Source organism: Hibiscus syriacus, unplaced genomic scaffold (assembly GCF_006381635.1).
Source record: "Hibiscus syriacus cultivar Baekdansim isolate YM2019G1 unplaced genomic scaffold, ASM638163v2 tig00110332_pilon, whole genome shotgun sequence".
Classification (NCBI taxonomy): Eukaryota; Viridiplantae; Streptophyta; class Magnoliopsida; order Malvales; family Malvaceae; genus Hibiscus; species Hibiscus syriacus.
The window spans coordinates 3,543,890-3,615,978 of record NW_024062688.1 but is presented as its reverse complement, the minus strand read 5'-3'; the positions used below and the strand labels follow the sequence as shown (position 1 = coordinate 3,615,978).

At 33.8% G+C, this 72,089-nt stretch overlaps 3 protein-coding genes, 1 long non-coding RNA gene, 1 other non-coding gene and 4 pseudogenes across 5 annotated transcripts; 6 read left to right on the top strand and 3 right to left on the bottom strand.

Annotated features, from left to right (window-relative positions):
* The first annotated feature begins 14,587 nt into the window (after positions 1 to 14,587).
* On the top strand, positions 14,588 to 14,661 carry TRNAV-CAC. The gene has a single exon. It is a non-coding gene; the product is annotated as a tRNA-Val (tRNA).
* A 6,693-nt stretch (positions 14,662 to 21,354) lies between these two features.
* LOC120119930 lies at positions 21,355 to 22,102 on the bottom strand. Its single transcript, XR_005515870.1, has 3 exons — positions 21,970 to 22,102; positions 21,833 to 21,903; positions 21,355 to 21,538 (listed from the first exon to the last, which is right to left on the bottom strand). It is a non-coding gene; the product is annotated as an uncharacterized LOC120119930 (long non-coding RNA).
* Positions 22,103 to 39,591: 17,489 nt separating this feature from the next.
* Positions 39,592 to 42,558, top strand: LOC120119275 (annotated as a pseudogene).
* A 3,168-nt stretch (positions 42,559 to 45,726) lies between these two features.
* Positions 45,727 to 49,162, top strand: LOC120119971 (annotated as a pseudogene).
* A 569-nt stretch (positions 49,163 to 49,731) lies between these two features.
* Positions 49,732 to 53,724, top strand: LOC120119862 (annotated as a pseudogene).
* Positions 53,725 to 56,119: 2,395 nt separating this feature from the next.
* LOC120119842 (oxygen-evolving enhancer protein 3-2, chloroplastic-like) lies at positions 56,120 to 57,133 on the top strand. The gene is made up of 3 exons (XM_039139642.1): positions 56,120 to 56,454; positions 56,538 to 56,833; positions 56,941 to 57,133. The coding sequence occupies exons 1-3, from the start codon at positions 56,154 to 56,156 to the stop codon at positions 57,037 to 57,039; spliced, it is 696 nt and encodes a 231-aa protein (XP_038995573.1). The 5' UTR covers positions 56,120 to 56,153; the 3' UTR covers positions 57,040 to 57,133.
* Positions 57,134 to 57,683: 550 nt separating this feature from the next.
* Positions 57,684 to 58,906, bottom strand: LOC120119465 (annotated as a pseudogene).
* Positions 58,907 to 60,545: 1,639 nt separating this feature from the next.
* Positions 60,546 to 61,324, bottom strand: LOC120119832. The gene is made up of 2 exons (XM_039139633.1): positions 60,841 to 61,324; positions 60,546 to 60,719 (listed from the first exon to the last, which is right to left on the bottom strand). Exons 1-2 carry the CDS (start codon positions 61,238 to 61,240, stop codon positions 60,679 to 60,681), a joined length of 441 nt encoding a protein of 146 aa, XP_038995564.1. The 5' UTR covers positions 61,241 to 61,324; the 3' UTR covers positions 60,546 to 60,678.
* A 6,793-nt stretch (positions 61,325 to 68,117) lies between these two features.
* Positions 68,118 to 71,106, top strand: LOC120119274 (transcription factor bHLH112-like). The gene is made up of 7 exons (XM_039139106.1): positions 68,118 to 68,517; positions 69,291 to 69,543; positions 69,761 to 70,217; positions 70,310 to 70,404; positions 70,483 to 70,564; positions 70,684 to 70,749; positions 70,831 to 71,106. The coding sequence occupies exons 1-7, from the start codon at positions 68,118 to 68,120 to the stop codon at positions 71,008 to 71,010; spliced, it is 1,533 nt and encodes a 510-aa protein (XP_038995037.1). The 3' UTR covers positions 71,011 to 71,106.
* The last annotated feature ends 983 nt before the right edge of the window (positions 71,107 to 72,089 follow it).

Below are 72,089 nucleotides of genomic sequence, written 5' to 3'. Positions count from 1 at the left end.
CTTGATCATTTGTCATCATCTTATTAAAATCCAAACTTTTTCCTAAGGCTTTCATCTTTTCATGCTCAATAGGGTCTTCTAACATTCTTTCCCATATAGAAGAGTAACCATCATACTCCTTATCTTAGACATCTGCTCCCTGGACTCAGCTTGGAACATTCTTGTTTCTTTAAGCATTTCTCATTGGATTTCCATAAGTTGTTCTTGGATTCTCTCAATCCTTCCAACTCGAGCTAATAATTCATTCATTGTTTCCAATCTTTTTTAAGACATGCCCCTGACTTTTAGAATTTCTGATTTCAAAATCTTTTACTGATTACTCTCATGTTTTCATGATTGATACATGTTATCATGCTATGCAGAACATGATTGTGATTGTAAAAATGTATATGCAAATGCAAAATGCAAGGTGTTGATATTGGAATGATTCCTTAGAATAACTTTTATACTAAAATGAATTTTTAAACATATTACAGATACATCTGCATTGTTTTCTACTTCATGTAGGACTATTCGTTCCATATTTCTAGCCTTCTATATGAACATCAATCATGAATCAACACTATGGTATGAAAAATGTAATTCATAATGAAAATGATAAAAAAACAAAGGAAAAATAGGTAGTAATATCATAAAAATCCTAACCTCATGCAATTTAGTTCCATGCTTTATTTGGAGAAATAAATATAATCGCATGATTTCTAGTTCGTATGCATTTATTAGGAAAATAAAGCAATACTAAGTAAATTAAGAATCAACATGATTTTCCTTGTATACTTAATTTTACAAGACCTAATCAGGTTAGGCTCCACCTAGACTTCAGTTCTAAGTTTATTATATGATTGGTTTTGGCTCTAAAGTAAGAAGGGTCAACGAATTGTACTTTATTGGTGTCCCCTTGGACTGCTAAGCCATTAATCATGGTACATTACAGACTTTTGAATTAAGTTCAATTCGAATGAACACACTTCCTTATGTCCATACGGAGGTGAAAACCACACGAGAAACAAAAGGTGTGAGCTCAAGGAATGATCCCCTATCCATACGGAGGTGAAAACCACACGAGGGAGTAGTTTCTCATTCAAGCTAAATAGGATAAGAGTGAGGTTTTAGCTCATGTCATGATAATGAAGTGCACAGTGTGTGAGGAAAAATAGAAAGAGAAACATAATCACATAATCATATAACTCACAAAATTTATTCCTCAGTTCCAATAAAGACATAATTAATCTGCAAATATTAACAAACAAGTTAGTACAACTATTTATACTAACAAATGTTTATAAAATAATCAAGGAAAAAAACTAAATTAAAATAAATTTAATTTTAGTGCAAAGACAATTAATTAATAAATCGGTGGCTTGACTATCTTTAAAAAAATCTCCCCAGCGGAGTCGCCAAGCTGTCAAGACGGTATTCGCCCGGCGAAAATAAGTGTCGTTATTTTCTAAATCTCGTCTCGAAAAAGTAAGTGTTTTTCTTCTGGCATAAGATAAAACACAATTTTGAGGAGTCACCACCAATCATTTATCGAGGTGTGATTAGTCACCAAAATGTTATGTTATTTTAATAAAATTTATAAAATATTATTAAAATAACACAAAAAGGGTCTGCTTACCAGAAAATGAGTTCGGGAGTCGATTACGAGTGGGGAAGGATTAACACTCCCACAACGCCCAAAATTGGTACCTTGGTTTATTAATTAATGTCTTTGCAATAAATTAACAAATTTGTATTTAATTTAATTTATGATCCCTTTAATATAACCCAATTACATATAATAATTTTAATGATTTAATCAAGAAAATATAAAAATTAAGGTTACTATTAATAAATACTTAATTTACAAAGTACTATAATAGTAAATAATTCTAAAAATAATATTTAAAAGTATTATTTTAAAACTAAAGGACTAAATTAAAAAATAATAAAAATCATAATCCTAATTCAAAATATTATAAAATATAAGTACTAACAGTGTAATTTATTCCTAATTACTATTAGGATTAAAATATAAATTATTAAAATAATATGAACTAAATTTGATATTTATCCTAAATATATATAAATATACGAGTAGTGACTAAAATAAAAATAAATAAAATGCGAAGACAAAATTAAAAGATATAGAAACCTGATTTCGGTGGCTATAATGGAAGATTATCAATCCTAAAATTACACAGACATTCCCTCCCAAAACGACGTAGTTTTGAGAAGGGTATAAATAGGCCTTAAATGGCCATTTTCCCTCATTTTTCTTCATTTTCCTCTTTTGCTTCTCTCTAAACTCCTTCACCAGAGAGAGAGCCGGTCACCGACCGACCACCGCCCGACCACCGTCGGTCACTATTCTGATCACTATTCACGACTGAAAAAAATAAAAATACCCCAACTCATAGATCAAAACACCCTAAACCCGAAAACACCTCTTTTTTTCCTAAAAGTCTCTCAATCGGCCTAGATATAAGATTTTACCTTCGTAAAAATGGTTTCAGCGACGTTTGAGCTTCGACAAAGGTATGTTTCTTCTCCCTTTTGTTTCCTTGCTTTTAAATGGCTATTGCTGGTTATGGATCATTGTTTTTTTTTCGTAGCCTTCTTTGTTGGTTCCTTGCTCTCCCTTTTTTCTCTTGCAGGATCGAGGCTTTTTATAGGCCTCGGACAACTGTTCGTTTGGTGAGTGAGGTGTACGGCTTTGTTTCAGCTTCTGGAGTCTTCCGTCAAGTTGGTGGAGGCGTGGCAGCGTTGCAGTGGATCATCTGGAGACGGCGACCGAAATATCTCTAAGGTTGGTGAACCCTAGAGTTTATACTATATTAGATCTGGATCGTTGGATCTCTCCAGATCCAAGGGTTGATAGCGTTGACGGCTGGAGAAGATGTTGAAAACCCTAATCGGGTTTAGATCCTGCTGGGTCATCTGGGTTAGGTCTGGACTGTGTTAGGCTTCTGGATTTGGGCCTCCGGGTTCTGTTTGTAATTAGTTATTATAATAAAATTTATTTATTTATTTATTATTATTATTATTATTATTATTATTAATATAAATAATAATATAAAAATGACGGGACAAAAATGACTGTCGATATATAGCAAGATTAATATTAAAATGTTCGTATTTCACTATTTTTTATTCTCCTTGTGATAGTTTTTTACGAAACTCACTCAAATTTGATAAAATTAATCTAAATTTATGATGCTCTAATGTTTTGATTTTTCTTGATGAGACTAATTTTGTGGTATGTTACTCGCCTTCCAAAAAATATTTGTTATCGTTTAGATTTCTGAGCAAACATCCTAAACTCCTCAAATATGAGAAAGTCCATACCCCATACCAGTTCTTTTGTTTATTTTTGTGAGTTTTAAATAGGTTTTGGGAAAATCTAAATGGAAAAAGAGATAAAGGACCATGAGATAAGTTTACCAATATATAGGGTAACTGTAACACCCAAACCCGATTGGGCCTAAAGTGCCACATTGGGCTACCGAGGCAACCCCTGATTTTCAAAACATGTTAGTTTTTCATTTCAAACATATTGAATGGTATCATAAAAGACATAAATAACAGTTACATAAAAACAATTTTATAAATCGAAGCTCCATGACACATTGTTTAAAACTAAATAATACAAACTCAGAGTTTGATAAACCAAATACATGAGTAACGTTTTATGAATACATATATCCACTAAAGCTATAATATAGTAATCTGAAGGAGATGTTGGAGGTCCTGCTACGATGATGCTCCACAAACGGCTCAGACTAATAACCTACGAACGAAAAACATCCGAACATTGAGCTTACAAAGCCCAACAATATAATCACTAATATATGCATGTTAAAGATATGATACTAAACAGTATGTACATGCATGATCTTAATCATGTGTTACATACTTAAGGTTTAACTGTTATATCGCTGAAGTAGAAATCTCATGTTTCCCTTAATCATATGCTAAGGGCCTTGTCATGAGTTCACCCTTATTAGGTCTCTGCCAACACTAATTGTAACTGCTTTACATTATCTAAATGTGACACTAACACTCTTGTGCATTACCTAAATGTAACACTGACTCTATTATGAATTATTTGAATACTACGCTAACTATATTGTCCATTAATTGAATGCAAAACTGCTAGTATCTAGTCTCATATAGCCACCAGACACTAGATAATTTAGAGAACCTGGTGCCACATAGCATCAATGAAAATTCTCACTAAGTTGTTGAATGATCTCTTGGTCTCACATAGCCATAAGGTAGATCAAGGAGGGAGAACTCGGTGTCACATAGCATTGGGACAATTCCCTATCAACTGAAGCATTGGCTCGATCTTACACAACCATCAAGCCAAGCTTTAAGGATATTTATTGTACTGGAATGATGCAACTACACATGCATGACTGAGGGCTCAAGGCCACAAAACAATGACAATACCCTACTAGGGCAATTGAGGTAGCTCGACACTAGTGTAGCCTGACACACTAAAGTGAGATAGACCCCACATTGGTTGCTATCTCGCTTGTTCTCTCATCTAGAATGTTATGCAAAAGTTTATTAATATGATTTTCTGATAATTTATTAATATGTTTTATTCTGGTTATTAGCATTTAAGGGTATTTTAGTTATTTCTGTCTATAAAGAGGTCTCTATGCATTTCATGGCTTTATAAAGATTTCTGATTCTATTGTTCACTTGTTGTATTATTTACTAGTCTGATACCTAACTCGGGTTCAATAATGAGTAACGATACTCTATTAACTCTTACTACGTTTTCTCTCAATTCACCATCGAATTTGAGAGACCATATATATCCATCATTCACTGACATTCTTGTTGTACACGATTTCGTTGTTTCGTAATCTGATTAATTCGTCATACTGCTTGTTGATACATCCTCTGCAATGATCTTTCATTCTTAGTTACTCGCTACGTGCTCGACTAAAGCTACTTAGACGTATTACTCCTACTATGGTACTTTGGTTGTATCACACTCTTATGAGTGTTTCTATGCTCATTTGGCCATTTATGTCCCTCACGGACTAAATTCCATCATTATGAGTCGTCTTTAACTCCTACATGCCTTAACGAGGTTAAATCTAACCATATAAAATGTATAGTATAGATACTCTACTTGCAGTATAGACACCATAGGGTCAAGTATCGATACCCCCATTAGTATCGGTACTAAAAAATGGCTTTTGTTTGCTGAAAAATTAGCCTAGTATCGATACTAAACACCCTTAGTATCGATACTGTAGAGGGAAATATTGATACTCTCGCCAGCAGTATCGATACTCATAGTTAAATTTGCCCAATATTTGTCTCAATTCATCTAGTATCGATATTGTTCATTCATTATTGATATTTGAACCCATAAATGTCTTATCTAAGCTCAGGACACACCTAAAAATCACTCTAAAGGTCTTAGTGTGGTTTTTAATCATGTGCTAAAGCTTTAAGAGGTTACTTATGTTCATAAAATGGCATAAAACATATTATTTACACTAAAAATATCATCTAATCAATAAATCAAACATAAACCCTAAAATGTTCAAATACTCAAATCTTAACAATTCATCATGCTTGTAATGAAAAGTTTAGCATCTATGTTTAAAACGAATAAGGAGCCTTATATAATGCCAATCAAAATGAGCACATATGATACTTAGACTAATTGTTACACTGTCAGAGGAGAAATAGATGGTTGACCATGGTATCATGACATTCTACAATACATCAAACACTAAAAGTATCCCGAGGGGGTAACTGAAAATGATAAAAGAACAATTAGAAGAATGGTGATAGGTTATGTCTTAGATAGAAATATTATTTACAAAAGATGAAGCAACCAAACTTTACTCAGATGTGTGGACAGTAACGAAGCAAAAAAGATAATTGAAGAAGTCCATGAAAGAATTTGTGGTGTATATGCAAATGGACTCACAATGTCAAGGCAGATCATGAGGCAATGATACTTTTGGGCAACTATGGGTGAATATTATGTTAGTTATGCGCAGAGATGCGACAAGTGTCAAGTTTATGGAGATAAAATACTTGTTGCCTCACCATTGTATGCCATGATTGCTCCACATCGATTTTCAATGTGGGTTATAGATGTCATCGGACCGATTACACCAAAGGCTTTGAACGACTATATATTCATTTTTGTTGTCACTAACTATTTCACTAAATGGGTGAAAGCTACCTCACATGCAAATATGACAAGGTCAACAATATACAAGTTCATAAAGAGGAAGATCATGTGTCAATAAGGGTTGCCAGAAAGGATCATCTTAGATGATGAAAGAAGTGTGTAAATAGTTCCAAATCAAGCATCAAAACTCAACACCTTATCACCCAAAGATGAATGGAGCAATCAAAGAGGCTAATAAAAGAAATCAAGAGGGTTGTTGAAAAAATGACAAACATTTATAAAGATTAGCACATGAAATTTCCTTTTGTCTTACTTGCATATCGTACGTCAGTGCACGCATCTACAGGAGCAACACCATATTCATTAGTTTATGGTATGTAAGCATTGTTGCCAATAAAAGTCGAGATCCCATCACTTCGGGTCCTAATGGAATTAAAGATCCTCCTAGTACAAAGAGACTTTCGAGGAAAATGGATGTCAAACTAGGAAGGACCATATGTTGTTCAAAATACTTTATCTTGTGGAGATTTGATTTTGACTGAAATAGACGGTAGTGAATTATCCAACCTTGTAAATTCAGACTCAGGTAATAAGTATTATGCATAAAGGAAGGCTTCCAAGATGAAAATGGTCAAACGTGAAAGTCTGAAAAGGCCTTGTGACAAAAAAAAAGACTTGGGGCACTCAATTAAAATTATGGGTTGTGTAGCTAAGGAGGTAGTTGTTTGCTCCAACCAACTTCTAAGTTAAAAGCATTAACTTTATGAGTGAGTTAACATTCAAATTGTGACATTTTTGAGTCACCTGATAATTTGATATTTGCTCTATTGTGGTTGTCGAAAGACATTTTTGATGAGATGAACCTCTAAGTCTAAAAAAAGAAAGAGAAAGAAAAATGTCAAAGGTGAAAACCTAAAAGGGCACAACGACTCAAAAAAAACTAGGGGCACTCCACTAAAGTGACAAGCTGAGTAGCTAAAACGGTAGTTGTTTGCTCCAACCATCTTCTAAATTAAAAGCTTTAACTTTATGAGTGAGTTGTCATTCAAATCGTGATATTGTTGAGTCACCCGGTAATTTGGTGTTTGCTCCACTGTGGTTCTTGAGTCAAAAGACATTTGTGATGAGATAAACCCTTGGGTCTAAAAAAGAGATAAAAAAAGAAGAAAAAGGTGAAAAAACCCAAAAGGGCACTACAGCTAAAAAAGGGGTTCAAAATGAAAGCCCAAAAAGGGCATCTTTGAACCAAAAGAGAGGCAAGTTGAAAACCCGTAAGGACGGCTTGGTCGTGATTATGTTTGGGAAATTTTTTGTGAAATTATGGTAAAGGATATTATCATATGACTTCGAAGAATTTAAGCTTTATTAGGTAGAAGGAATGTTCAATAAGATTCTAAGGAGAAGTATTGGAGTAGTTCACATATTTGATATCTGGAGCACTTACTGTTTACCTTTTATTTTTATTCTTATCTCTTAAAGTTCAATTATGACTGATTCTCGATTGGCATTAATAAAACGAAATTTCTTACATACCATCATCTTTTTTTGTATTTAGTTTTATGCATCATAAATAGCTTTAATTAATTTCTTACGACCTTACATTTATTGTGCACAATTAAAGAGAAGAGATTCTATAGCATTACTCATGATAAAAACTTTAAATAATATTGGAGAAAAATTCTCTGCAAACATTGCTCTTAAAATTTTTTACATGAGAAGTGAGTAGCGGGCAAGTAGAATGAGAAGACAAGGCAAACATAGATCTCTGCATAATCCAAAAAGAGCCGACTGCTGAGAAGATCGAGCCATTTTCATCGGGTCCTAAATCCCATAATTCTGATATAACCCGAAGGCAACCAAGACCACTTACTTAGGCAGGGTATGTGAATCAATTTGGTAAGAGATAAAGAGATGATTCTAATTCTTAAGAATATACATGAGTTAGACCGGTGACATCTATCGTTCCTACTGGTAGTGTCGGAGGTTCGATTGATACTCGAGGAGTACCACAATGTTCATATTGTCAAAAGAAGCATTTGAGAGAGTGTTGGAGAAAGACTGGAGTGTGTCTCCGTTGTGGATCCTTAAAACACCATTTCAAGGAGTGTCATCTTCTAGTTAATGTTCTTATGGTCCTAGTTAATCGTATGCTTCTATTTAGGGATCAACTTGAGATAGGGATTAGAGTAGAGATTGACTGGTTCTGATTCGACTAGTAGGGGTAAACCGACTCAGAGTAGAGGTTCAAATAGATCTACAATAAGGCAACCTGAGTTGGTATATAGTACTCGAAAGTATGAGGATTGGGATGAGCCAAAAGATATTAAATATATTTTCTTAAGTCATTTCATTTTCATCTTGATAAATTTTAAGGTCGAAATTTTCTTTAAGGAGTGGAGAATTTTAACACCTTGAATTTTTCCCAAATTTAAAACCCTAAAATTTGGGGGGAACTATTCAAATCCTTAAATTATACCTAAAAATTAAAATAAAAATTTCAGAAACTTTAGTGGTTGTTTTGTTAAATGATTAAAACTTCAGAAAATGTTTAGAAATCCTAAAGAGTTAGAGTATCAATCTTATGGTTTACCCTTTTTCTTTTAAAACACAATTCCCTCCCTAATTTCTTATATTTGTGCAGCGCCTAGGGATGGCAATGGGTCGGGTCGGGTCGGGTTTTTGGGCCACCCGACCGGACCCGAGAAGAAAGGGTTTTTCACCCGTGACCCGACCCGACGAAATTAAGGTTTCACCCGACCCGACCCGACCCGAATATATGACTTAGAAACCCGATCCGACCCGACCCGAAATAATAATAAAAAAAATTTTATTCAATGAAAACAGTGACTTAATTGAAAAAAATTATATATGGATGGACATTATTGTAATTATCCCTAAATATATAGGATAAAATTATATATATTTTTCGGGTCGGGTCGGGTCGGCTTTTTTTCACCCTAAACCCGACCCGACCCGAACAGTACATTTAAAAAAAACTCGACCCGACCCGACCCGAACCCGAATTTTTTTTAAAAAAATCCGACCCGATCAGGTCGGGTCGGGTCGGAACCCGTCGGATTCGGGTTGAGTTGCCATCCCTAGCGGCGCCTCCACTGGTTTTCTTATATTTGTGCGGCGCCTCCACTGGTTTTCTTTTTCCCATCTTCTTTGTTTCTTCTTCGTTGTCGTTTGTTGCTTCAACGTCCTCTAAGGTAAGTCATCGGTCATCGTCCTAATAGTACTCTATCGTAACCCTGACCCTTGCCATCGCTGTTGGGCGGTGTTGGGAAGAAAACTGCAAGCTTTGGCTCGTAAGGTGCTACTGATGCCGCCGTGGTTCGGTAGTTTGTGGCTCTGAGAGATCAGCGTTCGTATGGGGTTTAGCTGAATTGACCAGTGGGCACTTGAGAGTCCATCAAACGGTTGTGGATGATGCTGTCGGTTCTGTTTCATGGTTATGTTGCCTGTTTGATGTTGCTGCTACTTGTTTAAGGCCAAGGCATGATCGGCCGTGAAGTCATCGGCCCTTAGAACTGTTGCCGATGTATCCTTGTCGTCGGTAATCCCCTTCTATCATACTGGCATCCTTTACATTCGAACCAAAACACCAATGTCGATTCCCTCGTGTCGAATCGAGAATTAATTTAGATATCGATTTAATTATGTCGTTAATCCAAAATTGATGAATTTGGAATATTAAATTGGATATCGTATTTTTTTCAAGAGACTGACTCAGAATCAGAATTACCGTCCCTTCCGTCATTACCCGCGAATCTTGAACTGAATCGTATAGACTGCGGGTGCTTGTTGATATTTAAAGGCGTCTAGATTTTTTGGTTATTTAAAATTATTAATTTATTTATTAAATTAATTTGTATGAATTGATTCGGGTCGATCCACTATTCGAGCTGACCGTGAAAAATGTTAGTTATTTGTCAAATTGTGTCTCTATTCGATGCTATATTTGTTTTGATTGGATGCTTGTTTGCTTGGTTATTTGGAAATTGAAATGAAAAGCATGTCTAATTGTGAAATTGTTTATATTAAATGTAACTTGGAAAATGTCATGGGATGCATGTTGATTTGTCGAAAACGGAACATATGTTGTGCATTCAAAATATTTGATTGTGTTGAACTATCGAAATCAAAATATATGTTTCAGAATGTCTGATTTTGCAATATTTTACATTCAAATCGGATTGGATTAAAAATCGGATATGTATATCATTTTACATGTCATATTGGGTTAGATTTTGATATAGAAAGTTTAGTGCATTCACTCGATGGGTGAATGTCACTTTTGGATTCTATGACCTCTATCTTTGTGGTAGACCCCAATTCGGATGGTGTGATCGTAATTAGAGTGGTTATGGGGAACCTATTGTTCACATGGTGTGAGAGGCAGATGGGTGCATATTAATTTGCATAATTTAGTTTATCATTTTTTTATTCGAATTATGATTATTGTTGGATGATTAAAACTATGATATGAATATTATAACTCGGACTGTGAATATAGTTGTGTTTTGAACTTGTTTGTTTGATTACACTTTAGAGACACACTAAGCTTAATTACTTACACCCTCATAGTTAGGAGTGTTCAAAATTACCCGAACCGGATGACCCAACCCGTCGAACCGTTGACCCGATAAAAAATTATAGGGTATTTATAATGAAAATATCCAAATTTACTGGTCGGGTACCCGACCGCTGTTTTCCAAATATTTTCGGATCAAGCTTGGGTCACAAAATAACATTTATTCGGGTACCCGCTAACTCGATACTTGGTTCCTTTTAATTTAATTTATTTATTTATTTATGTTATTTTATAAAAACAGTACCGTTTACGCGTTTCATTATTCACCCTCCCTAGTCTCCAAACGTGAATCAAAGCAAACTGAGACTTGTCACCAATTCTCAACCTTAACTGAAAATTTGCAGTCTCTAGTTTCTAATGGTCATAAGCAACCACGCACCAGTCGCCTCCATTACCACAAGTGATCACTCATTAGCTCATTGTCTCACCCTCTATCGTCGCCTCGTCGGTTCATTTTTTTGTCTTCTCTCACAACAAGCAGGCATAGGCTCAAAGCTGTCAAACCAATTTCATTACGTCATGTATTTTCTAAATCTCTTCTTGAATCTGTTTGATTTATCATCTTATGTTCCTATGCTTTTCTGTAAAGGAATTTTAAATTTGAACATGAAATATTTGTTTTTTTTTTTTGTAACTGGTAACCTAAATGTAGATTTTAATTTTGACTTGCTAGAAAAATAAACGGGTACCTATTACTCGAACCAGCGGGTACCCTGATTTTACTGGTACCCGACTTGCGTGTACCCGCATATTATGGGTCGGGTTATGAGTCGACTTTTTGATACCCGAACATCTTGGGTAACCGGAACTTCGAGTACCTGATTTTGAACACCCATACTCATAGTTTTTATTTCAGATACTCAGACTTAAATGATTCGATACTTGGATAATCACATTCTTTATTAAGACAACTATTATTTTCGGTATGACTTTATTCAACTTTTCCTTCCCTGATTTCTATTATATTTTGGGATTTATATTCGTAATTATGTTTTGGGATTATTATTATCAATATTTGGGACTTTGGACTTTACAACTATGTTTGGATCGTTTATCCATGTTTATAAAATTATCATTTATATCGGATTTTCTTTAGACGATTATTTTTAATAAATTATTGATGTTTGAAATTGAAAGAAAATATTTCTAAGTTAAATGGTAATTTTTCTAAGTTTAAATCAAATATGATTTTGTGAAGGACAAGTTTCAACTTGGATTGTCTAGATTTGACCTATATCTTCTAGGTCGGATTTAGAGGGTGACATGAAAGGTCCACGTGTGATGCCACAACATCAAAAATATTTTTATACTATTGTTAAATACATTTTTATAAGTGTATATGTAACTGATTATGATTATAGTTTACTCCAAAAATAATTTTTTTACTGAAGTGACATCACACATGGTCTTACTGTGTCCATATGAAACATTAACAGTTAGTCAACTAATAATTTTTATCTAATCAGGAGACATTTTGCTTTAAAATGAAACGTTGGGGCTAAAATGCTAAAAAAAAGATATGAGGCAAAATGGCATTTGTTCAAAAGTTGGGGGTAATTTTGTTATTATGCTATTATAATTTGGGTCAAAATATAAAAAAAATCTCCTCCTTGACCCAAATTTTATATAAAAAATAGTTTTTAAGTCTTCAACAACTTCAATCTTTACGTAAGTCGCATATTCATTGAAACACCACTGTCAAATCTTCATCAACTTCAATTCTTACAGAATATTCATCGAAGTATCACTAGATCAATAAAAAATTACTCTTCTACAACTAAAAATTCATTATAGCAAATTCTTCTTACATGTCTCCAAATTTGCTAAAAAAATTCGCAACAACAAATTCTTTTAAAACTCCACAACCCGAACCATAACTCTTATACCACTTGTTAGGATTTTGAGAGTAAAAAAATAAACAAAGCGATATCAACATAAAATAAGGCATGTAAAAGAGTTGACATTTAATGTGGTTCGGCCTTGCCTACCTCCATGGGTGAGATGAAAAACAATCCACTATAAACGTAAATAACACGAAGAGTACAAATATATGATATCACATGTATCCTAAAATATTCTTCCAACATTCCTACAAAACTATGTCTGCAACATAAGCCCCAAAAGTTATAGAGGTCGCAAAAAGATTGCATATCTCCAAAATAATTACCTCACATTACCCTAAAGCTAAAACATAATCTCTATTTATGTCAAATACTTAGTCACCAAGAATTCTTATTCCATGAAAAATCTTGCATACAATAAATATTTACTTTATTAAATAAACCTAATTACTAAGTAATATTTAACAACTAGAATTACAATTAAACTCAACAAAATTATCAATTATAATTTGGATTAAATATAACATAAAATCACATATTATGTTTATGGCATATTTCTAAGAATGTCCCTTCACATTTAGATAATCTCAATGCAAGTGTTGAATTTTATATCTATTCCATAAATACATGTAAGGTTGTAAGTATTTAGAATTGAAGGAAATTTGGACAACAAATGATAAATGATCATAATCTTTAAGACAATTCATAATTGAAATGCTTATATAAATATCATGAGAATAGAATAATAACATTATTAGTGGTATATTTCTTCTCAAATTAAATCTTCTGAAAGAGTTGGAGTTAGAAATAATTTTTTGCATGATATTTCTATGGTCACTACTTTTACTGAATTTATCTTTGAATTTGAAAATTTAGTGATAATATAATGTTCTTTCTAAATTGAGAAAGTTTGCAACGCAAAAATATCTCAATTACATATACAATTAAAGGCTCTAGTATTTTAACTTATGCATAAAAAATATATAAACAGTTTCAGAAAGAATTTTTTTGATGGTATCCCATTGACTTAGAAAGAAGTTGCATAAAATGTAAAATTTATACTTTAAAGTGATGATGAAAATAACTCAAGAGTTCAAACAATCTAATTTAACACAATAAATATTGAGATTTATTATACTTACAAAAAAAATGATTTTTTACTATCTTTGCTCTCATGCCTTCTAAACTCCTAGTGTTAAAAATATCGAAGAAATTTTTAAATAACATATACATGATGATAATGTTTCTTAATTATCACATAGTACAATGGAGAAGTAAAAATTGTATTTCACAATCAAATAAATCAAATTATTTATGATTTGGTTACAAAGAGTCAGGAAAATGGAAAGACAATACTATTTTTTCAACAATTTTTTTTCTTGAAGGAAATATATAACCTGAGAAAGAATTGACAAAGGTTCTTGTCTTTAAGAATCACAAGTTCAAAGTGAAAGAGAAAAATCAATAGAAGTAGTCCAATCTAGTAAATTGCCCACACAATCAAACATTTTATATTTTATGTGAAGAGATCGATAATTGAAGAAATATTTGATGACGATAGTCTTAAATCCATCATGTGATAAACTAAAAAAATCTCTAATACTAACTCAAAGGAAAGAAAACAAAAAGCATCCAAGTTATTTATGTCTAATAAGTACTACAAGTAAATTACATATTTTTAGTATAATTATTTTTATTTTGATAAATGTTATATTTTGTATAGTAAAAATGAAATCAACAATCAAATAACACTCAAATGTACATGTTGGTTCTATTCAAAGTTATAAAAATTTTGTGGGTTTAAAATTAGTTATTCACATACTATATAAAAGTAAATTTTATTGTTAAACATTATTATTTGTATATTTTTTCCATTGAAAATCATTCTTTTAGAAGTTGAAAATTAACTAAAAAATATTTTTATTAAAATTTAATCATAAAAAGGATAAAGAAATTATACGTTTAAAAAACCAATTCGATGTCTCTAAATCAGCTGTCTGGGTGGTGTAGTTGGTTATCACGCTAGTCTCACACACTAGAGGTCCCCGGTTCGAGCCCGGGCTCAGACATTTATAATTTTGTCTACTTGTACTTTAGTTGATCTTTCCATGGCAGAGTCTCGTTTAGGTGTTTCCTTGTATTCCCGGAAGGAGCTTCCCTCATTCGGACTAATACTTTTGGCGGACAATGAAGCAGGATGATGGGAGTCTACCTCAAAACTCATGCAAGGCTGACATTTTTTTTTTTTTAGACATGGAGACATTTTTAGAGACCATTGGTAAGCTTAAGGATGAAAAAATATGGTAAGAAAATTTCAACAAATGTATCCTGTATGATGCAGCTTTTCTGGACCGTCAAATTTTCAGTCCTTGCTTGTTCATGGTCATAGTACACATAATGCCTATTATTCTGTTTTATTTAGTGCATGCGTCATCGTGCATTTTCTCTTTTGCTCAATTTCACTAACATGGATTCGCAAAGCACCATGATTACCTATGTAAAAGTACAAGGAATGATTCAATCTTTTTCCATTTCAACTGAACCATAAGTAAGTGCTTGGCCTTGAAAGCTGTTGGAACCAGCCTACAAGCCTCTGGAAAGGAATCCCCCCATAGGTATCCCCTTCTTTATTCCCCACAGCCTAACCTTTGGTCCAAAAAAGGTAAGGAACTTGGAGTGCGCATGCTAATACATGCAAATATACAAATACTTTTAGTGCTTGTGCATCTCAGGTTCATAGCCATCACTTTACACAGTTCAGTCACCTGAAAGCCACAAAGAACAACAAGCACTTTGAAGTTGGATTGTCAGAAAAAAAAGAAGGGGGACAAAGATAAGATTCTGCTGCTCCATGTCAACTATTTCAACTTTCGACGACGAACAAGATAAGCACAAAAAGGTAGGATACCATGTTTTGTTCCACCTCTTACATTTACATACATAGTACATGCATATTAATGTAATTTAAAAGGGAAGGTTCCTACACTTTGTCTTAGTGGAGTAAGTCCTTGTCTTCTCCAAAATTCCTTTTAAGAAATCATCTTGATGGAAGGTTGATCAGCTTTTGTCATCCCGTGGCCCCATTTGTTTCTATTTATGAACTTTCTTTTTGTTGAACCCCTATGTATATTGTACTGCAACATATTTTAATCGGCATTATGTTGGCGGTCCATCTTCTCTGGCTATTGATCTACATTTTTGCTCATTGACAAGGTAAAGTATATCAGCAAAATCGTGCCTATACTCGACCTGTCGAAGAATGAAAATTTCTCTTCAATACAAAATTAAATTATGTATTTGCAGGTGAAATACCATAAACAACTTTGCAAGATTACAATGTGGCAAATTGTTGGGAAATAATCCAAGTACAAGTAATTTCCCTATAACCAGATTAGTGAGAATGCAAAATAAAAGCGGAAAAATAATACCCGAAATTGATAACGGAGTTTAGCCAATTGTGCTTACGTCTCCGGACTACTGCAGATCTTTTACTAAGAGAGAAAATTTACAGGTGTTTACAAAACACTCACTACTCACAAGAAAACTCTCTAGTATCGGGAGAAAGAAATGATTTTTGGGATGATTTTTGGGATGATTTTGAAGCTAAATGAGCTAGGGTATTTATAGTTGAAACTTAAGGACTTAATCTTGTAAATACCCTAAAGCCTAGGTATTAATTGTGATTATCCCATTATCATTTTTCAACAAACATCTACCAAACTTTGAAAACTATTTTTCAAAGAAACATTTACCAAACTTTGAAAACCATTTTCAAGAAACATTTACCAAACTTTGAAAACCATTTTTCAAAGTTGGTTACCAAACTTAAAACCATTTTTTAATCTTTCAACAATCTCCCACTTGAAGACTGATTTTAATCTGTCTTCACACTCGATCAATGCACAGCTTTTCTAGTCTTGTTACTAGCATGCCAACTGAAGTTGAACACAACTTCAGTTTTTCTGTAGTCACCGTCTTTGTCAACATGTTTGCCGGATTTTGAGCTCCACTGATCTTTCAAGTTTTCAAAATCCCATCTTCCAGAAGAGACCGGATAAAATGATATCGCAATTGTATTGCTTTGTCCTGGAATGAAAAGACGAATTCTTTGCTAGATGTATAACACTTTGACTGTCGCAATACAAGACATTGTTATCTTGTTTCTTTCCTAACTCTTCCAAGAAACTTTGGAGCCAAACCATCTCCTTGCTAGCTTTCGTAACAGCGATATGTTCTGCTTCAGTTATGGAGAGAGCAACTATCTTCTGTAGTTGAGAAACCCAACTCACTGTGGTTCCTCTTAGAGTATAGACATACCCTGTAGTGCTCCTTCTGATGTCAACATTTCCGGCTAAGTCAGCATCTACATAGCCTGTCAGTATCGTATCTCCACCTTTGAAACAAAGTTCTTTGTTTGTGGTACCCCGCAGTATTGAGGATCCATTTGACTGCTTCCCAGTACCTTGCCCGGATTATTCATGTACCTGCTAACAGCTCCCACTGCTTGAGCAATATCTGGTCTGGTACAAACCATGGCATACATCAGACTTCCAATTGCTGAGGCATACGACACCTTCACCACGTGTGCACGTTCTTCCTCCGTCTTTGGTGACTGTTCTTTGGAGAGTCTGAAATGAACACCTAAAGGTGTACTTACTGGTTTAGCATCTTGCATGTTGAACCTGGAGAGTACTTTGTTGATGTACTCAGCCTGTGATAATATCAAAGTCCCCGACTTTGTGTCTCTTGATCCTCATCCCAAGAATCTGCTTTGCAGCGCCCAAATCCTTCATAGCAAACTGCTTTGACAATTTTGCTTCAGTTTATAATCTCTTGCATGTCTGAGCCTGCAACGAGCATGTCATCAACGTACAACAATAAAATAATGAAGTTATTGTCAAACCTCTTGATGTAGAAACAATGATCTGCTTGGCATCTGGTAAAACCACTGCTACTCATGAAACTATCGAACTTCTTGTACCACTGTCTAGGAGCTTGTTTTAAACCATACAAGCTCTTCTTCAAACCTGCATACCAGGTTTTTTCTTGCATGCCTCTATGAAGCATTATGGCTGCCTCATATAGATTTCTTCCTCCAAATCACCATGAAGGAAAGCTTTTACATCTAACTGCTCAAGATGTAAATTCTCTGCAGCTACAATTTTCAACACCAGTCTGATTGTAGACAGTTTCACGACTGGAGAAAATTTCATTGTAGTCAATACCTTCTTTTTACTGAAAACCTTTGACAACTCGAACTTCTTGTACCACTGTCTAGGAGCTTGTTTTAAACCATACAAGCTCTTCTTCAACCTGCATACCAGGTTTTTCTTGCATGCCTCTATGAAGCATTATGGCTGCCTCATATAGATTTCTTCCTCCAAATCACCATGAAGGAAAGCTGTCTTTACATCTAACTGCTCAAGATGTAAATTCTCTGCAGCTACAATTTTCAACACCAGTCTGATTGTAGACAGTTTCACGACTGGAGAGAAAATTTCATTGTAGTCAATACCTTCTTTTTACTGAAAACCTTTGACAACCAATCTCGCTTTGTAGCGTTTGCTCCCTTCGTGCTCTTCTTTGATCCTGTAAATCCACTTATTGTGAAGCGCTTTCTTGCCTGGTGGTAATTCAGCTAATTCTCACGTCTGATTTGACAAAAGCGAGTTCATCTTATCTTTCATGGAAGACTCCCACTTGACTGAATCCTCCACTTGCATTGCTTCATCATAGCACTCTAGTTCACCATTGTCAGTCAGCAACAAGTAGTGCAAAGAAGGAGAATACCGTTGGGTTGGTTTAGGAATTCCTGGAGGAGCGTCTTAGTTTCGGTGTGCTGGTTCTTCTTGAACTGCTTCAGGACTGATCTGAACATCATTTCCAGAAATCTCCTCAAACTCAGCAATTCCTTTGTTTCAGCTTTGGTATTGGAGCTGCTTGATTCTACAGTTGACCTATCTTTGTACATCACATTCTCATTGAAAATGACATTTCTGCTTCTAATGATCTTTCGATTTTCATAGTCCCAAAACCGGTAACCGAACTCATCACCGTCGTAACCAACAAAGGCACATTTGTTGGACTTAGCATCAAGTTTACTTCTTTCAGCAGAGTCTATGTGTACATAAGAAATACAACCAAACACTCTAAGTGTGAAAGGTTTATTTCTTTCTTGCTCCAAACTTCCTCTGGTATTCTGCCATCCAAAGGAACTGAGGGCCCACGGTTGATCAGGTAAGCTGCAGGTTAATAGCTTCAGCCCATAGAAATTTGGGCAATCCGACATGTTCCTCATGCTTCTGGCACGTTCATTCAGAGTTTCATGCGCTCTACTACGCCATTCTGCTGCGGTGTCATGGGAACTGTTGTCTCCATCTTGATCCCATTGTTTGCGCAAAAATCTCTGAATCTCCTATTTCTGTACTCTCCTCCATTGTCAGACCTCAACCGCTTGACTTTCATACCATTCTCATTTTCCACCATGGCCTTCCATTTTCTGAAGGTATCAAAGACTTCTGATTTTTTCTTCAGAAAATAAACCCACACCTTCCTTGTAGAATCATCGATGAATGTGACATATAAATGAGCCTGCAAGAGATGGAACTGGAGATGGTCCCCATACTCAGTATGAACTAACTCTAACTTTCAGCCTTGGGTGTCTTACCAATCTTTGCAAAGCTGACTTTCTTTTGTTTGCCAAAGAGGCAATCCTCGCATAGTCCGACATCTACATTCTTTAGATCCGGCAGCTTCCCCTTTGACAAAAGTGTCTTCATCCCTTTCTCGCTCATATGGCCAAGCCTTTGGTGCCATAGGTTTGATTTTCCATCAGCATCTACTACTGCAATGATATTCTTTAAATTTGAGGTTACATAGAGAGTATCAGTCTTCTTACCACGAGCAATGACGAGTGCTCCTTTGGTAATCTTTCATTCACAACCTGAAAAGGTTGTACTGTATCCTTCTCCATCAAGCTGTCCTACAGAAATCAAATTTCTTTTGAGACCAGGAATATGTCTTACTCCTGTCAGCTTCCAGGTGGTCTGGTTTGGCAGCTTTAGTCGGATGTCTCCTTTTCCGACGATCTTCAAGGTTTCATCATCAGCAAGATGAACCTTCCCAAAATCACCACTGACATAGTTCTCCATGATTTCTTGGCATGACGTGGAGTGGAAAGATGCCCCTGAATCCAAAATCCATGATTCAATCGGACTGTTAACGCTTAAAATCATGGCATCACTTGTCTCCTCCGTCATGTTGGCAGATTCCTGTGCGCCGGTATTTTTCTTCGGTGCTCGGCAATCTCTTTTGAAGTGGCCCTTCTTGCCGCAATTATAACAGGTAAAATCTTTATTTCCTGTTCTTGATTTTTCCCCTTCTGGATTTCGATCTGCCACGATTTGAATTCTTTCTGAAGTTCTCCCTCTGGACTCCGTGTGCAAGGCTGAGGAGGTTGATGCTTCACCCGATTCTCTCCGTCGAATTTCTTCGCTCAGTACCAGATCCCGAACATCGTCGAATTTTAATTTGCTGTTTCCCGACAAACTGTTGACTGCTGTAACAGTAGCATTCCAACTGTCTGGTAAAGATGATAAGAGAATTAAAGCTCGAACTTCATCATCAAATTCAATTTCCACTGAACTCAACTGGGTTGTGATTGTGTTGAGTTCATTTAGGTGTTGTGCCACCGATGCCCCTTCCTTCATCCGCAAATTGAATAATCGCCTCATCAAATGAACTTTGTTTGAGGCCGATGGCTTCTCATACATACTGGAGAGAGTCGTCATAAAACCCGCCGTGGTCTTTTCCTTTGCTATGTTGAAAGTAACATTGCGGGATAACGTCAGTTGGATAACTCCGAGGGCTTGTCTGTCGAGAAGAGCCCAGTCTTCATTCTTCATGCCCTCTGGTTGTTTTCCTGAGAGGGGTTGATATAGATTTTTCTGGTATAGAAAATCTTCAATTTGCATCTTCCAAAATCCAAAGTCTGCACCATCGAACTTTTCAATTTTCACCTTCCCTTCATCTGCAGTCATCGCTCCCACTCGAATCTGGCTTCGTTTGGATCGTTTCTGACAATTTTTGCGAACTGCCGTGTATTAGAACACCTCCGTCGACAAACTCGTATCGCCGACCGAATTTCACTATTCACGAAATTCACTATTCACGTGAATAGTAATCCGAATAGTAACCTCGCAAAAAATTGACAAAATTCACAACCCAAAAGCTCTGATTACCAGTTGTTGGGAAATAAACCAAGTACAAGTAATTTCCCTATAATCAGATTAGTGAGAATGCAAAATAAAAGCGGAAAAATAATACCCGAAATTGATAACGGAGTTTAGCCAATTGTGCTTACGTCTCCAGACTGCTGCGGATCTTTTACTAAGAGAGAAAATTTACAGGTGTTTACAAAACATTCACTACTCACAAGAAAACTCTCTAGTATTAGGAGAAAGAAATGATTTTTGGGATGGTTTTAAAGCTAAATGAACTAGGGTATTTATAGTTGAAACTTAAGGACTTAATCATGTAAATACCCTAAAGCTTAGGTATTAATTGTGATTATCCCATTATCATTTTTCAACAAACATCTACCAAACTTTGAAAAACTATTTTTCAAATAAACATTTACCAAACTTTGAAAAACTATTTTTCAAATAAACATTTACCAAACTTTGAAAACCATTTTTTCAAAATTGGTTACCAAACTTGAAAATCATTTTAATACTTTCAACACAAATAACATGAGAATCCTCTTGGGATCAAGCAGCCATGGCGGAGGAGGCAGTCTGCAAATATTTCTCCTCATATTAAATCTGCTTTCAGTCGCTGCAGCGATACTGCCGGTCGTAATGGTGATCTGATGATGAACTTGTTGGTTGGTGGCAGGACCGGTGGTCCCGGAAACCACCACAGTGGGCTTTTCAGGCATACACGACCCTACCAGAGTAGTTGAATTACAATTAATTCAATGCTCAATCAATAAAACCAATGTAAACTAACAGTATTTTTTTCCCTGAAATTCAAATAATGCATGCGAAAAAGATTGCAGCTAAGACAAGTGCATCAACAAAAAGGACACTTACTCTCAAGAATCTGTCCTTTGCACACCAAGCTAATTAAACATGCGGTAGTACATGGTAAATTTTTCCTGGAATTTTCTTTTGGGGGAAGTTGAAAAGAAAAAAGACAAATGGAAAATTGGCAACGCAATTGTGAAGGAAAAGTTTGTACCTCTGGGTGAAGAGGAAACAAAAGAATCTGGTGGCGACCCTTTTCGTGAAAGGCTTCTCTGCGGAAATTTTCTAATCAAACATGTGACATTAAAAAAACACAGCATGTTTCGAATTATGTCAATAAAGGAAACTTACTGTGATTCTTGGATTTGGATTCATTTCTTTATCGAATACTCCATGAGAGAAACTTTCCATGTCGATGGAAAAACTATCGGATTTATCAGTAGGTGTGTATTGGAATCCGTTAGAAAGATCCAAAATTGAAATCTTTTGAATGGATTTCTTCTCTTCTGACACACCATCCTCTTAGGAAGACTCTAAATTCTATGAAGAACCCGACCAGACACAGTCAGAGGAAAACAGAAACAAAAGCAAAAAAACCAAGAGATTTTATACTTACCAACTTTGGATTTTCCTTCATGTCCATCATTTTCTCGAGAAAGTGACGGGAAGATTAACAGAAAAAGAAAACAATAAAGGGAGGTTCAGAAGGAAGAACAAGAAGTGGGATTAAGAGTCTATACAGAGTCAGCAACTGCGTATCCAGTGGGGCAGTCTCAATCAAACCATTTGATTACAACAAAGAGATTTTCCAACACGAAAAAAATTATTCTTGATATCTCATATCACCTCTTTGTTATAACTAAAATTTTATTTCAATCTCATTGTTACTTTTAAAAAATTACTGCCTACCAATATTAAAGAAGTACTAAAATTATCGTCTACAAGCACATCTATTCCAAATGTCATGTATCATGTTTAGAGTTTTGTATTTTAGGGATTAGATTTTAAGTTTATAAATTTAGGTTTGACGGTTTAAGATTTAAAATCTCATATTAAAATAAAAAATCGTATAAAATAAAGTTTACACAACCAATGTATCAAATATAAATTTTTAAAGAAAAAAATATGTAATATATAGATTGTGCAAACTAAAATTTGCACAAATTTATTTTTTAATGTCAATGTGTGTTATTTAACTTGTAAAGTTTATATTTTAAGTTTTAAGGTTTACGATGATAAATTTTAAGATCATTTGATGAAATCTAATAACTTATAATTAAAAGATGTAGTAAATTAAGCAATTATGAATTTAGCTTTTATCCTTTTACGCAATGAAAGGTCGCCAATACAATTATTTGTAATTAAACCATCTCTAACTTATAAAATAAATTCAAATTGAGGTTGACTTCTAAAAAGATATAACATAATAACCCTAACAGAAGGAGATGAGCTTGTACAAATGATTGACCTAAATTTAATTGATAATAAGTAAATGAATAAAGAAATTCAGTTTAAATGTATAATAGAAATAATAAAGAAAATAAGATAGCTTGGCCATAAATTATGGATGGAATTCAATAGCAGTTGTCGTGGAGGCAATGTTTATTGCAAGGTCATGTACTTCGCATTATCGAATAATTTAATTCCAGGTGGGCAATTAGAGCCATCAACACACATTGCTTAATGTCAACACACCTTTTTCGTCCTATTAGGATTCAAACTCCTAAAAATAGGATAGAATTTTAGGATTCAAACTCCTAAAGATATGATAGAATTTTGCTAGGATTCAAAAAATAGGATAGAATTTTATGATTTAAACTCCTAAAGATAGGATCCACAAGCACTATAAATAGCCATTGTAACTCACCATTGTAAGACACGATTTACACACAAAACATAGAGGAAAGCACGAGAAGATACAAAGGCAAAGCTATTGTAAATGATTCGAAAAATAAATAAAAGGTAGTATCTTTTTTACTTTTGATTTGGTCTCTTACATTTACGTTTTAATTATTATTATTTATTTAACTTTATTTATAAGCACATTTCCCTGTTACTCATTTATTAATTGTTTTGTTTTTTTTTTTTCATGTAATATTTTTTTTTTACATTTTATGTATTTCTTTTACTTTAGTATATTTTTATTTTTTAGATTATATTAAATATATATTTTTATCAGTTTTATTAATTTTATATATATATATATTATATTTACTTTTTTTATTTTTTATTTTATATATATTATTTTACTTTTATTATTATTTATTTATTTGTTTTATTTCTATATTTTTTTTTTTCTTCTTTTCTTTATTTTTATATTTATTTTACTACTATCTTTGTTTTCTTTATCTTATCTTTTATTTAATTTGTTTTCTCTTTATTTTAATTTAATTAATTTATTTATTTCTTACCTTTTTATCTATTACATTTTTATCTAACATGGTTTTTGACCTTTTTAAGGCCACACCTTTAAAACTATCTAAGGTAAGTAATTGTGATCGTATTTTTACCTTTTAATTTTAAATTACAATTTTCTTAATTTAAGACAACCGACAAATTACGTAGTACCGAAAGGGCGGTTCAAGGGTGCTAATCCTTCCTTGACCGTAATCGACTCCCGAATCCGACATGTCTTTGGTAAGACGCAGATCAGGTAAGATATGAGGTATCCGATTAACCTATTTATTTTTTAAATAAATAATCGGTGGCGACTCCAATCACATTTTTCAAGTCGAAGCCCAATTCCGGGGCCCAACCGAAAGACGGTTACGACAGCTTGGCGACTCCGCTGGGGACCGTAAGTGAGTCAGGCTAAGGTAATTTCCAGTTGTCTTTTTAATGAAAAGGGTAAGTTTAAATTTTAAGGTAACATTTCGATCCTTATTGCTTACTTTTGATTATATTTTCGAAGTAAATAGTTGTACTGACCGTTTTTTAATGATTTCAGCCCTTAAAGATTTTTCATCTAAAGGCTCTATACCGAGCTCCGAACCCTATTTAAGTGGGGGTGAAAGCGACACCTTCGTGTGAATTTATTCTCCGTATGGGCCTAGCAAGTAACCTTCGGGATTCATATACCTTATGCCTTCGTGTGAATTTATTCTCCGTATGGGCATAAGGGAATGTTTCCTCTCGAGTTTAACTTAGTCCACACAAGCCTGTGATGGGTTTAGGACTAAGGGTCTGGCAAGCCCAAGGGGGCACCAGCAATTTTTATGATCTTTTTTTTTTATTTTTTTTCACCTCACTAACTCTTTTCATCTTCTTTTATTTTATTTTTTTTATTTCATCACTTGCATCATAAAAGGTCATTGATCCACTAAAAGTGTTTGTTAAAACTCGAATAATCTGAATCCATGGACAAGGTGTTGTAATACAAGAGATTAAAAACCCCGAGGTACGACTATGGTCCGAGAAGACTCAGAAAAATGGAGATAGTCTTCAAGGAAGCTATGTGTCAGAGCTTGTTAGCTACACCTCTATCAGTTTAAAACAGAATAATGTGCAAGAACTTCGAGACATATGAGATAGTTGGAAGAATGATCGGAAACAGAAGTTCAATCAGCGGTATGGTGACATTGCACTTTTGCTTCATGTTAAGACCAATGAGCCCTTAATCAGAGTCTTGGTTCAATTTTAGAACCTGAGATACAATTGCTTCACTTTTAACCAGGAGGATATGGTACCTACCATCGAAGAGTATACTACATTGCACTGTGAAAGCAAACTGGAGCGAGCCTACATCAAACACATCAAAGTCAGCCTTTCAAGAACGGACTGGCTAAGATTGCAGGAGTTGATGAAAAATGGGTGACTGACCGACTCCGAAACAAAGGTAACGGGCAGACTATAGACCTTTTTGCACTAGGTCTGTATGGCTTGATCATCTTTCCGAAGGTTTTTAGGATGCATTGACGCAGCCGTGGTGGAACTATTTGAGCAACTTCCGAAACGAGTCACCCATCACCGACCCTCAGCCGCGACCTTTTGGTCTCTAAACCATTGTCGAAGACTGGCGGAGGTAGATTCATTGGATGTGTTCAGTTCCTTCAAGTCTGGATTCACATCCACTTCTAGAAGACTGGGGTTGCCTACTGTAGATTAACACTACTATTCACCTTGAGAGAGTTCATCACCATGACAGGATATGAAGGCGCTTCAAAAGAGAAATGGATGAAAGTCTTCACTCTCTACAGGACCGGGATATTACCTGGAGAGCCCCCTGGTTATTCCTCAGTGATGTTCTTTTCAAGTGTGGGAATCTGACACTATGACCCTATTTGGACTTTGAGGTGCAGTTGGGTATGCTCCGTTGTTGGCACTTAGACAGTATGGGGACATCAGTTTGTCCCAGCAACATATGGATTATCTATATCAGAGTTTATGTATCACGATGACAGTTATAAGAGATGATCAAGAAGCAGTCGAGTCATGGAAGAAAGTATCTCGGATGGATGTCTAGAAGATTTAGTCCGAACATACCTTTATTGTTTTATGTCTCTTACAAGATAAAACATTTTTGTCTGAATAAGGATATTATGATATGGACACTTTTCTGGATCAATGCCTCGAACATTTCATGCATTTTGCATTTGCATTTTGCCTTTTTGCATTTTCATCTACATTTTAAGCATTTTCACAAACATGAAATTAAGTCGTGAAGGGCTCGATGAAGCGAATTTAACCACATGGAAGCAAGATTGTAACAGTAGGAGCCTGATCAGCTGATTGTAGGACAAAGCTTGCCAGGATGATCTAAGAAAAGAATCTCCATATCCTAAGGCCACGATGTTGAAGCTGCTAGCTGTTACCACGTAAGAAGCCCCAAACATTCCTCTGAAACCTGTAAGGCGCTTGCCGAAGAAGGGGGCATGGCATATACCATTTGCACTTAGAGGATTGTTTTGTTTGAACACGTCTTTGATCTTTCGCTTAATCTGTTAAATGATTGAATTTATCTACTTTCAAGGTAGAGCAATTGAACAAATTTTAATCTTAGTTCTTCGAATATTAATGAATTAAGGATTCTTTTAATTCTTCAAGAATTATAGATTTTTGACATATGACAAGATTAGACCTTTCTTATCCTGTCTCAAACCCCCAAAATGAAATACCTTGATCAAAAAGACCAAATTTGACATTACCTCCATTTGAAATTCTTGAACATTATCTTTATCTTTTGATACACCCATACCTTCTTTGAGTCAATAAGATCACACAACTCTTTTTAGACTCAAATTAACCTTTTTTACCATTAAAACCCAAGGCATTGAGTTGTTCATTTGAACATAAGCATTCTTCCAAGATACAATTTGGGGCATCTCGCCAGGAGCCTGAACATTGAGATATGTTGGGAGCAAGGAGCAAAAAAACAATTCATTCGAAATAATTCTATCATGCATTAATTGCATTGTTTTCATGTGAATAGAATTATCCTGAAATCTATCCCCCTGGGGATACTCTTCTGTGAAGACTTACATGTATGAAATGATGAACGGTTTTCTTTCTTTATCCCTTCACAACAGGAGAAAATATATCCCCTTGCATCCCCTTTTGAGCCTAGTATTTTTTTTTCTGATTCAACCCTAACCAAGGATCACCCTCCACACTGGGGGGCAAGGTGGAGAAAATCTGCTCACATGAGTGAAGACATTGATTCAGATGAGATACCGAAAGGTGAACAAATGCCAAGTGCGATGATTCAATCAGAACAAAAAGGGCAAAAAGAAAAAAGAAAAGAAGCAAAAAAGGAAAAAAACAAGAACAAAAATAAAAAATGGGACAAAAAGCACATGCAAAATTCCCTAAAGACAAATGGTGCATCAAGCTTCAATGAGATTGATCAAGCACAATCATTCCCGAATCACTGAATCCCTTCACTCAAAGATCATAGAGCATCAAGAGAAAGAGACATTTTGAGCAAGACAAGATTGATGGCATTAGAATGAATTGATCCTTGGTTCAATACCCTGAAACACTTATTTGGGCCTATTTATCCTTTTCTTTCATAACCACGAACCCTGGCCTACATTACGTGCCTTAAAAGTCCCTTCTAATCATACATGGATTTCTAAACAGAAGAGACTATCTTCAGATTTCATCCCGCCCATCAGGATTAATCTTTGTTTGCAAAAAAACAATGTAATTAATGTATGGTAGAGAAAAATAACAAAGGGGGGTTCAAGACGTAAATCCTGAATAACGTCTTGAAACCAAAGGAGGGTTCGAGTTGAAAACCTGAAAAGGCGACTCGAATATAAAAATTGTGCAACTGAGGCGATCATGTAAATTCCTTGATAAGGCATCGCACAATCCGAGTGTGACCATAAAAGCTGGGAGTCGGAGAACACTTTCAGTAGATGAGCATGTAAGCTACCCCATCAAACCTTTGAGCATCAAATGTCAAACCATTTAGCATCAAATGAACAAAAATACCAAACCTTTGACCAAACACAATAACCTGAGACTTTTTATCCTTTCTTTGCTTGACCATTTCCCAGAAATAGCCTTGATTTGGGCGCATGTCAAATAGCTATAATTTATTGAAGGATTGACATTGTAATTAATTCTTTGATATCCGATGAACTCTAGTTTTATGATTCATCTCAATTGTAAAACCATGAAAGTGACAATATTTTCAAAACTTTGGATTAAACATTTTTCAAAACTCTTTATTGATATTTTCTAAAACTTTGAAAATAAAAGAGAAAGAAAAACATTTTTTTCAAACAAGACAGTCTCTCTAGAGTGGATCTTGGTAAATGACATGTGACTCTTAGACACAAAACTCATACTCAGAATCAATGCTGAAGCAAGAAATGAGGAACATTTGGGGCATCTTTGAAGATTCAACATGAAATATTGGGGTATTTTTGGATATTGGGGCATCTTTGGGGATTCAACATCCTAATGCAAATTATCAGACCTTTTTCAGGAGATAAAACATAACCAATTCATGTTACATGCATCTTATGCATACATTTTATAACATCATATTTGTCATTTTTTTCCCACATACACAATTTTTGCAGCTTTTAGAGTCAAGTTTCGACTTCAAGACGAAGGATACTCGATTCAAAAGCACCTTTACAAATTGATATCGGTTGCTTAGCTCAGCAGCAAGAAGCTACACTTCAACCAACTCGACAGATAGAAAGATCGACATTCATTTTCAGATTCGACATTTCCAATATAAATTCTGTCTCGCTTGAGACAGTCTCATTTAATGCAGATGATTATCTCACTTGAGATTGCTTTTTTAAAACAGACTTTGTCTCACTTGGGACTGTTTTACTCGAAAGAAGATTTATTTCACTCATGATTGTTTTTCTTAAAACAAGATTTGTCTCGCTTGAGACCGTTTTCACTAGAAGAGTTTTGTCCCTCTTGAGACAGTTTCCCTTGAAACAAATTTTGTCTCCCTTGAGACAGTTTTTGTCTCCCTTGAGACAGTTTCTCTTGAAACATAAACATTGAAAACATTTCCCTTGAAATAAATATTCGTCTCTCTTGAGATAATTTCCCTTGAAACAAAATTTTGTCTCTCTTGAGACAGTTTCTCTTGAAACAAATTTCGTCTATCTTGAGACAGTTTCCCTTGAAATAAATTTTGTCTCTCTTGAGACAGTTTCCCTTGAAACAAAATATTTGAATATGTTTTATTTGAAACAAATTTCGTCTCCCTTGAGACAGTTTCTTTTGGAACTAAGTTTTGTCTCTCTTGAGACAGTTTCTCTTGAAACAATTTTCGTCTATCTTGAGACAGTTCCCTTGAAACAAAACCTTTGAATTTATTTCCCCTAAAACAAATTTTATCTCCCTTGAGACAGTTACTCTTGAAACACAAAATCTTCAATTTTATTTCCATTAAAACATAATTTTGTTTCCCTTGAGACCGTTTCTCATGAAACACCAGATATCTTTGAGATCGTTTCCCTTGAAACAAATTCTATCTCTTTCAAGACAACTTCTTTTGAAGCATCATCTGAACCGTTACACTCAGCTCAGGCACATACTTGAGATGGTCGAGAAGCATTTCTCAAATCAAAAATAGAATGTGCACATCAGATTTGAACATTTGAAGAATTCAAGATCAGGGATTAAAATTTGAAGATTCAAGAATCAAGATTCCAGATAGGCAACTGGAAGATCGAGATTTCTCTCCAGAGCCCCAGATAACATATTTGCATATGCATTTTAGGCACACCTAAGAGCATTGCATCCTAGCATCACATATGCATAACTTTTTCAGTTTTAGCTAGAGTCATTTCAACTTCGCGGCGAAGGATATTGACTCAAAGCGACCAATTTGCTCGAGAGTGATTTCAACTTCACGACGAATGATACTAGCTTGAAGCCAAACTTCACAATAAAGGGTCTCCACGGTTTCAACTTCAGCGAAGGGAATTGTGTCCACCCGCAACATAAAATACTTGGATTTCAACTTAACGCAAAGGATATTCAAGTCAAGGTTCAACTTCACAACGAATGGCCATCCGCGATTTCAACTCCACGCGGAGGATATTGTGGCACTCGAGACACGCAAGTTCAACTTCACAACGAAGGGACGGCTGGTTGTCAACAAACAACTTCTCAATTTCAGACCAATTTCAACTTCACAACGAAGGATATTGGACTCCAGACAACGCAAGTTCAACTTCACGACGAATGGACCGCTGCTTGTCAACAATAAATTCTCATTTCAGAGCCAATTTCAACTTCACAACGAAGGATATTGGACTTCAGACAACGCAAGTTCAACTTCACGACGAAGGGACCGCTGATTGTCAACAACAACTTCCCATCTCAAAGCCAATTTCAACTTCACAACGAAGGATTGGACTCCAGACAACACAAGTTCAACTTCACAACGAGGGACGGCTGTTTGTCAACAATAATTTCTAGTTTCAGGGCCAATGTCAACTTCACACGAAGGATATTGGACCCAAGACAGCACAAGCTCAACTTCACAGCGAAGGGGCGGCTGACTGTCGACAAGCATTTCGGAGCCAATCTCAACTTCACAGCGAAGGATATTGGACTCGAGACAACACAGTTCAACTTCACAGCGAAGGGACGGTTGGTTGTCAACAAACAATTTCCCAATTCCAGAGCCGATTTCACTCCACGACAGAGGATATCGTGCTACCCGAGACAACCAAGTTCAACTTCACAACGAAGGGACGCTGGTTGTCAACGAACAACTTTTCAGTTTCATCCGCGATTTTAACTCCACGACGGAGGATATCGTGCCACTCGAGACAACACAGTTCAACTTCACAACGAAGGGACGGCTGGTTGTCAACAAACATTTTTTCAATTTCAGAGCCAATTTCAACTTCGCAGCGAAGGATATTGGACTCGAGACAACAAGTTCAACTTCACAACGAAGGGACGACTGATTGTCAACAAGATTTCGTTCAGAGTCAATTTCATCTTCAACAGCGAAGGATATTAGACTCGGCATACACTCAACTTCACAGCGAAGGGCGGCTGACTGTCAACAAACATTTCCCAGTTCCAGAACCAATTTCAACTTCACAGCGGAGGATATTAGACTCGGAACAATATTTGGATTTCAACTTCATGGCGAGGATATCCAATTCTCAGGCTCAACTTCACGACGAAGGGGCCCTGTACGATTCCAATTTCACAAACAGATTGACCCAACTTCACGACGAATGAGTAATCTGTAATGCATCAACACCGAAGTCTTCAGGTCAAGTTTCACCTTCACGACGAAGTATCTTGATCCAGAAGATGATTCAAAGGCCACTCGCCAAAAGCTTTGAGTTCGATTCCAACTTCACGACGAAGGATATAGTGCTCAGAAGCTTCCAGATGAACTCGACTCACGACGGAGGAGTCATCCGTAACTCAATTCGACAGGGAGTTTATTGAAACTCATAGTCAATTTTCAACTCCACCGAACGAAAAGTGGTCTTTCAATCTTTGCCCTATCCCCGTTACGACTATGGGCAAAGAGGGGCAGCTGTCAACACACCTTTTTCGTCCTATTAGGATTCAAACTCCTAAAAATAGGATAGATTTTAGGATTCACACTCCTAAATATGATAATTTTGCTAGGATTCAAAAAATAGGATAGAATTTTATGATTTAAACTCCTAAAGATAGGATCCACAAGCACTATAAATAGCCATTGTAACTCACCATTATAAGACACAATTTACACACAAAACATAGAGGAAAGCACGAGAAGATACAAAGGCAAAGCTATTGTAAATGATTCGAAAATAAATAAAAGGTAGTATCTTTTTTACTTTTGATTTGGTCTCTTACATTTACGTTTTAATTATTATTATTTTATTTATTTAACTTTATTTATAAGCACATTTCCCTTGTTACTCATTTTATTTAATTGTTTTGTTATTTTTCTTTTTCTTTTTTTTTCATGTAATATTTTTTTTTTACATTTTATGTATTTTCTTTTTTACTTTAGTATATATTTTTATTTTTTAGATTATATATAAATATATTATTTTTTATTATCAGTTTTATTATTTATATATTATAATATATTTTTTTTTATTTTTTTATTTTATATATATTTTTACTTTTTTTATTATTTTTATTTATTTGTTTTATTTCTATATTTTTTTCTTTTTTTTCTTTTTCTTCTTTTTCTTTATTTTTTATATTTATTTTACTTACTATTTTATCTTTGTTTTCTTTATCTTATCTTTTATTTAATTTGTTTTCTCTTTATTTTATTTTAATTTAATTAATTTATTTATTTCTTACCTTTTTATCTATTACCTTTTTATCTAACATGGTTTTTTGACCTTTTTAAGGCCACACCTTTAAAACTATCTAAGGTAAGTAATTGTGATCGTATTTTTACCTTTTAATTTTAAATTACAATTTTCTTAATTTAAGACAACCGACAAATTACGTAGTACCGAAAGGGCGGTTCAAGGGTGCTAATCCTTCCTTGACCGTAATCGACTCCCGAATCCGACATATCTTTGGTAAGACGCAGATCAGGTAAGATATGAGGTATCCGATTAACCTATTTATTTTTTAAATAAATAATCGGTGGCGACTCCAATCACATTTTTCAAGTCGAAGCCCAATTCCGGGGCCCAACCGAAAGACGGTTACGACACTTAATCTTAAATTACCATTTCTTTGTCCAAAAATTTATAAATAAATAAAGCGTTGAACATAATCAACATTTAATAATTATCCCAAATAACAGAGACATTAATGGTTCTATGAACAAATATCTTTTTAATCTTTATTAAGCATTGATCATCGGATTTATTTTTTTAATTGGTTCATTCAACGGATCACATTATTGATTATGGATAAAAGATGTAACAATTTGTACCAGCTGACGTGGAGATTCAACAATGAAGTTTCCTTCTGAAAACAAGTATTATATGTGCAGTTCGTCACCCGTCTTTGAAAGCAGAATTAAGCCAATAATTCAGATAGCAGTTGTCGAGGGTTTTTGAGTGGATGATACGTCTATTTGTATCAAACGATCGTTGTTCATATTTTGTATTATTTTATTTAATAAATCTTTAACGAGTAAACTAAAACGGATACCATTGACCTTTAAGTGATATACCGTTTATATCACTGAATTTTAATTTTCCTAATTACAACAATAAAATTTGGTTTTAACTTAAATTATGCCAATGAGCTGTTAAAATCCAAACGATGTGATGACATGGACAAAACCATACCGTTTTGATGTGACTATTGATGTCTAATTTGATGTTGTTTTATGTATTAAACTTTGGGACGTATCGATTTTGCTACTAAACTTTTTAATAGCTCCATTTTTTATACTATATTTTCCTACCTCCAACGACAACCAATCACCACCTGTGAGAAACATTATTTCGAGAAGAGGAACAACATATCTAAAAATTAGTCTCATTGGACGATCATCGGAAGATATAAAAATATTAGCAACTTGAACTTTTAAATGGATCTTCAACGATTTTGAGTGAGTTTTGTGGAAAACTAATGCTAAGAGAAGAAAGATGAGTGAAATACGAACGTTTTGGTAACAATCTTTCCACAAAAAGATGATTAGTGATGGGAGATGATTGATTGTCGTTGGCAACCGGAGAATTGCAATGCCAAAAAGGAAATTGTGTAAAAGTTTAGTGGCAAAATCAAACCCTAAAGTTCAATACATAAACAACGTCGTTTTGGGCATCAATGTCGTTGAAAAAAAGTCATGTTGTCCACATCATAACAGTGACGCAAAGATTTGTCCACGTCATTGTGCCTTTAAAATTTAATGGCTAAGTGATATAATTAAAGTTAAAATCAAAGTTCAATGCTATAATTGAAGAGATTGAAAGTTCAATAGTATAAACGATACACAACTTAAAGTTCAGTGGTATATGGTGCAGTTTACCCAACTTTAATTTTTTACGGATTAACTTATAATTTCACAATATTTGAAGGAAGTAGATAACAAAGTTTTCATATTGGGTAAGCCAAATCCTGCTTCCATTGTTGAGAGGGGTGTAGAAGAAAAACCATCAGCAATATTAAATTATCTGAAGGAATTAATAACATTATAAAAGTCATATCAAATTATAGAAACACAAATTTAAATTTGAGATGATGAGGATACTTAAACCAGATTTGTCCTTTTCGATTTCATAGTTTAGGCAAGAGGAAAAGGCTGAGGAACTTAGCTGTTTCTTTTATGGCGATAATAAGAGCACAAAATCAAAAGTACGAGCAGCGGTGTGACACAACTTTACCCAGCAACAAGCAGCTTAAGAATCAAGAGAGTATTTTTAGTGTTAAATGCTACAGGGCTCATTGCTCCAATATAATGGTACAAATTAAAGTCTTAAACTTAGGGTTAAGGCCTTTTGTCACATGTAATGAAAATAATCAAAAAAATATTTAAATCATGACAACTAAATCTTAGGTAAGACGTAAATTTACTTAGAAAAGATAAATTTTTTTAGGTATTCGTCTTTATCTAACTTAAAAGGTTGATGACAACTTTAAGTTATATTTTTCACAAAGTCAAGATTTGTTCCGAGATTAAAGACTGTTCCGACAATGGTGGATGAGGTTTCGAGCAGGTGGTGGCATGTCTAGGTTTGTACAGGGATTCAATGAATGGTTTTTAGCTTATGGTAAAATACAAAAATGTTTACTTTCGATTGAGTTTTTTAAATTTATGGTCACTGGATTAAAAATATAATAATATATGATTACTTTTGTTTTATTTTAACTAAGATGTGGTCAACTGGGACGTTAATTTCGGTTAGTTTAATGATGTGTCACGTTAGTAAAAGGGTTTAATTTTTATTTTAACCCTTGAAATTTAGATAAAATACTAATTAGAGACCTTTTTATAAATTCAAAGTAGTTTAGAGATAAAGTTCTAATTTACCCTTTTTAATATACTTTTGTTCTTCCCCCGAGTTCCCCACTTACGCCGTCAAATACCCCCCCTTGCCGTTCATCTTTGCACAAGAATCATAATAGATAAAATAAAAGAATCGTTTATATTTATTTTTTTAATCACCTTTAGGTTCACCATAGAACTACATTCGGGGATTTCTTTTCCTCTTCTTTCTCTGATAGCATACTACTAAAACAATGACAAAGATAAAGAGAAATACTCGTCTCCATAACTACACCCACAACGAGATTTGTCTCCGAGTTATCATTAGACCCACTCTCTAACGTCAAATCGTTAGACGTGGAACTACCGCTGCCACTTTTGTTAGGAGTTGAGGAAGAGTTGTCGGTACCATTTTTAACAGATGGAGGAGGAGAAGGAGAAGGTAATGGAGGAGATGGAGGAGGGTGGAATAGAGGAGGATTGTTAGTATGATTTTTACTATTAGATTTCGATGGCTTGGGTGGTGGTTGTTTTGGTGGAGGTGGAGAGGATTTCGGTGGTGGTGGTGATGATGATAAGATTTTGGGCGGTGGGGGAGAGGGTAGGGCTGGCAATGGATCGGAGATGGGTCTGGTGGAGCTTCATCCGCCCCATCACCCGCGGTCCAAATCTCCATCCACACCATCCATCACCCACCAAAAATTTCATCCATATCCGCTCCATCCATCATCCGCGGGTGGAGCGGGTGGAGCGGATGAGAAATAGATGATACTATGAACAAAACCTATTTTTCCATCCTAAGCTCAAATTCTTCTAACATTCATAGAAATCAAACATTGATACTCAAACATTCATAGAAACCAAAACATGAACAATAAATTTTCATCAAATTCAAACAAAAACAAAATGGAACACGGTTTATATAGTCTTGTGCACTATGTTTGTGATATATTTTTCAAGTGAATAAATGCATCATGTATAGTCTTGTACACCAAATATAATATTCAAATCTTCATCAACAAACTATCACTTCTCAAAAGTCCTCTCCATCCTAGTATCAATAGGGATAAACTAATATTAAAAAATTAGACATATTTTCAATAGGATAAAAGTCAGAATTAAGAGAATAAGAATATTTGCAATCATTCGTTTATTTTTTTAATATATAATATATATATATATATATATATATATATATATGGCTGGATGGATATATTAATGGGTGGATGGATGTTGCGGGTGATGAGTCAAAAAAATTTCATCCATATCCGACCCGACCAATCACCCGATCCATCCATCACCCGCCAATCATCTATTTCACAGCAGGTTTTCATCCATTTATTCGAGGCGGGTGGGTGGATAATCCACTCACCCATGGATAATTGCCAGCCCTAGGCGAGGGTGATGAACTTTTGGGTTTTGAAATTAAAGTTAAATGGTAAAGGAATCATTTTGAATATTTTAGAAACATCGAGATGAATTCTAAAGGAATTCATATTGGTGGTTGAAATGTGAAATTTTCAAGACTCGTGTGAACTATTGATGGATATGAATAATGAGGGACTTGAAATGTCATTTTTGAAAGAGTTAAAGTTACTATTGGTCATGTGAAATGGATGCATTAATTACATTTTTAGCAATTTTTATACTAATATGCATCTATTATTTAGTGATGTTACTAGCATATATTTTGAAATGTACGTGTTTTATAAATAAATCTTATGTAGATCGTAACAAAAAAGGAGATCAAAACGAGCCAAAAGCAAAAGAAAAAAAAGTAAGAGGGTAATGAATATCAAAATAAAAGTTTGATATTGAGACATTTAAGGTTAGTGCATTCTTACCTACTTATAAATATTTGGGTAAACTACATAAATGACCACATAACTAAGGGTCGCGTCGCGAAATTTCTACTATTTTCAAATTTGCATCAATATGACCATTAAACTATTTAAATTGTTTCAATATAGCCACATGCTCTTAACATTTAACGGAAGTATTTACGTGATAGTTAACAAAATTGTATAATTAGGGCACGAGTCCTTGTAAAATTACGTACTTGCGGCGTTGGCATCCTACTTTGCTTTCTTTCATTTTGGTCACTACTTGTATATGATTTGTTTTCTTGGATTTTCATTTAATGCAATTTGATCATGATTATGTTTTTAATTTGTTTAATGCCTTAATTTGAGCATCAACTTTAAAATATTTTATTCTAATCATGCATTAAATTTATAGATTATAGTTAATATTTTTATATATTTAGGAATCAATTAAAATATTTTTATATATTATATATTATAGTTAATGATAGAAATAAAAATAGACAAGCGGGGACTTAAATCTAAGCCAATTGAGAATATGATAACACTTAAATTGCTGAAAAATATAATATATTATTTATAATTAATTTAAGGTTTTAATATTTTTAAATTAAATTTATTTTATATTTATTTATTAATGATTATATATATGAAATTATATTTATAATTAAATTTAAAATTTATTTAACATACCCGAATGGTTATGGACATGGGTTGGGTCGGGTCAGATTTTCGGTCCAGCCGACCTGACCTGAAAAATTATAAATCCTCCACCTGACCCGATATTTTTAGATAAAATCCGAACCCAACCGGATCCGACCTGAAATAATATATTTATTTAAAAATATTTTTTTATTCAATAAAAATAGGGATTTAGTTAACAGAAAATAATATATTGCAATTATCTCTAAATATATATGGTAAAATTATAATTTTTTTGGGTCAGGTCATATTGAGTATTTTTCACCCTAAACTCAAACCCGACCCAACTCGAACATAACCTTAAAGAAACCTGACCCGACCCTAACCATAATTTTTTAAAAAAATCCAACCCGAAATAAGGTCGAGTCAGAACTTGTTGGGTTTGGGTCTCATGCCCATCCTTACACCCGAACTCACGAACACAATTTAATATCAAAAGATAAATTTATGATTTGAATCTTAAATATTTTTTCTTATGATTATAGTTTGAATATTAAATTATATTTTAATGATTTCATATATATATATATATATTTATTTATTTATTTATTTATTTATTTATTTATTTATAATCATTATAAATAAATATGAAAACAATAAATTTAGTTTAAAAATATTAAAATCTTAAATCAATTATAAATAAACTATTAAATTTATTTTAGTGATTTAAGTTTTGTCATATTTTCAATTGACCTAGATGTAAGTTCTCACCTATCCGTTTTTATTTTTTTATCATATATATATATATAATATTTTAATTTTTTTCTACCTAAACTTGAACAAGTTATATAACATATATATTATCTTAATAATAAGTGTGAGAATTATTTTTTCTTCAAAATTCATCTTCATTTATTTCAATTCAAAAGGTGACATGTATCATCTTTTGATTGGATTGAAAAATTATTAAATTAATTAAATTGCACTATGCAAAAGGTGAAATGTGTCACAATTTGATTGGAGAAATTAATTTATTAAATTAAATTGAAATTAGGACCTAGTTAAATAAGAATTAAAGTCAATCTTGGTGATCAAATTGATTAATTCTAAAATCTAAGGGATTTAATCTATAAATTTAATACATGATTAGAATAAAAAAATTAAATTTAATGCCCAAATTGAGGCATTAGACAAATTAAAAATATAAGCAGGATCAAATTGCATAAATGAAAATCTAAGGAAACAAATCATATACAAGTAGTGGCCAAAATGGAAGAAAACAAAGCAGGGTACTAGCGTCGTGGATACGTAATTTTACAAGGACCCTCAGCTTAATTATATTAATTTTATTAATTGTCACACAAACATTTCCGTTAAATGTTAACAACGGGTGACTATATTGAAACCATTTTAATAGTTCAGTAGTCAAATTGATGAAAATTTTAATATAGTGGTAATTTCACAGCCCAATCCTTGGTTGTGTGGTCATTTATGTAGTTTGCCATAAATGTTTATATGATACGAGGGAGACTTACAATAAGTCAACTTATGATGAATTTGAAAGAAAAGGAATTTGAATTATATTATGAAATATTTTCTGAAATGGTTTATGGATAATTTGGGGAATGAAGTGCCTAAATACACTGATTTATAATGAAATAATTATTTATATTGTAATATTTAAAATGAGTTTGAGCTATGATTCTGAATATAAAGCTCATTATATGTGCATCGAGAGTTATTGTTACAATTAGCATGCCATGAGTTTGGAGCAAGGAGCTAGGCCAGCATCACTTTTTGGAGGATCACATCATCTTCTAATATCAATATGACATCTTTTTTATGTTTTTGACTTTTCTAGTTGGTGTGTATTTTGTATGGTTTGTATTTTTAGAAGATAAGTTTGGGTTGAATTTAGGTTTATGATGAAAAATATTTGACTCAACCTAAATAAATAATATAATTATATTTTATATATTTAGAGATAATTGCACTATTTATATTATTTTTTAATTAAGTTCCTATTTTATTAAAAAATAATAATTTGATGTTATTTTAGGCCAGATCAAGTGAAATGAACCTAAACTTGGGTCGGGTTTCGGGTGAAGGGTATAAAATTTTATGGTCGGATCGGGTAAGCCAAAAATCCGACGCATGCCCATCTCTAGGCATAAAGGTATGAATAAAATTTGATTTAATTTGAAAAAAATAATTTTGAGCTATTCAAATAAATTTAAGTTAGAGAATTAATTTTTAAGTTAGAGTTAAATTCAGATTTTATCGATTCATTAAATTTTAAAAAAAATAAATTTTAAAATTAAGTCGTTTTAATTTTTAACTATTAACTTCATTGTTTAGTTATTTAGTCCATAACTTTTTTGTCCATGATTATCAAAGTTCATGGAAACGTAAATGTTATAGATAATTACATCATTAGTATATAAGATATAGTTTTTGAACAATAATTTAGTTTGATTATCCTTTATAAAACAATATTAAGTTGACCATAGTTAATGGCCAGCTATAAATCAATATATTATATGGCATGGTCCCTTCACATTTTTTACTACGTTTTATGAAACTTCAATAATCTATAGTACTTTGATTTACTATTATCATCTTCAACTCTTGTGATTAACAAGGCTTAGCTTTGATGGTGATTGATGCCTTCCTTTAAGCTAATTTACTTTTTGATTCTGTTTCTCTACTTGTTTGATCTCTCAGTGGAAGCCAATCCAACTTTTTTATACAATTTCTGTTATGACAACCATACCACTTTCACAAGAAACAGCACCTATGCAACCAATCTCAATCTCCTCCTCTCTTCTCTCTCTTCCAACGCCGATCGGAGCGACGGATTCGACAACACGACGGTGGGACAACAGCCGCCCGACAGAATCTACGGTCTCTTCCTTTGTCGAGGGGATGTTACCTCCGATGTTTGTCGAGATTGTGTCACTGCTGCCGCCAGGAATGCTACTAGTCTTTGTCTCGTGGAGAAAAACTCTGATTTGGTACGATAAGTGCATGCTGCGTTACTCCAATGAATCCATTTTTTCGTTGATGGAAACCAGGCCCGGAGGGACCGTATGGGATAACGCCACCGTCAAGGAAGAAGAGGACTTTATCGACGTAGTGGCTTCGTTGGTGAAAGATGTAGCGAGCGAGGCAGCGGATGCTCCATTGGGTGCCACCAAGTTTGCAACCAAAGAGGTGAATCTTAGTGGCTCTCAAACGTTGTACAGCCTAGCACAGTGCACGCCGGATATTTCCGACACAGGTTGCAGTTTATGTCTTCAGGATGCTATCACACAGTTCTCGGATTGTTGTCGTCGAAAAGAGGAAGCAACTCGAGCGAGCTCATTGTTACCTAGCTGCAATGTTCAGTACGGATTAACCCCATTTTATAAATAAACTGCAGGGGATCTACCGCCGAGTCATTCAGGTTTGCCTATAGGATCATTTGTGCTATTACAATTTACAGACTTATACAACACAAAGGCAAAGCTCACTTTCAATCTTCATGTAGGGAAAAGGAAGATCTCATCACAGACAATCATTTACATTATTGAACCAGTTGTTGCTTTCTCGGTGATTTTGTTTACGTTTTGTTATTGCATTATAAGAAGGAAAGCAAGGAGTATACCCAATTTGCTAAATGATCAGAAAGGTAGGCAGATGGCTAAAATATTCTATATTTGCTCTTTCTGAAACGAATTACCATGAAATTGATGTCCTGTAAAATGCATGTTCATCGTAATCCATAGATAAAAGCATGGCCAGAACCATTAATTCTTTACAATATGATATGAGTGCAATCGAAGCTGCTACGAACAACTTCTCTGGTGCTAACATGATTGGTGTCGGTGGATTTGGCAGTGTGTATAAGGTACAAGTCGATATGATAATCGTAGCATTGCCGAGTCCGTTAACTTTAGAGCAATTTGGACTATTGAGTTGTTAACAACAGCTTAAGAACTTGTGCAATGCCTTTGGTGTTCAACCAGGGTGCACTTGCAGATGGACATGAAATTGCAGTGAAAAGGCTATCAAGAAGTTCTAAACAAGGAGCAGAAGAATTCAAGAACGAGGTTGCATTGGTAGCCAAACTTCAGCACCGGAATCTCGTGAGGCTGTTGGGATTTTGCCTCGAAAGAGACGAGAGGATTCTCGTCTACGAATTCGTCCCCAACAAAAGCCTGGACTACTTCCTATTTGGTCTACACCTCTTCAACTTAAACCTTAGATGCAAAGCGTACATATATGCCCTGAATTAAACTGTTGTTACCTATGCAGATACTGAGAAACAGAAGCAATTAGATTGGCCGACACGTCTCAAGATAATCGAAGGAACTGCTCGGGGACTTCTATATCTGCATACAGATTCGAGGATCAAGATTATACATTGCGACCTAAAACCAGGTAATATCTTGTTGGATGAGGATATGAATCCCAAAATATCAGATTTTGGGATGGCTAGAATTGTTGAAGAAAATCACAGCCTCGAACATACCAAGAAGATTGTTGGGACATAGTAAGTTCTTCATGCAGTAATCTTTCTACAACTGATCGACACAAGTAGACTAACAAATGCCCTTATCTTAGTGGTTACATTGCTCTAGAATATGCATTGCATGGGATATTCTCTTTTAAATCCGATGTGTATAGCTTTGGTGTATTGACACTGGAAATGGTTGGTGGTAAAACAAACTCCAGTTTCTAAAATCCTGACAGTGTTGACAACCTTATAAGCCATGTAAGTCCAACACATAATTTATTTAGATCATAAAAACATTCTATGAAGATGATTACACATCAGTGTTGGGATTGTTACAGGCTTGGAGGTATTGGAACGAGAGGACGCCGCTCGAGATGATGGATCCGAGTTTAAGAGATTCTTATGCGGGTGATGAAGTCATTAGGTGCATTCAGATCGGTTTGCTTTGCGTCCAACAAAATCCGAAGTCGAGACCGACGATGGCAAAAATTGTTCTGATGCTTAGTAGTTCTGCTATTACTTTACCAGCGCCGCAACAACCGGCCTTGTGTTTCGGTACTAAGACAAGAGGAAGCACTTCAAGTGCAGAGATGGGGTTGGATCAATCGACTAGGAGGTTCTAATGCTCAACAAATGATGTATCCATCACTGAACTATACCCTCGGTAGTAAGTTGAATCCATTTTTTTTCTTTTTTGAAAAGAATGATGAAATGTACCGTCTTGAATTTCATTAATTTTATGTAAAGGTTCTAAGTTGAACCTTATTTGTTTGACAGTAGTATGTATATTTACACAAAAGAAGCACCGATTTTCTAGTCAAAGATACAGCAATTTCAAGTACTTGGTAAGTACCAGCTTCGAACTTCATTGAGGATCTAGTTCGGAAATTGAAGCCTCGTTGACGGAGATTTGGATGGCTTTAGAATAAATTCAGTGAATGATTAGCACTATTACTAAGCCAATACTATCACATATTATTTCAAAGCAAAAAATCATGCATCATCAACATGTAAATCATACATCTTTTAACTTGTAGACTAAGCTCTCAAATCATATAAATCAGTTTTATATTAAAGACAATGCATATCATGTAATTTTACTCCATTGCTTGTAAGATCATCGATTTATTATTAGTTTATTTGAATCACGTGAAACAATTATAATACTGGATACCCAGATCTCCTTATAGCTTCTCAATATGATTTATAGAGTCCAATAATGTAATATCCTGATTTGGTTTAATTTAAATATTAAGATTTTAGTTAAAGTTATTCGAAAGCAAGGTTACTAATAATTTTTATTTTAAAACATTTTTCTCAGAATACCTAAATCATGAAGGCATTCTCATTTAAAATCAACATAAATAGGTTTAAATCAATTTTACAAAACATTATCTATTTAATTTGTTTAACGATGAGATTATTATTACGGTGGGGGGTGCGGTTGATATTATTATTATTATTATTTTATTAGGGTTAACTATATAGATGATCACTTACGTATGTGTTCTGTCCATTTTTGGTCCCTGATTTTAAAAAACATAAGATATGATCACTTTTATTTATATTTAATTAAGATGTGGTCACCCCAGTTAATTGCTGATAACATCAGTTAAATATTTTGATTATATTTTGATATAATCGCATATTTTATTCCTATTATTTATATATTCTTTTAATTTAGTCTTACTTTTAATAAATTAAAATAAATTTGATCCTCTAATTGAATGATGCCACATGTCACTGTTTAGTTGGAGGACTCACTTTATTTTAATTTAATATATTTATTTTCATCAATCAAAGAGTAACATGTGCTCCTCTGATTGAAAGAAAAAAAATTGAAACAAAAAAAAAATTAAAACTTGGTCACTTAAGGAACTAAACATGTATCTAACTATTAAGTTATGACTATTGCTTGGTCTAAAGTAGATAACATGGTGTATATATTTTGTATATTAGTGTATGAATACTTAAATTCATAATATTTTTTACATATTAACTTAAAAAATATCTTCTATATTAACTTATTAAATATGCTTTATTATTAACTTAATTTAAAAATATTTTATTTTTATTTTCATTTAAAAATATATATTTTATGTTAAAATTTATTTAAAAATATGTCTAAATTGAGAGAATATGTAAATAACATGGATTAAATGTGTGATTATATCAACTATAACATAGACTAAATATGTGATTATATCAACTATCATGTCATAAATTCTATTAATTGTTAACTACGGTTAACTTATGACGATCACATCTTAATTAAATAAAAATGAAAGTGATAATATCTTATGTTTTTTAAAATCGGTGACAAAAAATAGATAAAACACAAACATAAGTGATCATTCTTATAATTAACTCTTCTTCTTCTTCTTCTTATTATTATTATTAGGGTAAAGTATAATAATTTTCACTGAACTTTTCTAAAGCTTTCATTTAGGTCCTCAATTTTTAAAACTTACAATACAATCCTCCAACATTTAGTTCGTTTGTAATATGGTCTCCCAACATTTAGCTCGTTTGCAATATGGTTCCCGACGTAACTATTGAGGGACCATATTGCAAATGGACTGAATATTGGGGGACTGTATTGTAAGTTTTAAAAGTTGGAGAACCTAAATGAAAGCTTTAGAAAAATTCAGTGACCATTACTATACTTTACCCTTATATTATTTTATTTAAATGAATGAACGTGAATAAAATTATATGTTTGTTTATTTAAATGAATGAACATAAATAAAAAAAACTCGTTCGTTCATTTACGTTCGTGAACATTCGATAATTTATTTGTTTATATTCATTCATTTATATTAATTTATGTTAGTTCATTTATGATCTTCAAACTCGTTTGAAATACAAAAAATTGATAAATTTTAATCTTATACCCATTAATATTTTTAAACTCAAGTAATTTTAAACCCAAATAAAAAATATTCAAATCAATTAAAGAAAATATAAATCCTAAAATTATTTGAAAAGAAAAAAGCTCTTCTCAGATATAAACCCAATTAATTTTATGTTTGTTCGTTTAGGTTAGTTTATGTTCGTTTACGTTCATTCATTTGTGTTTATTTATTATTTAAACAAATGAATATGAGCTAATATTAACAAACTAAAATTCTTAATGAATGAACATGAACGAAATTTCGTTTGTTTAGTTATTGGAGTTCGTTTTATTATTCGGTTAAAGTTAAATGAACGAACATGAACATACATTCGTTCATGTTCGTTCGGTTTGTTTATAGAACTGGTTAAACTACAACAACGTGACCAAAAAGTATTTTAATAACGTTATTCATTAATAAATAATATTTGTGAAATTAATATACTTTAACTGATATTATAAAATATTAAAAATTTATATTTATATTATAAATAATATATTTTTAAATAAACATAGTTAATTTTAAGGGTAAAGTATAGTAACGGTCACTGAACTTTTCTAAAGCTTTCATTTAGATCCCCCAACTTTTAAAACTTACAATACAATCCCCTAACATTTAGTCCATTTGCAATATGGTCCCCCAACATTTAGTCTGTTTGCAATATGGTCCCCGACGTAACTGTTGGGGGACCATATTGCAAACAGACTAAATGTTAGGGGACTTTATTGCAAGTTTTAAAAGTTGGGGGATTTAAATGAAAGTTTAGAAAAGTTCAGTGACCATTACTATACTTTACCCTTATTATTATTATTAAAATTCTTATTTCTATTATTCTCAAAGAAGGAAAAAAATCTCCTTCTATTTTCTCTATTCCAAACACAAATCTTCCAGAAAAAAATTACCAATTGTTCTTGTATTCATTTTTCTGCTAAATCTCGATGTTTTGCTTTTATATTCTGGGATCCTCTTTCTTCTACCTCAAAAGTTAGTATATATTTTGTTTAGGGGTTTTCTCGTTCGCTATTAATGATATTATCTCAAGGAATTTGTTGTAAATTTAATTATCTTTTTGGGTTGGTTTTCAGATTTTAAAATCTAGCTAATACATCAGCTCTCAGTTCAATCCGGAAATTGAGCACATTCAAAGAATTTTTGTTTTGGCAAAAATTTCCCCAACTTGTGCGCCTTCTTAAGGCAGGTAATCGAGTTCTGCAGTTCCTTTAATTCTTCTTCTTTAGTTGCTTTTTATATGTTTATTTATTGAAATTGGTAGAAGCAGATTAATGATTAATCTAATACAAATTAATATCTGATGGTGCAATTATTGCGGCGTATAGTTCGGTAATGTTGGATTATTGGAGTAATTTATGACAGAATATAGTGCAATATATGCATTTTGGATTTTACTTCTTATCTGAGCTTATCTATGTCATCATTTCTGTAATGGGTTTCTTTTATCTTATTTTTTAGTTTTTCAAAATTATTTAATTTATTTCTAAATTAGAGGTTCAAGGGTTTAATTTAACTTCCAAAGATTGAAACTATTTTCACCATTTTTGAGATAGAATTGGACTTTGATACACGGGTTTAATTTATGTTATTCACGAATCAGCAATCTGTATTTTCCGAATCAGAGAGTTGTGGATATATTTAATATGTTTTTGTATGCATTCGCAATTTCTTCTTTAACATTTGAATAAAGGAGTCTGCTGGTTGATCCACTTGTAGCTTGTCGTGATGCATAAGGTGCGTGTATTGAAAAGAAGAAGAAGATAATCATGTACATATGGGAGTTTGAGTGCAATTATGAAGAAGTGAGAGGAAAAGGCACTGCGTTTTCTGTGGTTCTCGGTGATTTAACTCTGTGGTCTTCCATCTTTTCTATTGTTTCAGGTTTTGGATGGTTCAACACTTGTTGATAGGGGGGTTTGTGTGATTACCAAGGGATGAGTCACACGAAAAATGAGACGGAAAGGGAAGATGGGATTCTCTATAATGATCAGACAGATTCATTGTTGATTGATGATGGCAACTGTGTAGTTGCTTTGATAAAGGGACCGTGGATGTCTGCTGAAGACTCAGTTTTGATCGAATATGTGAAGAAGCACGGGGAAGGCAATTGGAATGCTGTTCAGAAGCACTCCGGATTGTTTCGTTGCGGAAAAAGTTGTTGCTTACATTGGGCAAATCACTTGAGGCCAAACTTGAAGAAAGGGGCGTTTACCCGAGAAGAAGAGTAGTTGATTGTTGAACTCCATGCAAAGATGGGAAATAAATGGGCTCAGATGGCCGCACATGTAAGTGTTCAATTCAGTTACTGTGAATCTAGTTGTTTTCATGCTTTTTTTTAATGCTGAAATTTGTTGAACGTGACAAAGAGTTAAGTATTACATTAAAAATGGAGAATTTTGAAACTTCCATATCTAGAGCAGGCTACATGAAGTATTGTTAATAATCTTGATTGCTACACTTGGTTCTTAGATCTACTTACATGCTCAGTGTGAAAGCATGATAATATCTTCATTTACCGAAGTTTTATACATCTGTCTTTTAGGTGCCTGAAGACGTTTCTCTATGTTATGTTACTCTTTGCAGATGCCAGGTCGTACAGATTATGAGATAAAAAATTATTGGAATTCCCGGATTAAGAGATGTCAGCGTGCTGGAGTACCTCTCTACCCTCCCGAAGTGTGCTTGCAAGCATTGCAGGAAAGTCACAGTACCAATGCAGTTAATGGAGGGGATGAGGGACCACGTGATATCTTGCAGAACAACAGCTATAAGATACCTGACGTCATATTTGACTGTTTAAAGTCAAGTCGAAATGCCCTGCATTATGTCCCTGAACTTCCCGATATATCCACAAGCAGCTTGGTGATGAAAGGTCTAGGTTCTCAATATTGTAGTTTCATGCCACCTAGAATCCATCGCCAGAAGCTACAGCCTTTTTCACCAGTTACACGGGTGCTGTTAAAATAATGTCCGTTGTTTGAGCAGTTTCAAGATGATATCTCGGAGAAGCCTGCTCGATCCTTTGGGCTATCTTTTCCAATTGAAACAGATCATGCGACCAAGAACTCCTTGCAATTTGGCGTATTCCCAGGTAGCCATACCCTTTTAAATGGCAATTTCTCTACTTCAGAGCCTGCTTTGGAGGTTGTGAAGTTGGGGCTCCCTTCATTCCAATATCCAGAAACTGAATTAGGTAGCTGGAGCACATTTTCTTGCCTGCCACCTTTACTTGATTCTGTTGATGCTTTTACCCTGTCACTACCATCAACCAGCAAAGCAGAGTCGGATAGCCTTTCACCCCGTAATAGTGGCCTATTCGATGCTTTAATGCATGAGGCAAAAACTCTAGAAACTGCTAAGAACCCTACATCTGACGAGTTCAAATTCAGTGACACCCGTCTTTTCTCCAATGGGTCATTCAGCAACTTCCCATTTAAGTGAGTGTATCAGTGCTAGCGGCAGTTCATCTGATGAACAGCCACCTGCTGAAACCTTTACTGGTGAGCACCTCTCTGATCTGGATTTGCTAAACATGATATTTTATATTTTTACAAAAATGTCATATCGTATTCTGAGATCCAATAATATACTATTTGAACCAAAACTGAAGTGGTTTTTGGTTCAAATATAGGATATCAAGGACATAAATCGAATATCTGTATATAGTATATGAGTCTACAAATATCAAACCAGATAGTGTTGGATATCCATCTTTTAACTATCCATTTTCATCCTTAGGTGAACTAATATTCCAAGTGGTGAGAGGTGTACATGCTCAATTTCTCTCCATTTTTCTTCTGGTGTATAGTAACTTGATTTTGGATTTTTTTTTCAGTCTCGTGGGAAATCAAAACCAGCTGACCATGTTTTGACCCCAGAGATAGAAGTGAGGCTCCTATATGGTTGGACAGTTGTCGCCTCGACACGTTACTTGCTTATGACCAGTGATAAAATATGCCCGCAATCTGTCAAATGTCTGAAATCCCCTGAGATATGTTATCTCGTTCGTATGGACTTCTCTGAAGCTTTTTCTTTTTGTTTCATTCATTGCATGATTTGTTTGATGTGTGTAGTCAAGCGGACCTGATGTAGTAAAGTTCATTTAGGGTGAGACTATAATATGGTACGAGTCATGAATGTTTGGCTTGTTGTTCTGGATGTTTTTCACTTTTTCTTGTTGAACTGTTGAACGTGTGTATGCCGATAAACTATTAGGTATACAAATGCATTCAAGCTGTTGTTATAATTTTAGAATAATTGCGAGCTTTTAGCATGGAATCCTAGTCCCATGATTTTGCTATTTGATGCATGTGTCTTAGCTTATGATAATTTGTGTAAATATTAGGATGAACCCCATTTTCAGTTTTCAGCCAGATCTCAAACGACTTTGTTTTTCATCCATACAATCATCTTCAATAGATTGTTTTTCATTTCATCTTTAATAAATTTCAAACATAAGGTTACACGAATGGACATATGAAAAATCAAGAGAAATTCAAAGGCGAGTTGCTTCGACTTTTATATTTGGGTGGGTGAAAAAACACTTTTTTCCTTAGAAAATTACATGTTTAATATTGCTTATAGGACCAAACTTTGATGATTCTGTTGTAATTTTTATTAATGGTCAACAATTGACTGACTTTGCATTTTTTGTTCCACCCTAGTCTAAATCAACCGCGTTTTTTGTTTTCTTATAATTTAATAAATTAAGGTATGTTTCAAGCATGTTTTAAGAATAATAGTCAAACAGTTTACAATATTTATATTGTCATAGAAAGATTCTTCAATATTTTCGGAAATAATTACATCCTGGTGGTCAGTTGGACAATTTTCTAATTCACATGATAGGATGAGCATTGATGATTATAATATAAACTCTGCAAATCATTAGTCTAAAACGCTTGGAAGAAGAAGCAATGGATTCTTCATTGAAGTTTTTGTTCATTTATTTCACTATTACCTTCCTTCTTACTCCCACCGTTGCCCAAGAAGAGTTTTTGGACTATTCATGTATGGAAACCGGCGGCAATTTCACCAGAAACAGCACCTACGAGATGAACCTCGATCGTCTCCGATTGTCCTTTTCTTTTAACAGGGAAATTGATTATGGATTCTACAACATTTTTAACAGGGAAATTGATTATGGATTCTACAACATATCGTCTGGTGTTGGCTCCGAAAGAGTTAACTCGATCGCACTTTGCAGAGGAGATGTGGGATCGGCCGATTGCCTCGGCTGCATCAATAACGCCACGACCGAGATGAGAAGTCTTTGTCCCAACCAAAGAGAAGCAATCATCTGGTACGACAATTGTTTGTTCCGTTACACGAATCGATCCATCTTTGGTGTTGTGGAAGATGACCCTTTGGTGTACATGTGGAATGAAAATAATGTAACGGATGTGGATGCTTTTAATCAGTCTCTGAGTGCCTTGTTGGTTAGCCTGAGAAATAGTGCTTCTTCGGGGACTTCCCGTCCTAAGTTCGCAAGCGGAAGCGCGCCTTTTCAAACAGTTTACGCACTTGTTCAGTGCACTCCTGATTTGTCACAGGCTGAATGCAACTCTTGCTTGTCTGCGGCCATTGAATTCATCCCCGAATGTTGTGATAGAAAACAAGGTGGCAGAGTAATCGAGCCTAACTGTAATTTTAGGTTCGAGATCGAACGCTTCTATAATCTTACGACGGCTGATACACCACTACCATCAGCACCACCCCCGTCATCTCCACCCTCAAACAACACCACGAATTCAACAGGTACCCCCTCTGCTTTGTCTTGTGAAATCAACAGTTAAGGACATTTCCATCTTGTATGAAAAGGATGTGTGTAAACTTCTTCAGGAAAAAAGAATAATTTGTATCGAATTATTACCATTGTAACGGTTTTGGCTGTCGCTTTTGCGGTACTCTTCGTCTCCAGCTGCATCTTCGTCTTTTTGAGGGCAAGGAAGTCGAAGCTGAAACCTGAAAGTAAGCGACTTTTATTGATTAATCTTTACATGTTCTTTTTCCTTTAACAACCTACATGAATCACTTCTCTAAGTCGAATAAGCTTGGACAAGGTGGATTTGGTGCAGTTTATAAGGTAAGAACGAAGAGAATTGATCCCTATGGAATAAATACGAATGCGTAAGTGATTCATTTGGATATCTTCTCAGGGAAAGCTCGCCAACGGAGAATTAATAGCAGTGAAAAGGCTGTCGACTGATTCCAGACAAGGAGATGTAGAATTAAAAAATGAGGTTCTATTAGTGGCCAAGCTTCAGCATGTGAATCTGGTTAGGCTTCAAGGTTTCTGCCTCCAACGAAACGAAAGGCTTCTCATCTATGAGTTTGTGCCTAATGCAAGCCTGGATCAATTCTTATTTGGTATGAATCATGACATCACTTGTGTACCTACATGAAGATTCTCGATTAAGAATTATTCATCGTGACCTCAAAGCTAGCAACATATTATTAGATGCAGAGATGAATCCTAAAATTGCAGATTTCGGGATGGCAAGACTGTGCAGTTGATCAAACTCATGGTGCTACTAGTAAAATTGTGGGAACATTGTAAGTACCGGAATCTTGTAAAACTGTGAAATCATGTCTACTTTTTCTTTCTTTCACAAGGAAAACTAATGTTTCTGCTATTGAACTGCAGCGGATACATGGCACCGGAATACGCAATGCACGGTCAATTTTCGGTTAAATCGGATGTTTTTAGTTTTGGTGTACTGGTTTTGGAAATCTTAAGTGGTCAAAAGAATAGCGCCTTTCATAAAGGTTATAATGTTGAAGATCTTCTCAGCTATGTAAGGTGGTGTTTGTTTTTGAAGAGGTAAAAGGTCTGCAGTCTGCGGATCACATCTGCAGGCATCTGCAGCAGAAGAGGTGGATCAAAAGTCTGCAGTCTGCAAGAAGAAGACTGTTTGTTTTTTAATGTCTGCAGACTGCTAAAATGAACTGAAATATAAATAAACTGATTTTTTAAACTTAAAAGAGTTTTGCAATACTGAGATTTAAATAATTTTAGTTTTACAATACTAAAATTTAAATAATCCATACAACTACAATAATAAATTATTTAAAATAAATCAATCCATATTTTAAAATAAATCAACCCATACTAATAAATTATTTAAAATAAATCAATCCATATTTTAAAATAAATCAATTCATACTAATAAATTATTTAAAATAAATCAATTCATACAACTACAATAATAAATCAATCCATATTTTAAAATAAATCAATCCATACAAATAAATTATTTAAAATAAATCAATCCATACTAATAAATTATTTAAAATAAATCAATCCATATTTTAAAATAAATCAATCCATACTAATAAATTATTTAAAATAAATCAATCCATATTTTAAATAAATCAATCCATACTAATAAATTATTTAAAATAAATCAATCCATACAACTACAATAATAAATCATCCATATTTAAAATAAATCAATTCATACTAATAAATTATTTAAAATAAATCAATCCATATTTTAAAATAAATCATCCATACTAATAAATTATTTAAAATAAATCAATCCATATTTTAAAATAAATCAATCCATACTAATAAATTATTTAAAATAAATCAATCCATAAAACTACAATAATAATCAATCCATATTTTAAAATAAATCAATCCATACTAATAAATTATTTAAAATAAATCAATCCATATTTTAAAATAAATCATCCATACTATAAATTATTTAAAATAAATCAATCCATAATTTAAAATAAATCAATTCATACTAATAAATTATTTAAAATAAATCAATCCATACTAATAAATTATTTAAAATAAATCAATCCATACAACTACAATAATAAATCAATCCATATTTTAAAATAAATCAATTCATACTAATAAATTATTTAAAATAAATCAATCCATATTTTAAAATAAATCAATTCATACTAATAAATTATTTAAAATAAATTATTTTAAAATAAATCAATCCATATTTTATAATAATTTATTTTAAAGTAAATTATTTTATAATAAATTATTTTAAAATAAATTATTTTATAATAAATTATTTTAAAATAAATTATTTTAAAATAAATAACGTTATTAAATTATTTAAAATCATTTTAATAAATAACTATATTTTATAATTGTTCTTGAAGAGGTTTGAAGACCTTTGAAGACATAAAATCAAGTCTGCACCAAGAAGAGCTCGCGCAGACGTTTGAAGAGCTTCTGTCTTCTAAAAAACAAACAGTCTGCGAAGCCTAATGTCTGCGCGACGCAGACATAAGTAGTTTGACGAGCTTGCACAGTGAAAACAAACACCACCTAAGTAATAATATTAATATCAATGCCCTTTGAATTTATAAGATTTTGTGATTCGAATCAAAATTTACTCAAAGCATTCAAATCTTACCAGGCATGGAGGAGTTGGAAAGATGGGACAGCATTGGAGCTCGTCAATCCGACGCTGCGAGATGGTTCGACGACCGAGCTGATGAGATGCTTACACGTCGGACTGCTTTGCGTTCAAGCGGAGAGACCGAACATGGCATCGGTTGTTTTGATGCTTACAAGCTACTCGGTCACTCTTCCGGTACCTTCACAGCCTGCATTTTTTATGCACAGCAACGCTCAATCAGAGATAGAGATGCTATGGTCGGAAGACTTGAATTCCGGGGCCACGGGATCTGGTCAATCGAAAAAGGAAGTCACGGTAGTTTCAGAGAACGAGGTTAGAATTACCGAGCTCCATCCAAGATAGCAAAGGAGCTATCTTATTTGTAACCATTTCCAAACAGAGTTTGGCGGCAACAATAAATCATTGGTTCTTCAAGTGTGTATTTTTAAAGATAATGTAATAAGATGGTGAAGACTAAAGAAGCTAAAGCAGAAACTGCACTAGAGCAACAACGTATAGGAACAAAAGATTAATGAGCATGTTCATAGTATAATAACAAATTAAAAATATCCTAAGCTTCAAGGAGATTGCCACCCACTTAGCTTAATTCAATTCCCAAACTAAATAACGATAAACCAACTCTGAAATATAACTGAAAATACGATAGCAATTACTTTGATAGTATTTGGCTTAGTGGCTGGATGGTATGCATCCTTCTTCCCCAAATCAAAAGTACTTAACTTTTTCATTAAAATGAAGCATAAAGTTTTCCATTTTTTAGAGAACCCAAAGTTCAAAGCTACTAATAAATCAAATAAATTCTAATTCTATTCTAAAATAGGAGTGTTCCTAACGGGTCTAGAACAAAGATGAACATCTTGACCACCCAGCCAAATGTGTTGACTCGACAAATTAATATAATATTCTCAATAATATGCCAAATAATCACATTTTCTAATAATCTAATTCTTAAAATTAATGTTACATTTCTTAAAATAATAGTACATTTTAATAATCCAACTCATAAAGTTAATGTTACATTTCTTAAATAAATGTCTTTAACTCTTATGAATGTGTCAATTCGATTGAAGGATTTCCTAGCTTTCTTATAAAGGATATATGATTTCTATTCAAATACCTACATTCGTGATCATCCAAAATATAATTTGTTTCCTTACCTTTAAATTTTATAAGATGGTCTCGCAACCTATAAAAACAAATTATATAATTAGCAATTGAGTAGACTTGAATATTAAGGTGAATTATCTGAACAAGCTGTCATTAGGGTGTAAATGAATCGAACTTAAACGAATAAGGTTATGTTGTGTTCGTTTATTTATTTTTAAAGGTGTTCGTGTTCATTTAAGTTTTCAATATAATGTTCGTGTTCGTTTATTTATTTTTGAAGATGTTTGTGTTCGTTCATTTAATGTTCGCGAACATGTTCATTTAATGTTCGCGAACATGTTCGTTTAGCGTTCATTTAATGTTTGTGAACATGTTTGTTTATATGCTCACGAATGTGTTCATGAACATGTTCGTTTAGCATTCATTTAGTGTTTGTTTATCATTGTTTTAGTGTTTGTTTATCTTTCATTTATATATTCGATTTTTGGTTTCATTTGCAAGCTATAGAAAAATGATAAAATTATGCCACTAGTGCTTAAACTCCTTAATTATCATAGTTTAAAATATAACTTTTATCACGTGTTTCAATTTACTTCTTTTCTTCACCAATATTTAAAATGTAAAAAAATAAAAGGAGAATCGGGTAAACAAACTTGTTCATGAACATAAATGAACGAGTTGATAAACGAGATTATAAACAATCTCATAAACGAGCTTGTTCGTGAACATAAACAAACCAAACACACCTATGTTCGTGTTCGTTTATTTATTAAATGAAAACAATTTTTTTATTCATTTTCGTTTATTTAGCTTAACAAACAAACATAAATAAACATTAAACGAACATTTCACGAATAGTTCACCAAACGCTCTGTTAATTTACACCGTAGCGGTCATTAATACAATGCAAGATCCAATGCAATTATGTTGAGATGCGGTGGAGTTAGAAAGAACCTAAAAAGTAACATCAACTTTTTTCTTTGCTTTATAATTAATTTTAAAATTTATTAAATATCAATTTTTTTACAAAAAATAAATCCTACTCACAAAACAAAATTAAAAATTAAATTATTAAAGATATATTTGAAAAACTTTATGATAAATTAGATTTAAATATAATTGACTAATCGTTTTAATTCGTGAATTGAACGTAATTAACATAATTACCTTCAATTTTATTATTACTCCTGTGACTATTGTTGCTGTTATTATTTCTATTACATGTCCTATTACTCCAACTAGTACAGCTGCTTAGATGAAATGGCAAAGATGTTTATTTTCTTGTTATTCTTATTAGTAGTTTCATTATCGATTACTTAAACATTAAAAGATTAGACAATGATTTTAAATATTATTAGTATTTTCATAATAATTAATATTATTAATAATTAGGATATAATTACTCTCTGTCACTAAAAAGTTAAAACCCTCGTAGAGAATCTAGAGATACATAATCCCTTTCTTAATTTGTTAACCACATACTTAACAAGATCATGGTTTGCACAGTCCACGTGTCAGAAGCCGGACCAGGTCACCATGAAACCCCATCCAACATGTGCAATGCCAAGAATCATCGACTACCCATATGTCTAAGAGCAATTGGTTAATACCACATCCGACTTATCCAAAATGGAAAATTGCAGATAAGGTGTCACAAACCACAACCAATCTACATCACAGAAAAAAAAATCACAAAATCCACCATCAAATCAACACCCCCAAATAACCCTAAGGTCAGAACAAACATTTTCTACATTTGGCTCATTCAGATTGAAAAAAAGAAACAAAAAAAACACCTTGGTTGCGGAGATGGCACAGGCAATGGCATCTATGGCTGGTTTACGTGTTTCTTCACAGGCTGTCCTGGACGGCAGCCTCCAAATCAGTGGCCAAACTCGCTTGAACATTGCCAGCAACAATCGAGCGGCTGTGAGTAGGTCTGGTTTCACTGTCAGAGCCTATCAGGCACCAGCTGAGCCTGAGACCGGACGCAGAGCCATACTGGGTCTTGTTGCTGCTGGTTTGGCCACTGGCTCCGTTGTTCAAGCTGTTCTTGCCGATGCAAGAAGCATCAAGGTTGGCGGACCTCCCCCACCTTCTGGTGGATTGCGTAAGTCGTCGATTCTTTTCTATTTATAGATTTCATGCATTTTCGAACTTGGTAATTTGATGATCAAATCATAATGTTGGTAGCTGGAACTCTGAACTCGGATGAGCCAAGAGACCTTGATCTGCCATACAAAAACAGGTTCTTCCTCCAACCACTTACTCCAGCTCAGGCAGCACAGAGAGCAAAGGAGTCAGCCAAGGACATTGTGGGTGTCAAGAACTTGATTGACAAAAAAGCATGGCCTTATGTCATGAATGATCTCCGTCTCAAGGCCGAGTATCTCCGCTATGACCTCAACACTGTCATTGATTCCAAGCCCAAAGATGAGAAGAAAACTCTCAAGGACCTTACTAAGAAGCTCTTCAATACCATCGATGATGTAAGTTTCAAAGTTCTTCCTTTGGGTTTTGCTGCATAATTGCTTGCCTCAATTGATATGGTAAACTATCATGTATTTCTGATGTGGAATTTTCTTCTTACTTACAGCTTGACCATGCAGCCAAGATCAAGAGCACCCCTGAAGCAGAGAAGTATTATGCTCAGACTGTATCTAGTTTGAACGATGTTCTTGCCAAGCTTGGCTAAGAGAATTGGTTAATCGTATTTTGATGTAAAACCTTGTTCATTGTCTGCAGAGACATTTTCATTTCTATGCCATATAAAGGGAGTCTTTTGTCCATTTACGAAATTGAAACTTGATTGTTTATTTGTTTAAGCACGTTCAGGTCACTGTCAGCTCAATTAAAAGATCTTAATTTCAGGTAAAAAGAAGGAAAAGGTAATAAGAGTATGATCCAAGTTTTATTTGTAAACAAGCCATCATTCATCAACTCATCAGTTCATAGGCACAGGAGAAGAACCATCAAGTATCACTCAAGTTCAAGTAAAACTAACCACAGACAGGATTAATGTTGTTTTCCAGTTTCTACAATTTCATATTGAGATTGCACAGATGAAAAACAGAGAGAACGGATGTGAAATCATACAATTCATTTACGGTAAAAAAGAACTACAAAATACCAACTGCATTACAAAGATGATTATCATCAAAGTTTCGGTTTCAAATTCAATGCATCATGTAATGTTCAATATCAAAAGCTAGAGGTTATAACAGATGATAAATAAGAAGACATAGTAAATCATTGAAAACTTAATCACTGATAAGATAACAGATCAATATCATCTCCTCCTCTAACTTGATAGTAGTTCTGACTTCTGACTGCAAGTGGTAAAAAAACTGCTTGCTTTTATATTCAATTAAATAAAATGATCAAACAAAATAGCATTGGTAAAACCTGGCACTACTCTGCAGGCATGTTCAGCTTATACCGACGGTAAGTATTTTCCTTGGCAAGCTTCACGAGTTCCTTTGCATCTTCGATCTTGGAGGCTTTGACCAAGTCATCCACCACTCGTTGCAGCAATGCAGCATCAACCAATTTTTTCCTACAAAAAATCTCCTTGCACAGCTCAATGGCAAAACTCAAATCACCCTTCTCGCAAAGGAAGGGGACTAATATTGTAAAAGTCAGCTTATCCGGTGCACAGTCATTTTTTCCGATTTGACTATACCACTCTTTAGCTTCTTCTAATTTTCCCTCGTCAACAAACCCTCTAATCATACAAGTGAAGGTAAACGCATCAAGTTTGACTCCTTTACTCCTCATTTCTTCAACCAAGATAATTGTCTCTTCCATTCTCTTTGCATTTGCAAATCCAAGCAACTTAGAATTATAACTCCTAATATCAAGCTCCACATTTTTCTCCACCATTTTAACCCACATCTTCTCCCCATCATCAAGCTTACCATTCTTAAAGAAATTATCTAAAAGTGTGTTAAAAGTAATGACATCTGGTTTCACACCCTTCTTCTCCATCTCATCAAGCATTAATCTAGCAGAATCTAAAGAAACCATCTCACAAAAAGCCTTAATAACTGTATTATAAGAAACCAAATCTGGCTCGATCGACAACTTTGGCGGCAAATCCCTGAAAAACCGGTAAACGTCAACAAACTTTTTGCCATTCACGCAAGCTCCCATAAGAGCATTGAAAGAAAACAACCCTCTGTTCGGCATTTCATCAAACACCTTGTAAGCATGCTTAAACATGCCTGTTTCCCATACAAATGAATTAATCTAGCAGCAAAGCCTTCTTTGGACACGTCATCGTATTTCTTTTGATCTTCTAGGATCTCTTCGATCCACCGGAAGCGTCCAGCTGAAGCAAGGCGGCGAACAACATCTTCATAGATGCCGTTTCGTCTGCGAAAGCGACTGTATTCGCAAGATTTTTTGAATTTTTCAACGAGACGCTTGAGGTCGCGTTCTTTGTAGAGATCATCAGCGACTTTTCGAACGCTGCCGAGCTGCAGGTTTGAGGTTGTGGATAAGGTGCGGCGGAGGATGCGACTTAGAGATGACATTTTTCGGGGGTTAAGGACGCCAGTAGCTGTGCTAGGGCTTTAGAGTTCGGGTTAAATCGCCAGAAGTTAGATTTTTATTTTAAGGTAAAATATGCAAATGATCCCTAATTATAGGGTGTTAATTTATTGAGTCTTCATATTATTAAAAATTATAAAATGATCGGAGTTTATTTGTTGAGTCCTCCGACTATTAAAAGTTGTAAAATGATCCATCAATTATAGTGTGTTACTTTGTTGATTCATCTAACTATTGAAAGTTAAAAAATGGTTTCCCGATTATATGGTGCTACTTTGTTGAGTCTTCCGACTATTAAAAGTTACAAAATGATCATATGACTATTCATATGTTTTAAACTCGTCATTTTTCGTAAAAAAAATTGACGATGATCTAAGCTAAATGTTAACATGTTAATTAGGATATGTTAAAATTTCAAACATCATATTAATCTATTTAAAATATCTAAATGATTTATTTATGGTTTAATGACTACAAATGAATAAGTAGTTTAAAGAATGTGGAATAAGATTTCGTCTTCAAAGTTATGAAAAGTTAAAATTTGGTCCTTAACCATTAAGCACCTCTAAAAACACTTGTTAAATATGATTTTAGTATGTTTTGGCCTTAAGATGAATATGTGACATGATTTGTTTTAAATGGTTGGTTTGGTTTTAGTTTCGTATTCCAAATGTATCTTCGATTCGAATTTTAATTCAATCGGGTCGAGGGGTGTTATATGACATGGACCTTCGAATCAATTAAATTGTATAGACAAAACGTTTAACATGCACCTTATACGTATAACAAAATTCAAAGTCTAGTAATTAAATATGTCTAGCATGTCAACCTACAAATACTCATAATAGCTTTACGTGTGACACGTTTACTAAAACCACTATAAATACACTCTACTAAATGGAAAAGAGACTTGATCACTCACTGTTTTTATATGGTCTTCCTTTTTATGATCAAACCTCTTCAATACAAAAACATTGATCAATTATCATTTCCTCACCAATCATGATTTATCGTCCAAATCAAAATGAGTGAAACATTAATTATTCACAAGATCATCTTATTTTCATCAACAATTACAACCATAAAAATAGGTTACGCTCGGATTTCACCTCAACTCAAAATTTTATTACAATAAAATCAGTTGACCAACATTAAAAGTTCCATACAAATGGAACAGTTTCCAAGTTTTCAAACCCACAACAAACCAACTATAATAAAAATATACCGGTAGTCAATATGCCTTGCAAGCTTCCTTTTATATATATATACACATACGGTGGACCATGTAAATGTAATGGAAGTTGTTTGCTATATTTAAGCTCACAAGATTAGGGTAAGCAGGCCCATACCTAATTCCTAGTTCCAAAGGCACCTACTTGTTAAGATTTCTGAATTATATAAACTACATTTTGCCCTCAAACTTCTTTGATGTTGTTTAGAGCATAATAAAAGATTCATAGTTGGGTAAGAGATTGCTAATATTTTTAATTTATTACGAACATAGAAGATAATGAATCACGGATTTAGATGAAATAACAAAAATTATTACATGAATCAGTTTTAAAATTTGTTAGTGTATCTTCATTTACGGAGTATAAAAGATTAATCATTGAATTCTGTTAGGTAAAAAAAAGATTAATAACCCCCACCAAAATATTTATCACTTGGATTGTGAAATCATATCTTCAATTTTCCATCTTTACATGCATCTCTACAAATACCATGAAAGAAAAAGGGAAACAAAATCTCTCTTCAAGATGAAGTAATGAAATGAATCAACCCATCACCTCTGGACTTGAAATCCCATCTTCCTCCCAAGATTTCCTGCCACAACTCCTCAATTCAACAAACATAATCAGAACACAATCCTAATAATAAAAAAACAGACAAAATCTTCAAAGATCTAACGTTATTTCCAGACAAATCCAAATCAATAACCAATTACCTTGATGCTTGCAAACAGGAGGATCTTCAAAGAGAGAAAGCGACAGTTGTTTATGTGCAACGCCGATATCGAACAAAACAAGCCCAGAAGAAGGATCCTTAACACGGATACCTTTAACATTAAACCACACAAACAACTCTTCCTGAGACAGCCCTTCCACTCCGACGAGTCCACCGTAGCTCAGGTTGGCCGTCACCATGCACGGACTTTCCAGGTGAACTTCGAGGCGACCATCGGAATCGTCGAATTTGTAGGATTTAACATTGTCCGGGAAAAGACCAACAGGCAAGTCTTGTCTATGGAGGAGATCGTGTATGGAAGAGGTGGCCAAGAGAGGGGGAAGAAGTAGAAGAAGCAGGGTCAAAGCTATGGGTGTCAGAGTTTTCAGAGATTGAGACATTTTAAAGACAGAGACAGAAACTTAGTGAGATCTGAGGGTTTTATTTTTCTAATAAGGGTTTAAAGGTTGTATTTTAAGGTTGCTTTTCTAGGGCTAGACCTAGTAAGACTGCTGTATTCAAATTCTATGAAATGGAGGCCAGAAAGAAATGTCCCACTTCTAGCCTGGCAATTTTTAATTCATATTTTGTGTTCCAATTTTTTTAATTCATATAGACATAATTATCCTTTAACATTATCTTTTTAACTATCAATTTTGAAAGGGTATAATGATAAAATCAATCCTCAATGTTTGCACATATATATATATATATATATATATATAGTTACTTTGTCTCATATTTTTTAAGTATTTTAGTTCTTAATGTTTTAATTTTTGGTCAAATAGACCATGTTGGATGAAACTCGTTAGATTACTAATAGTCAACGCAAATTAATGACTCGATATTCTTCCATGTGTTTTAATTGATGAATGCAATATGTGTCATGTCACCTAAAGTGATGATATGATACATCTCATATCACTAAAGTAATGACATATTTAAAAATATGTTACATTAATATATGTCACATCAACAGTTAAACATATTTGAAAATATCACATTAATAATATTTGTTGATTATTAGTTAACTAACGACTTTCATTTAATATGAGCTATTTTTAGGGATGTCAATTTAACTCGAATCCGATGGGTTTTGACCCAATAGTGTTAGATTTTTCAAGGGATGAGGTCGGGTCGGGTTCGTGTGGAGGTTGAAAAAACTCTGACCCGACTCGAGGATATTAATATATTTTTCTTAAAAACAAATATTATTATTTTTAATTAAATCCTTATTTTATATCGGGTCGGGTCGGATTTGTAGTCTAAAAATTCGGGTTGGATTGGTGTCGAGTGTAGGATATATATTTTTCGAGTTTTGTTAGCTCAGGTGAAGGATATAAAATTTTCTGGTCAGGTTCGGATAGAGGATATATATTTTCTTATCGTATCGGATTGACTAAAAACCAGACCCTAACTCAACCCGTTTCCATCCTTATCTATTTTGATCAAAAATTAAAATATTTAGGGCTAAAATATTCCCAAAAAAAAATAAGAAACAAAATAACAATTTGTAAAAACGTTAAAGGCTAATTTTATCATTATACCTTTTTAAAATTGGTATAGGTGTAAATGTAGTATTTTAACAATTAATTAAGTTATAACATGTGATATATGATGATATCATCATTTTAACCGTTCAATATTATATCGACAACTTATTGATTGGTGAGATGCCAAATAACCTCACATATTTTTCCCCAAATTCTAGTATTAAATTGGAACAAAACAAAGTTTAGATATTAATTCAAGAAAAAAAGTCAAATTGAGATACCAAATTATATAGGAAGTCTCTTTTTGTGTCAAAATAAAATATTTTGAGGGACGATTTTGGTAATGTAGAACATTGAAGAAACGATTGTCGTGAAGGACGGCCAATATTGATAAGAGACAGAGAGCAATTTCATAACCCAACGGGCAGCGTGAAAATTACGAGGGTTTGAGATTGACAAGGGTCAGCCGTGGCCTGCTCTTAATTTGTTAATATCTATTATTTACGTTACCTTAATTACCTGTCCTAGTTTTAAAGCATGAAAGAGAGTGTGTTGATATACCTAACCTAACAGGTGATAATGTTTTTGAATGAATGAGTTTGCCACATTTTAAATAAACAAAATCATTTGGAAAAATGGCATCACCCAGAACAACTTTTCCTTCTCTTTACGACTTTTGGCTGCCTCTTCAATGATTTTTAATTTGCCATTGGACTGTCCCCATCTTGCTTTTCTTTCTTCCCCGCGCTGTTTTAAATTCAAACTGTACAAATTTGTGTTTTGTTTCTTTTTCTTTACCTGTGTCTGGATTTCAGTTTCAACAGGGTAGGAAGAAGATAAAGCCCCTACTTTCTCTCATTTATGTTGGGATCTTCTATTATTTTGTCGGAATCTCCGACAACGGAAACGTATTATCTTTTCAAGATATCTAGTGTTGTTTTAGTCACAACATTTTGTGATTAAATTGGAGTGTTATCAAAACAAAATAAAATTTTAAATTTAATTATGATTTTAAAAACGAATAGTTTAGAGATTAGATATGTAGTTTATATTTTTTTAACAAAAAATTAATTATTTGAGACAAATGAGACAATGATTAAACTTTAAGGAATAGAGCTTCTCGAAAAATACTTTAAGAAATAACATAATATAAAATTCATAGTTTATGGGACAATGATGTATTTAAGTATATTTAAAATTAGAGCTACTTATGCTGCGTGAGTCAAGCGATTTCAGTGATTAATGGATTTATTGTTGTCTCTTTAAATCTCGGATTTGAACATCGCATATGTAAGGATATAAATTTTTATTGTCAAATAATTAATTTTTTTTATATAAATATTATTTATTAAAGGAAAAAACTAGAGCTACTTAATAGCGTGTAACCCTCTCTGTCGATTCGGGCTCGTAATATTTGGGCCCTTAGCTTTCGTGGGAAAATAGTAACTATTGGTCTTATTATGAAGTATTATTTCACTATTGAAAATTAGAAATTGCCAAGCACCGAATGCAAAATGTGGCCGAAATACACTCTACTACAAGAGAACCTTCAATCCTCCATGCCTGCCCAGCGAACCATTGCTTGGAAGGCTCCTGATGGTGGGTGGTACAAATTAAATCCGGATGGTGCGAGATTGACCAGCTTTGGCACATCGTCTTGTGGTGGGGTTATCCGAGATGAAGATGGAACGTGGATTGTGGGTGTGGGATACACGAAATATATTGGTCTTTGGACGATATTAGAGGCAAAATTATGGGGGATCTTGTTGGACTCAAGCTAGCTTGGGATTTACAGCTAAAAGCGGTTGTTTTGGAAACGAATTGCAAAGACGCAATTGAGGTGTTAAAGGAGAAAGGAGCTACGTAGAGTGCTTTATCCCTGACTCCACATATTATTATGGAATTGCTTAAGAGAAATTGACAGATTTTTCTCAACTATGTAACTCGACGATGCAATGCAATTGCAGATGGAATGACGAAGCCAGCACAGCCAGCTGACCAGAGCCGGCCCTGTGCCAGATGGGCTTTAGCTCAAGACAGCATGTTTGAGGGGGGCATTTTCTACTCTTTGACCTTTTCCAGCTTTGGAACTTGGTTTATGCGTGTTTGGACATCATGTCCCTAGTTAAGATCAAATTCTGGATTTTGTTATCAGGCTGACTTTTATTTTTGGGTTTTATGAAATGAAACTCTTTAGCCCTTATTTCGTAAATTGTTAAAATATATTCTTAATATTTTTTCATCATCTTTTCCTCCCAGTAACTTTACTTAAAGTATTCATAATATTTAAAACTGTTTATGTTATCCGGCAGTTGACTCAAATGATCCATTGATGAATCTTTGGCCCATGATTTGAAGCCTTGAACTGAAACTATCTGGTGCGGTTCTGATAAGTGATAATCATGGTGTTGTTTACTTTCCTTTTTTGTCTTAATGAACTACACTTGTTTAATTATTTATTCACTGTATATATTTGGAAGCTATATTACATGCATTATTCACTTTTGCTATAGTGTTTGTGTTTGGCTTTGAGTTTATAGGGATATGGTGCTTAGATCCTTAAAAAAAGTAAAACAAATGCCTATAAAACATGGCATGTTTGTTAGAATAGATACACAATTGCATGTAAGTCTCAAAGTTCATAATTAATTGTAAATGATTAATATTAAGTTATGGTGTTTCCCCGTTCTTTATTCTAAGGTAGACTCTGATGCATTCATCTTTTCAGCGCTTGTTAGTTTGTTGATGATTTCTAAAACATAATGGATGTTGGTGCAGCTTCTTTCAAATCAACTGGAGCCTCTAACTGAGCAGCAGTTTATGAATATCCAAAAGTTGCAGCAGTCATCCCAACAGGCTGAAGATTCTTTGTCACAAGGAATGGAAGCATTGCAACAATCTTTGGCTGAGACTTTGACCAACGGTTCACCTCCTGGTCCCTCGGGATCATCTGGAAATGTGGCAAACTACATGGGTCAAATGGCCATGGCAATGGGAAAGTTAGGAGGGACAAGTCTTCCTTCATTGGGGGAGCAGAACAAAAAAAGAATGAAAGAAACCAAATGATTGTTCTAGAATGGTTATTCCTCACAATGGCTCCAGTGGAGATTGAATCATGGCCCTTAGGATTGCCGGGCGAAATCAACCTTTTTTTTAGTTTATATATATAGAGGGTTCCTTCTTCAGGTACTTCCGTTTTGTGTGCAGCATTGGCTATCCTTAAAAAAAAATGAACGAAGGTGTGTGATATTTGTAGCCTTGTAGGTTTTGGTTTGTATTAGTATTGATATTGTTTGACTATAATTTCTATTACATTTTTGTTTTAAAAAATTGTTTATCTTTTATTTATTATACGGTATAAATATAGACACATAAAATTATTATCTCGCTCGAAACATTAAAACTCATTAGACTGTCCCAGCTGACTTTGGGCTCCACTATTTCCAGTACCCTCCGACATATGTTGTTCGGCAATATAATCAGGATGTCATGATTGTTGGCTTAAATTAACTCTTTTTTTATTATCTTTTCATTAAAAAAAAACCTATGCCCTAATGCCTACTACATGTAATTTTTCTTTAATTACTTTTACCTACACATATTCTATTAGGTAAATTACATAGTTACTGAATTTTATTTTTTTCCTATTTAATTTATTGTACTCTTTATTTTTTTTAATTTAATCACTAGATTTTATACATTAATTTTTTTTGCCACTCCATTAGATTATTAACAGAATGATAACATGACCTTTTAAATTAAACTTTTCTCATTTGTTCGACTTTTTCAACTTTTTAGTTTTCACATTTTTTTCCTTTTTTTTAATTTCTTGGGTCTGCTAAATACTGAAGCAATGGAAGGTAAAAATATGAATCTGGTTTAGAGAAGCTTGGTCTTTATAGGAGATAGATTTAAGGGCAATGGAAGGTTTGATGGTGAGAGATTCATGATTTCACCGGTTGCTGTTTGGATAGGAGGTTTCATCAGTATGGTTTTATTATTCCTTTTCTTAGTTAGTATCATCAAAGAAATATGTAAAATAAAGAGATGACAGAAACTACCATTACAGCTTGCTTAATTTATTTCTTTTCCTACTGCCATGTTTCTCTTTATTTGCAGCAACTTCAAAATGGTAAAGCTTCCGTAAACAGTCGGTATTCCATCTTCAAACAAAGCAGCTGTCACTGAGATTTAGCTGCTCCAAGAACCGTAATCGTACAAACTCTAGCGACAAAGGACCCTTAAAATTGTTGCTATATGCTTAAAGATTCTCAAGAACCTAAGCTTGGAAACCCCGAGCAAGAATGTTGAATTGAAGTAGTTATGGTTGATCCTAGAGTTCTAATTTGACCGAATTCAAATATAACAGGTTAGAGAGGGCCATCAAAGTAATTCCAACTCAAATTTAAGTAATAACAGAGAGATTGCGACAAGAGATGTGACTTGTATTGTCTTAAGATTGCACTTGACACTTGACCATGAACATCAAACTGGGTTTTCAAAACGAGAAAAGTGATGAGAATTTGCTGGCTTAGAAATATTTGGTCTTTACAAGAGGTATATTTAAGGGAAAGATTTTTCCATTATGTTTTCTTCTAGCCATTAGTGTTTTTTTCCCCATAAAGGTAAACGAAACAATTCTGTGAGTGACAAAATTTAAAAGTGAGTGAAATAGGGGAGAGAGAGAGTAAAGTTTAGTGAGTAAATTTGTAGTTTATCCATTCTATTTATATGAAAGTGAGAGCCACGCGCCACCGCAATGAGTTATAGCTGCCGCACAAAGTATCTGACAGCCCTAAAACAATCATAATTATCTTTGTCACCGTAATTCCATGGGTCCATAAATTTAAGGTTGATCCAAAGAATCTTTTCACTATTATATTCAATCAATATCAACCGTCCGATTAAAAAAGATTTGGACCAAGACAGAGACGTGGCAGTCAGATAAAGCACCATCTTCATCATGACATTACCACGTCCCTTTATTCAGAAGGAACAGGTAATTTTTAAAACAATTAACATTTTTTAGGGTAAACTACACTAATGGTCACTAATGTTTACGTAAGTTTTCTTTTTCAAAATTAATGTTTCAAAAGTTACAAATCGGTCACTAACATTACTGTTTGTTACAAATTGGTCGCTCACCGTTAACAGGCGTGACGGAAAACACACGTGGCCTGTTAACAGCACTTAACATGCTTACCTGGATGGTATAATTACACAAATAGTCAATGTTATTTATATATTCTTTCAATTTGATTATAGTTTTAATAAATTAAAATATATTTATTTTTAATTCTTATAAATAATGATATATTTTTCAAAAAAAGAATTCAAAAATTTAAAATTAGTTATAAAAACAAAAAATTAACTTCTTATAAATTAATTTGTCATTAAATCTTTTAAATTAAAATTTAAAATTTGCGAACTGTTGACGCCGTTCCCTTCACATTTTCCCTGGATTCATCAAATGGTAACACTCTTCAAACCTACTTAGAACACTCCCCAATTATTCATACCCTACGGCTCTACTTATTAATGGTTTATGGATGTATTTCTTATTTTGTCTCATGAATCAGGGGAGCGAAAATCCAAGAGGTTAGATGTTGCACTCGGAATCAGCCTCAGTTTTGCCTTTCTCATACTTCTCGCATTTGCACTACTTTGGCACAGAAAGAAACGGGAGAGGCCAACGATTCTGAACATTAGTGATTGGTGACAACAATTAAAAAATTGTTAAAAGTTTTCTTTTATATGGTTGTTTAAAGTGTTTTAATTTTGTCACATGTATGTTGCAGACAAACAGGAAGAGTGCCATATTAGCCTCGGTAACCTTGGAAACTTCACTTTCAGTGAACTCCAGCTTGCGACGGACAACTTCAGTTCCAAGAACATACTAGGCACAGGAGGATTTGGTAATGTCTACAAGGGAAAGTTAGGAGACGAGACCCTGGTGGTTGTGAAACGGCTAAAAGACTTGACAGGAAGTTTCGGGGAGTCGCAATTCAGGACCAAGTTGGAGATGATCAACTTGGCGGTTCACCGTAATCTGCTTCGTTTAATTGGATATTGTGCTACAGACTTCTCGTCTACCCCTATATGTCTAATGGCAGTGTGGCATCCAAGCTCAGAGGTTAGTCCTAGCTTGGTTGTAACTTCTCTCATTCAATTATCATGCCGGACAAGTTTGTTTTCTTTTAACTTCATTTGGTTTTTCTTTTAGATTTAGGGATACAAAATTATTATTAAAAGATTTATGTTGTGATAAAATTTAATTTAAAAGATTTAATGACAAATTAAATTATAAGACGTTAATTTTTTTGTTTTTATAACTAATTTTAAATTTTTGAATTCCTTTTTTTAAAATATATCATTATTTATAAGAATTATAAATAAATATATTTTAATATATTAAAACTATGATCAAATTAAAAGAATATATAAATAATATGAACTATTCGTGTAATTATACCATCCAAGTAAGCATGTTAAATGTTGTTAATAGGCCATGTGTGTTTTCCGTAACACTTGTTAATGGCGATTGACCAATTTGTAACAAACAATAACGTTAGTGACCGATTTATATCTTTTGAAATATTAGTGGTGAAAACAAAAATTTTCCCAAACAATAGTGACCATTGGAGTAGTTTACCCTTTTTTATGTGGAAAGTAAATAGAGAACAAAATTAAATTAAATTTTATAGTAATAACTAATGAACATAAAGAAAAGAGAATTCGACTTTCATCTGTCCAATCATCCCTCGAAATGTCAACCAAATTTCTGTAATTTTCTATCACACTAAACCCTACACTTGGATCGTTTCGTATATAAATTTACACATTTAACTTTCAAAGGAGAGAGAGGTCTCATCTGCCAAGAAAAAAACCAAAAAAGCAACTTGAAACACTATGGCAGAAGAATTTCACGGCGGGATTTGCGCAAAATCCATGTTAACAGGGTGTTCTCCGCCGTGTTCTACGGAGGTTTCCGACATGGGAAGCTTCGGATACGGCACTGATATGGTGGATGTCAAGGCAAGCTCCATAGTTTTACAAGGTCATCCTCCTCCTCATCATCAAAAGCTTCAGCAAGCTGATTCAGACACTACTGGTACTGGCACTGGCAGCACTATTTTGGTTGATTCTACTTCACAAATGTTGGGTTTTAACCTCCTATCATCGACAACCTCGGACTGGAACTTGTCTTTGCTGTAAGTTTGATGATGTTTCGTAATGATGATAACTGATTTTACTGTTTTTTTAGTATAATTAAATTTGACCTTAATACTCCAAAGCTTCAACAATAAGTTCGAAAAAGAAGAATATTTTGAGACTTTTTTTTTGGTTTGGAAAAGGAAGTCAATCAATTAAACACATAATATAGTCCAAAATTCTCTGATTATCGTTTTATATCATTGCTTGCTGCAGTCGAAGTAATTGGAGAACCGAGAGTTATAATTCGATTCTTCAACAAGACACTGATTCGAGGTTGAGTTATCGGCAAGAACCAGACATGTGTTCTTCTCAAATCCTTAAGGATTGGAGTCCGATGAGCTTTTCAAACCGAGGGAAAGATTCTCCCATTACTGCTTTCGAGCCAATCTATCAAGATTTTCCATCGGATCAACCGAGGTTGAATTCAGCTACCAGCTCTGGTAATGGTATACCTACCGGGTTCCGAATGGACTCTGCATCATATGAGTACCCATCGACGTTGTTACCGACGTGCTGGTCGTCAATAAACTATATGTCGTCTGCAACAGTAGATTATGGGGCAAACGCTAATGAATTATCACCTTTCATAAGGGCATCGTTGCCGAAGCAACAATTTCTTGTACATGGAGCATTCAACGAGAAATCTAATTGCTTCAGCCCCACGGCAAAGGTAAAGTGAATAATAAAGTAAAATTGAGACATATTACATTACTTCATGTCCATTTCTTCTAGTTTCATGTTATTGGGTTGGTATTACTATAGACTAATTCAGAAGTCCGAAATTCCGGCTCGGGGACGACGAAGAAAGGAAGCAGTGAACCTGCATTTAAGAGGCCAAAGCTTGAAACACCATCTATGTTACCAACTTTCAAGGTACTAAACTATGTCACTATATAAATTTGACCAGTTAAAGTAACTTTTTCTGCAAGATAAAGTAACTTTTATGATCAGGTTCGGAAAGAGAAGCTAGGGGACCGAATCACTGCACTCCAACAATTGGTTTCACCTTTCGGAAAGGTGAATTTTTGGATTTTCTTTCTTTCTTTTACATTTCACAGTGCAAACAATTGGAGACCCTTTACTTTTTTTGTAAGGTTAACCTTTGGGTTAATATCTACTTTATCTTTTTTTCTCAGACCGATACCTCATCTGTTCTCCATGAAGCCATTGAATACATCAAGTTCCTCCATGATCAAGTCAATGTATTTTGCGCTACTTTCTTCATTTTATTCGCCTTATGTGAAACTCTAACATATATATTGTTTATTATCTGATAATTTCAGGTTCTAAGTATTCAATATATAAAACAAGCAGCAGTTTCCCAGTTGAAAGATCAAGATGAGCCAAAACAATATCTAAGAAGCTGGGGGTTATGTTTAGTGCCGATATCGACCACATTCCCTGTTACTAATGAGACCACAGCTGATTTTTGGACGCCAACTTTTGGTGGAACATTTAGATAAAGAAGAAGACAATTAATAAAGCTAAACGAAGGCCATAAAATAAAAGGAAAAGGAAAGTGACTGTCCAAAGATGGTATCGACAGACGCGAACACAGTGTGATGGGCCAGCTGCTACAAAGATAATGATAACAAGCAGTCTTTGATACATAAAAGAAAAGACAACCACGGGTTGTTTTTGAACTGTCTCTTTAGATAATCAAAGTTTTAGTACTTATTGGCAACAGGAACAAGTGCTAAATTCAGCGAAAATTCAAATACCTCAGGTGATAATTTATTTATATTGTTGTTTGTGTTGAAGTTAGTTGCAGAATTTAGCAGATTTAAGAGCCCTTTTTGTTCCTGTTGATTATATGTGTATAGGGCACCCACTGAGAAAATAAAAAGATTAATTGCATTACATTTTCTTGTTGTTGAAGGCAAGTTGAAGTCAGAGGGAGGTCCGCCGTTGTGTTATTGCTTTTAGGTTTTTCGTTATCTTTGGTATAACTAACCGGTTAATTCATATTAAGTACTAAAACAATCTATTTTAAGTTTACTCTTCTAACTTGATTTGTTTTATTCATAACGACAAGATTTAAACATAAATATCATTTAAGAGACTTAATACTCTTTTCAGTCAGAGTTTCTTTATTTTATTTTATTCATAGTTTTTAATTTTAATTTTAAATATTATTTAAAATATCTAATAGCTCGTTATGCTCAATCAATTGAGGTTGGTAGGGTCCTTCATTTGTGCTCGAGCGTGTGCGCATTGGCTACTTGGAGCGTTTAAGAACTAAGATTTCATCTTATTGGGATGCATCGATTACGCTTTTGTGGATAGCCACTAGCCATTTGCCACAGTTTGGGGTAAAATATCTCCTACAATGTTGAAAAATATTGAAGATAAGTTAAATTAAATTTGAAGAGTTTAATTTAATGATTAATATTTGATATATTAAAAACAAAATAATAGCATAACATAAAAAATAGAGTTAAATGAATTTAATTATTTTTATATTTTTTATACATTTCGTTATTATCTTGTCTACTGATAAAATTATATAAAACTAGTACGCTAAATATAACCTTTATTCTAA

Excerpts from the sequence above, each read along its gene's own strand:
- LOC120119832 (XM_039139633.1), bottom strand. The coding sequence starts at position 61,240 with ATGTCTCAATCTCTGAAAACTCTGACACCCATAGCTTTGACCCTGCTT. Across the intron at positions 60,720-60,840 it reads TCCTGTTTGCAAGCATCAAG|GAAATCTTGGGAGGAAGATG; the intron begins GTAATTGGTTAT and ends GAGTTGTGGCAG.
- LOC120119274 (XM_039139106.1), top strand. The coding sequence starts at position 68,118 with ATGTATGTTGCAGACAAACAGGAAGAGTGCCATATTAGCCTCGGTAAC. Across the intron at positions 68,518-69,290 it reads TCAATTATCATGCCGGACAA|GGTGTTCTCCGCCGTGTTCT; the intron begins GTTTGTTTTCTT and ends CCATGTTAACAG. Across the intron at positions 69,544-69,760 it reads GACTGGAACTTGTCTTTGCT|TCGAAGTAATTGGAGAACCG; the intron begins GTAAGTTTGATG and ends TGCTTGCTGCAG.
- LOC120119842 (XM_039139642.1), top strand. The coding sequence starts at position 56,154 with ATGGCACAGGCAATGGCATCTATGGCTGGTTTACGTGTTTCTTCACAG. Across the intron at positions 56,455-56,537 it reads CCCACCTTCTGGTGGATTGC|CTGGAACTCTGAACTCGGAT; the intron begins GTAAGTCGTCGA and ends TAATGTTGGTAG. Across the intron at positions 56,834-56,940 it reads TCTTCAATACCATCGATGAT|CTTGACCATGCAGCCAAGAT; the intron begins GTAAGTTTCAAA and ends TCTTACTTACAG.